This window comes from Armigeres subalbatus, chromosome 1 (genome assembly GCF_024139115.2).
Source record: "Armigeres subalbatus isolate Guangzhou_Male chromosome 1, GZ_Asu_2, whole genome shotgun sequence".
In the NCBI taxonomy this organism is placed as follows: domain Eukaryota; kingdom Metazoa; phylum Arthropoda; class Insecta; order Diptera; family Culicidae; genus Armigeres; species Armigeres subalbatus.
In genome coordinates, this window is record NC_085139.1 from 38365884 (window position 1) to 38437972 (window position 72089).

At 38.7% G+C, this 72089-nt stretch overlaps 1 protein-coding gene across 1 annotated transcript; it reads right to left on the minus strand.

Annotated features, from left to right (window-relative positions):
• Window positions 1-17561: 17561 nt before the first annotated feature.
• Window positions 17562-53049, minus strand: LOC134206102 (ras-related protein RabX-like). Its single transcript, XM_062681798.1, has 3 exons — window positions 52978-53049; window positions 18232-18578; window positions 17562-18060 (listed from the first exon to the last, which is right to left on the minus strand). Exons 1-3 carry the CDS (start codon window positions 53047-53049, stop codon window positions 17562-17564), a joined length of 918 nt encoding a protein of 305 aa, XP_062537782.1.
• Between the last annotated feature and the right edge of the window lie 19040 nt (window positions 53050-72089).

The following is a 72089-nucleotide window of genomic DNA, read 5'->3' on the forward strand; positions in this document are numbered from 1 at the left end:
CTGCGACTATGCAAATGATATACAAATAGCTTTACTATGTTTCTATGACGGAAACACAATTTTCTACTCAATTTTGTTATCTTCTCCATCCACTAAGAAAGTATGTTTCCCCTTCAAATCCCCTCAAGAAACATCCTCTGTGTAAATATTCACACTCCTATCTTTCATCTAAAGGCTATTTCAGCTGCAACCGTCCACGAGAAAGCTGCGGGTAAACAAATAACAAAATTAGGTTTATTTAACAGATATAATATTTTCTGCTCAATTTAATCGTGTACCGCTTCAATTTCTTTTTGAATAACCTTTAAGTGTATTCATATTTCTGGCTGCTGCTTAAATGGCATTTCAGTTACCAACTGAGCTTGGAAATAAATAAACGATGGTTAAAAATTACCAAAATTGATGAACACGAGTATTATGTTTTCTTTATCATGGTCAACTTTGTGAGACTGAAAAGCATGTTTCTCCCCGATTTCCATTCTCAGACATATCTGAGAAGATATTTAAATTTGTAGCTGTCATTCCAGAGCTATCTGTGTGCAGATTATTAAATAGTATATCGTGGATTATGGATAATTTATGTGAAAATATATTATATTTAACTTTAAATTGCTATATTAAACCTTTTTGCCTTTCTCATATACTAAGTATAAATGCCCGGATGACCCATAGTATTAGATGCCAGATGAAACATTTCTGTTCGTGTGTATGTGTGTGTATGTATGTGCGCAAAAAAAACTCACTTTTTTAGGCACTTATACTTCTAGACCAACATTTGGATAGGGCGTAACAGCCAATATTTATTCCTTCTGATTCTTCGTCTACATATTTAGCCATATATGTGGACAAAGAATCAGAAGGAATAAATTTTGGCTGTTACGTCCTTTTCAAATGTTGATCTAGAACTTAACCGATTTGTTCGGAACAAGTTGTATTCGACGTGGAATCATATCCTTTTGTTTTCTAATAAAATATGTTTTCTAATAAAAGTGATGGCAAAAATACAATTTTTTAATATGCACTAGGAAGGAATTAACACCGCTAGGTGGATTAATCAGGTTTATTTTCGTTTACTATTTAAACAATAATAAGCATCTTCCCACCCACGCATCTTCCTGAAGAATGCAAATTAAACGTTGTTTGTTAGATTTTTGCACATAATACTAAAATCGGCTCCGTAAGGTATGATAATGACTGAGCCTACTAAATAATTAAAAAATAGGCTGTTTAACCCGAAAAATACAAAAAGTACACCATTTTACCGTATAATTTCCGTAATTTATATTTATGACCGCCCTTCTACGGGAATGGAACCACTGTGCACTGGTTTATTTGTAATCAACCATGAGTTACAGGTTCTTACAAAAAATGTAAAAAAATATTTTAATTGATTTTAATCTCGTAAAGTTTATTGTATTAAAAAACGGAAGTTCGTGTATGTTTATTCTCTTATTGTACGTCAATTCCTTCAATTGAGTGCAAGAAAAAGTCTACAGAACTTTATGAACTTATTAGATTCATGATTCAGATTCAGCAGAATTCTGCGAGTTTTCTTACATATTTTGAAACTAGTCTAAAATTATCACAATATCTAAAAAAAAGCTTAGGAGCTGAAATCTACACTTCGCACTAAAGAATCGACTGTTATTGAAGCATCTTTAGCCCACTAAACCTTCTATTCTAACTTATATTAGACGAAATTGTACTCTAAATGTGAAATATTGCACATTTTGTTTTTCCTAGTATCCTAATAAAGGTTTCGCCAAGGGCGCTGTGAATTCAAGCTACGGCTCTGACTAAAAGATTTGATTGACGATTTGAGCAACGGAATACTGAACAAGCCAGCAGCGGGAAAGAAAAATATTCCTACCTCATCAAAGTCACATGGCCCACAGATCCATTTCAGTGGTGTGGGCCACCCATTTTGCAAATAAAACCCCACCCTTCCTGAGTAGAGCTCTTGGCGCCAGACTGATCTCATTACCGCTGAATGTGTCTTGAGTTGATTTACGCCTGCAGTCAGTGATATCCAGACATTTGGATGAAAGGAAAAACACCATATATAGAAACCCATATTCGTCTTATCACTTGTATGTGAATAAACACAGCCACACGCAGAACAACTTCCGTCAGACCATATTCATGTTTGGAGAGCTATTTTTTTGGTCAACATTGACACATTCATACATCCCGTCATACGACTTAAAGCGCATTTTACACCTCCCGTGAACGTGAACGTGAACAAACTGTTTTTCGATAATAACTTCTTGATACATACTCAAATCGTGAGGGAATCATGTTCAAATGAAAGGCAGATGCTGCATTTAGTAGTGAGATGCATAAAACATGAAAAACATCAATAATATCAGATTTATGAGCATTCCACGGTCATGCCTGTGAAATCATCGTGAAATCGTATCTGCGGTGAACTCATCGCAAGTGTAAACGCGACGGTGAACATGAACGTGGAGCTGTGGTGAATTCAAAAATACAAGGAGAATAGATTGATTTGGATTGGGAGTTCACACCGACCGAGAGTGTTTACTGTTCTCGTTGAATTGGTTTCGGTGGGTTCCTGCTTTGTGTGTCGCTATCGCTCATTTTAACACTCGTATCGGTTTGGTCGGAAGGAAACTAACTCAGTAGTTTCTCATAAATGAATTGTGTTTCGTTTTTATTATTTGGTAATATAATTTTTTCTTTTTAAATATTTTTTTATTTTAATACTTCAATCATTCGTATATTCAATCGAAAAATTTATATTTTCATAGATAGATTACTTCATTCATAGAAAAATTAATTCATTCTTTCTCTTCTTCTTCTACCTCTTCAATGGCTCTATATTACCACTGAATCTTGGCCTGCTTCTTTACTCAATATTTCATTAACATTTCCACAGTTATTATTTGATGTTTCTATTCTGTACCCGTCCATTGCATGGATATGTGTATTATGTTGCAAGTACAAAGATACGCTATGGCCAGTTAGTCGAGATTGCTGAAAACCCGAAAAAAATCTTTTAGACCGCAACGAAAATCGAGAATACTCCGCCTTTGCTGACAAGGCTAACTAGAAACCATTGTATTTATTCATATTTTTTTTATTTCATGATTTATATTTGATGTAAAAGTTAATTTATATACAAAAGAAATACGACTGGAAGATTTGGTTTTTTATTGGTGTTTTATTTTTATTAAATTATATTAATTTATACGGGTCTTCAGTTAGCCTTGCGAGCAAAGGCGTAATGGCGAGTTCGATTCTCGGTCCGGCCTAGAATGTTTGCGGGTTGGAAACATTATCGGCTCCCTTCCAGTGTATAGTGTATCCATTTTACTTGCCACACATACATACTTATGCGATTGACACACTGTTCGAACGAATCATGTACATTTACATCAAATATCATGCACATAATTGGAGCATGATAAACGATAGAAATTTACATTTTATTTTATCTTTGCATCACTTATCATCTCAAATTTATGTGTTGTTTTAAATTTACATGTTCTATTTTATGCTATATAAATAAAAAAAACGGTTAACATGAGAATCGAACTAAGGTCCGCAGAGTGATAGCCCGTTCTGATACCACTCTACCGTCTTCACTTCTTGAAACCAACGTTGTCCAAAGAGTAACAGGTTCTGAGTTATGGTGATTCAATCATACAGTATCGAACCCGTCGTGATCGAGTTCTAGTTAGGTAATGTAAATTTACATGCTCTGAGTAAGCGCATGCGCATCGTCAAGGGGAAATATCTGACTGGATGAAGTGCAAGAATTTGGAGTTTTTCCATCGATTTAAGAAAACGCCTGATGAAGTACACCGATGAAATGCAGCATCATGGATGCTGCTTTGTAGTAGTAATGAAAAAACTTCACTTTAGTATGACGATGGTCGAAAACGAAGGTTTCCCGCTGCATTTGCAGCTGCCTTGATGGAATTGAATGTTTTGTTTATTCTACCGTGATCGTCGCAAGCGTGGCCATCTTTAGTTTCGGTTCACATAATATCATGTAAACTTAATGGTTTTTAAATGAATTTTCAGAGTGAATGAAGTATTGTTTTCAATAGAATGTGGGAATAATGGAATGGTGATGTATTTATACGGTTTAATTCATGCTCTGTTTATGTGCATGATTTTCAACGCATAATTACATTGAGAAAACGATTACATGATCTGTATTTACTGTTGCGCTAGCAAAACGGTTATGGCAGACAAAGAACTATTTTCCGATTTGATAACCTTTATTCCAAGTGTGGTTGGTATTCCAGGGTTAAAAAATCCCTTTGGAAGAAAAGACAATAAATTTGTTCGTGTTTAGCCTAATCCATACGAATGTGCGTATTTACATGTGTGTGATAGATATGGGAAGTACGTATTTGGCCTACTTACGTTTACTGTTCTCTACCGATAATTCGACCGTACTAGCGACAACTGACTCCGCACTGTTCAAGACCGTACTGTAACTGTGAAATTATCATAGTATTAGGGTTTCGTTGTGCAATGTTACTATGTTAGATTTACCTCCCACTCTAGTATAACTACACTACTCAAATAACTATAAGCACACTTAACTCTCCTCTCAACAATTTCAAGCTAATCGAACATAAAACAAGTCATTAATTCTATCATTCAGTCATCAGAAGCCTAACATGAAATCTCACCTAAGTTTCGCACTTCTACATTCACTACATCAGTCTTGTTTTGGTTCATTTCTGATACCTATAAACGAGCCTATAATCACATTGCCGCCCATACATACCTATAGGCTGACCATTACCATTTTTGGTGTGCAGCTTTCAAATTATTACTCTAGAAGGTAAGCCAAGTTTCAGTGGAATGTAGAGCCAATGCACAATGGGAAAATCCGATTTCGAAGGAGGAAATTTTTTTAACTTTCTTTACGAGCGATTTACAAAAGAAATCAAGGGCTCATTCGAAATAGAATTTTCCAAGAAAATTCAGTGGGTGCTGTTTCATTGGACGTGGAACACTTCTGTATGTAGATATTGAGCATGTTTTGCCCCAATGCTCCATATATCACGAGTATTCATATTTTTTATATATTTTATCTTTAGGAAATTTCTCTAAAATTGTGTTCATCTCTTCACTGTGGATCCATAGAAATGCACTAAATATGGTAATAGTTAGAAATTTAAGGGATTTAGGGGTCAAATAGGCATCAAAGCGCATTTTATGTGATTGTTTCATGTATTCTGTAAAAATAAAAAATATTTACAGATAATTGTTGATATTATTGTCCAAAAATGTTGTACAGACATTGATAAATGTTTGTGAAACAATAACTAATGAAGTAAATCATTTCGCAAATGTTTTGTTTTGTGATTTATTGGATAAAACACGATTTTTAAATACTTCTCGATAGAGCCGATGCCGAACATTTCCAAACCAAACCCGATCGCACAACTAGACAAGAGTTATCATATTATTTGAGAGTCGATGTGACAATAGATGAGATCGGAAATATTCTTTTCTCATGCCTTTTCGCCCAAATTCCTCTATGCAATTATATAGCTCAATAATTGTGAGTTAATAGATGACGGAGTAATATTAATTTAATGATAATTTGTCAATTATACTATGAAACTAACAAATACTCGTATATTGCATTGAAAAAATTGATTCGAGGGGTTTTTGAGGTCAACAAGCTTAGAAGATTATTTTATGTTAAAAATAAATTCACAAAAATGCACTTTGATGATTATTTTACCTCAAAAATATATTAATTTTCAACTTTTGCCAACAAAATATGTATAGTACTTTTTGAGGATCCACAATGAAAAGGAAAACACAATTTTAGTACAATATTTAAGAGATAAAAGGACGAAAAATATGAAAAAAATTGATTTATGCGACATTGGAGTAAAACGAGCTCATACAGTATCCCGCGTCTATAAAAAATCACTCACTGAATTTCTTTGAAAATTTTCTTTTGAATAATCTCTCATTCTCCTCTGTTGGTCGAGAAAAAATTTATCCCATTTTATAAATATATATATTGAAACCTAGTAAATCAGTGACTTAATTTAATAATTTATTAACATACCTTATAACTTATAACTTATTATGAAATATTTTTTATTATTTTACTATTTTATTTTTGATTATTTTATTATATTTTTTTTTATTCAATAATTTATAAATTCATTCATTTCTGAACTTATGAATCTAAAAAAATATCCATTTATTAGTTTTTCAAATCAATAATTTTGTAATTTAATCGATTGTTCATTTTTTAATTTATCAACCCATTAATTTTAAGTCATTCATTTATTTATTTATCAATTTTTTTGTTTATTCAAAGTCTTAGCTATATTAGTTATAAATGCTTGGCATACTTTTTCTGCTTTGCTACTACTGAATCATTTGATATGCTCCCGATATGCTTGTGCATCGTCTCTGTCGTTCACGGTGAACAGATTTTCAGAATGCTTTTGCCATTCGAACGTGAACGAGCTCCGTAGAATCTTTTTACCTGATTTACCAGAGAAAGCTTCTCTCCTCTCTGATATATACACCATATTCGCCATATATCCACCACAGCAATACAGAGAGAATGAAGAATCTAACAAGATGTGTAGATTGCCTCTCTGTCGTTTTCATCCTGCGTGTCTGTCTGCCCTTGTTTTTTTGGTACACACATGCTCGTATGCTCTTTGCGTTATGACCATCCACGAGGTACCGATATTAATAATAATTATCATTCAGAATGTTTGTGATTAGGTACACCCGATCCTTTTTTTACACGGGGGATGCGTTCCGTGTAAAAAAAGTTTTCAGTTCAAAATTTGAAAATCCGTGTAAAAAAAGTTTTATGTTTTCTCGACGAATCATGCAAAATGGAGCAACTTTGTAAAAATTTTGTATGGGATTTTTTTTACACGGCCAGAATCGGGTGTATACCTATATGAGTTTATTCAATAAAGTTGTTTATTTGAAACAGTTTATGTGAGTAATTTACAACAATTTAATTATAATTTGGATAATGACTGGATAACAAAATCTTAGCACAGCAAAAAATATTGAATACATATTAAGACTTTCAATAGTAAACACAACAATTAAATACGGTACGGATATACGATACGTGATCAATTGAATTTTATACACGAAAACTTGAGCAAAAATTGGGATTTTTTATTGGCAAACTGGTCAAATATTCAAACATTAATTAACACTATTCGAACAAATGAATAATAAATTGAAAAAAAAATTAGATGAAGAAAAGTATTAAACAAATGTAAGCCAAAAGAGAAAGTCAAAAATTATATCTAGCAAAAGTAAAAAAAAAATTAAATAACTCCTCATCAAATTAAACTTATTACCACATGTCAAAATCAATCGTTCAAATGGGATAGAAGTCACTAGATAGAAAATTAGAAGAAATTACTTCTCTTTTCGTAAGTTCGTATTTTCTTAACTATAATTGCATAATTGAACATTATTGTATTAATTTGTGGAACAGAATGAATCATGTGAATTACATGCTTCGTGGGTAGTTTTGCCAGAACTCCTTTGATGCAAACCAGTCGAAAGATAATATTTGGATTCAGGTCAATTGATCACCGGAACATGCTAATTCAGCTTTGAACGGTGCAAAATGTATACATTTGGTAGCACAGTTTAAAATTTGACATTCAGAAACCATTAAGTATATGTACCTACTGGCTTTTCATAACAAAATTCCCGAACATTTAAACGAAAAGATGATTAAAATTAAACAACTTTTTCAACATCGTTCCGTAGATTACCCACTCAAATAATTCATATACATATATGCGACAATATGTTTCATTTTTATTTTCTTCGTTTACTACTGCACACTTACTTGCTGCCTGCATTCGTGGGCAATAATTCAACACTTCCAACTAGACTCGATTGTCCACGACGATGTTCACTGTGAAATTATCGCTCTTTCTCACCTCTTGTTCATGTTCATGTTCACGGGAGGTGTACAGAGGGCTTAACGTTGATTCCTTTTTCCGACTGCCATATCTTAAAGTAATTACCTATGAAAAAAAAAGTTCTTTTCGTCTAACAAAAATTTCCTTTTTCTCTCTTTCATTCCAGGTATGCGACTCATTTTTCGACGAACTGCTTGCAGGCGGAGAAGCAATTATAATCCACTCGTTCGTTGGGTGGTTTGTTGCTTCTGATTCCGGGTAAGCCGCTGGTCCTGCGAATCAGCCTCATTTTCCAAGAAACCCTTCGGGGGTTTCGTTTTATTTGCTTCAGTATGATTATATTTTTCTGGTGTTGTACTGGGTAACAAAGACATTGGCTTTAATTCAATCACACAACGAGTATCCAGTTCCTAAAGTGACCATTGCGTTTCTTTGATCCAATCACCATTGATTTATCTCACAAGATTAGCGATGCATCTTGACATATCGGTTTTGATGGACGTGTATAAAAAAAGAAAGAATAAATTTCAGTTCGACTTCATGATACAAACATTTTCCCACAAAAAGCACCTTCATCCACTCAAATGGATCAGTGATTGCTTCTTTCCGGGATGTGCCACACACAATCATCGTCACTATCCGACGCCGGCTGCTCCCGTTTCAGCATATCGTTGAAACCCAGATCTCACTCGGTGAGGTAGCATTTCATTCTGTGTCGGTCCTGACGAAGGTGAACCGGGGGGGTGCCTGCGGTATCGGCAATCGAAACTTTCTTCCCATGAGTGACGGGCACCACCACGCTTTGATGTGATTCGTTGGAGGTGAAAATAAAGGGTTTTCCTTTCTCCCGTTCCGCACCAGACACCTGAGACGGTTGCTTTTTGGGGTTTCCGATTTCCGGATTGAGTCGGCTGGCGAAGATGAAAAGCGGTCCCGAGATGAAGAGAATACGACAAGATGATTGTCAGCAATATAATTCTACACTGAAATTTGATAAGCACGGGAATTCACGGCAGGGAAAGGTGAATCGGACTAACGTGGCTGGTGATGCTCGGTCGGGTATGGTTTTAGCAGAGTGGGGGTGGTGTGGCATGATTGGAGGCAAACCGCGAGAACAATTGTGATGCGAAACGGTTTCCGAAAAGCGAAGAATGGATTGGTGGCTTCGGGGATAAAAGGAAGGTTCGTTACTGCAGGGTGCAGCCGAGAGGTGGACGCAGTTCTTAGAAATATGGCGTAATTGAATTTACATTGCCGAGGGGTTTAACTTCGATTGAAAAGAATTAGCCGATAATCTTTCGATTACCTTTAGAGTGACGAGCGCACGTTTCGAATAACTGATTAAAGGAAATGTTATACCTTTCAGTTTTAAAATCCAAAGCCACTTAATTCAGTTTCAATATTTCAGAAAAATTAAGGGATAAAATGGTCGGCCTTATAGAAGCACAGTACAGAGCTTTTGCCTGTAAAGTTCTGCGTAACGGATCTTTATCTGATCCAATGCGGGTATTAGACCTCCACTACTGTTACTTAACGCATAATCAACGAGATCATGATGGATGCTATTGGCAGTGTAACAAACCGTGAGCTCTAGCAGCTTCTTAGTATGGAACGTCTGAACGACTTTGATTTGATTGATGATGTTAGCCTTCTAACTAGAGCTTTGGTGCCGTAATCTGAGAAAGTGACGTAAGCGCCAAATTACAACATGCATGTTCTCCATTTTTCTGTTAAAGAGCTCGATGAGTACTACTCGTTTCCATCGGGGACAGATTGCCGCTTTTGCTTCGGGGTACAACCATGGTATCGTTTTTGAGCCGACGTCGGCGACGACGTCCACGTGGCCGCTGGATTGAGACAACAGTTACTTGAATCGGTGCGAGGGTGCGTACAGCGACTAGATGCAGCGTGGTGTCTAATTGTAACCGTTGGAAAGGTATGCCTTCCCGGATGGTAAGACCTACTCCATGTTGCCAATAGTATACGCTGTCCGATTCCAGGAGTAGCGTATAGTTCCTGCCGATGAGATTTAGAGGTTGGTAATTAGGAGCTTCAACTCGCTGATGTTGGTCCTGAGTCCACGCAGGTTCCATTATAGGACGAAACAGCCGCCAGAGTGACTATCCATAGTTGACAGTATGATGAACGACGAAGAAGATGCTGAAGAGTGCCGTATCGAAACCTTGCTACTAGAGCAGCCGGCTGTAAATGAGGAAGATGCAGCACTCTGCTCTGCTAATGTGTTCAGAAATTGAGAACTTCCGTGTGGGACGCTTTGCCCTACAGTGCCAACTGATGTCGAAACCATTACACTTTTCCAATACTGACAACAGCCGGCACTGGGGTAGCGCTTTGTCTAATGTTCTTTCGACGGATTCTTGAACGGCCTTCTCCTGCTGTGAGCAGTATATTGTGCATTGGGAGTCATCTGAAAAAGAATTGGGTTTGCCCTACAGTGTCAGCCGTTGCCGTAACCACTACACGATTGTTTACATTTCCATCGGCAGTAGCCGACACTGTGGAAAGACTTCGGGTAGTATCGTGGGCACGTTCGTTGTTATGTCGTTGGTCGGGCATCTTGTCTGATTGTATAATATTTGTAGAGCGGCAGCTAGGGAAAAAAGGGCTACCCCTGTCTCCCGTCGTCTATCCAAGGTTTCTGGTATCGTCGGCTACAGAGGTGAAGTCGTCATCGACGGCTAAGACGTCCCGGATGATTCCTTCAACCTGCTGTACTTGGGTCGGAAAAGGTACTACACACTCTTCACTTCCAAACCAATTAATCTCGTTGTCCATGTTCATGCAAAGGTCATCATTCTTGTCCATTGTCCAACCGTTGTTGAGAATTGAAGCTATAAAAAATGCTGGTTTTGTGGTGTTTTTGACATCTCGGACTTTGCGCTGGAGTTTTCCATTTGAGAGAGGTCGTATGACTTTGTGACGGTTTTCTTCGGAGGCACACTTGGGTCTGGTGAGATGGCCGGTTTACCTTAGACGTTTTTCGGAGTACGACCACGTTTCGTTTCTAGAAAGGCTGGAGAGTTTTTCAGAAATCGTGTTACGGGGCCTGGCATCGATTGAGTCCGTATTTGTTCTCGGCTGTGCTGCGTTTTATCACGGTTAATGCTTTGATCTCTACGGTGCAAAATTGCCTGTCTAGAAACTTGCTGAGTTGTTTGATAATGTTTGACATAATTTTCATCTTATCGTCCTTACGTTTGCTTTCTTCCCGCAGCCTGATAATATCCTTGTCCTTCGATTCCATCGCTGCTCCAGATCTTTCAGCTTTTACTCGAACTCATTTTGTCGTACCGCTACCTGCGCATAGTTGCCTCCTGCTTGTAGTTCAGCACGCTTTCTTGCCTCCGGGAATGTAACATGATCTTGAACCTTTATTTGAATTACCTCTACTTCCTTCTGATATTTATTTATTTATTTATTTATTTCGTCAAACATAATGTAGACTACATTAAAAAACTTATAACTATGTTCTATTGTAACTAATGTTCCTAAAATATTTTCTTAGGCTCATACGAGGCATGGCTAAATCAATTGCTTCACAATACTGATTGTAAACAGACATCATTTGATTCATTGGACTAAATTTTGCATAATTTGTTCGATGATGACAGGTGGCAAACAAGTTTCGATTTCTCAATTGCCGAGTAGGAGTGTAAAAATTTAAACAAGACAATAGTTTGGTGGAATCAATGCGGTGCGAAACAATATCATTCACAAATGAGATCATGGCAAACTCACGACGCTTTTTTCAATGATTGGATATCTATAAGCATACATCGCGCCTCGTACGACGGAAGTGGGAATGTTGTCCAGCCTAATTTGCGTAAGGCATATAAAAGGAATTGCTTTTGAATTGATTCTATTCGATCATCATGTGATTTCATATACGGAGACCATACAATACTACAATATTCTATAATTGATCTGACATACGCAACGTACAAAGTTTTAATTGTATAGGGATCTTGAAAGTTATAACTAAATCTTTTAATAAAACTGAGCATATTTGTTGCTCTATGGATAATGGTGTTGTAGTGGTCAGTAAAGGTTAGCTTAGCATCTAAGATTACACCCAAATCTCTAACCCTTTCACATTTTTTACTGGTTGATTTCCTAGAGTTAGAGTTATCGATGGTGTGATCCGTTTTCTACTGAAAGTGATCAAATTACATTTCTTGACATTAAGTTGTAGTAAGCTTTTGTTACACCAGTTATCAAATATGCGTATTTCCTTCAAAAAGATGTCATTGTCAATAGTATTTTTGATTTCCATAAATAGTTTCATATCGTCCGCATAAATAAGGATTTTAAGATGCTTAAGAATGAGTGATATATCGTTTACAAACAATATGAATAGAAGAGGTCCTATATGCGAGCCTTGGGGAACTCCAGATGTTACATTGACTGGAAGCGACTGTTTCCCTTCAAATCGTACTATTTGTTGGCGGTCAGTTAAATACGATTTAATCCATTTAAGGAGTCTCATCTCAATTCCCAATTTCTCAAGCTTGAAAATCATCATAGGAATATCGAGTCTATCAAATGCTTTGCTAAAGTCTGTGTAAAGCGCCTCAACATGACTACCTTTGTCCATAGCATTCAATGAGTAATTTACAAATTCTAAAAGATTGGTAGTAGTCGAACGTCCTTTAAAGAACCCGTGTTGTGCATCTGTTATTATATGTTTTATTTGGTTGAACATCCTTCTATTGATGATTGATTCAAAAAGTTTAGGAATACATGAAATAATGGCCACTCCACGATAATTTCTAATATCAGATTTAGAAATTGGTATTAGAAAAGACTTCTTCCATTCTTTTGGAAAGCTACTGGTTTCTAAAGATAACTTGAATAACCAAAATAAAGGTGTCGTAAATTCGCTTGCCAACTTTTTCAAAAACATAGGTGGAATTCCATCTGGTCCGGATCCTTTTGAGGCATCCAAATTCTGTAGAGCTGCCAAAATCTCCGTTGCATTAATTTGGTTTACACCAACACTGCTTAAATAGTCAGGAAAATGTGAAAAATATTCATAATCACGATCACTTTCGGAAAATTCGGTATATGTCTCTTGAAAAAAGGTTGCAAAAAGAGTACAAATTTCATCAGCATTATCTCCTAATTTTTTCATCTAAAGTCATTTTCGATGGAAAATTGCTGGATTTTAGCTTGGTTTTGGCATACTTGAAAAAGTTTTTTGGACATGATTTGATTTCATTTTCGGTTTTAGCATTATACTCCGTAAGAGCCGAAGACATGGCTAAACTAAGTTGATCGCAAATATTCAAATAGTTTTCTAAATTTTCTTGACTTGTGTATTGTTTATAAAGTTTATGAGCCTTTTGCTTTCGGTTTTTCAAATTTTTGATTTGTTTGTTGAACCATATTGGGTTTTGCCTTTCTCGTATACAAAGTATACGTAAAGGCTATATGTTCGCTCCAAAAACGAACTTTTTATAGGAGTCCCGGAGACCCATAGTGTTATATACCGATCGACTCAGCTCGACGAATTGAAGTGATGTCTGTGTGTATGTGTGTGTGTGTATGTGTGTGTGTATGTGTGTGTGTATGTGTGTGTATGTGTGTGTGTATGTGTGTGCGCAAAATAATCTCACTCATTTTTCAGGCACTTATCATTTGCTCGCAACAAGTTGCATTCGACGCGGAATCTTGTCCCATTGTTTCGTATTGAAAATTGGACAGATCGGACTATGGGCTTCGGAGTTATGGCCAAAATATATTTTTTTACAACAAAAAGTCTCACTCACTTTTTAGACACTTACTCTTAGCTGATTTACTCGCAACAAGTTTCATTCAACGCAGAATCTTGTCCCATTGTTTCGTATTGAAAATTGGACAGATCGGACTATGGGTTTCGAAGTTATGGCCAAAATCCACTTTTTCACATGATAAACACGTACAAAATTCTCACTCATTTTTCAGGCATTTATCCTTAACCGATTTGCTCGCAACAAGTTTCGTTCGACTCGAAATCCTGTCCCATTGTTTCGTATTGAAAATTGGTCGAATCGAATTATGGGATTCGAAGTAATGGCCAAAATACATTTGTTGACAAAAAAAATCTCACTCATTTTTTAGGCACTTACTTTTAGCCGATTTACCTGCAACAAGTTGCATTCGACGCAGAATCTTGTTCCATTGTTTCGTATTGAAAATTAAACAGTTCGGTATTTAACAGATATGGCCAAAGTTTATTTTTTTTGCCTTTTTTCACATGAGAAACACGTACAAAATTCTCACTCATTTTTAGGCACTTATGCTTAACCGATTTGCTCGCAACAAGTTGCATCCGACGCGGAATCCTGTCCCATTGTTTCGTATTGAAAATTGGTCGATTCGAACTATGGGATTTGAAGTAATGGCCAAAATACATTTTTTTTTCATTTTTTAGGCACTTACTCTTAGCCGATTTGCCCGATGCAGAATCTTGTCTCATTGTTTCTTATCGAATATTGGTTTAATCAGACTATGGGCTTCGGAGTTATGGCCAAAACATGTTTTTTACTTACTCCTAACCGATTTGCTTGCAACATGTTTCATTCGACGCGGAATCCTGTTCCATTGTTTCCTTCTCGGTTTCCTTTTGAGTGTCTCGAGAAAATATCAAGACAAAATTTTCAAAACGACTTATCTGTTTTTGTAAACAAAGATTCAAACGACGATTTGACGAATCTGATAGCTCTCCCACGCAAACTAACACCATCAACAGGTAGCGGAAACCTTCACCTTCCTATTGGTGGTGTTGGTTTGCGTGGGAGAGCTATCAGATTCGTCAATTCGTCGTTTGAATCTTTGTTTACAAATGCAGATAAGTCGTTTTGAAAATTTTGTCTTGATATAGAATATTGCGGCTTCCTGCTGGCCCCTCCGGTAATCGCAACAATCACTAATCAAAACAGAGTCAATGAAAATCTTACCCACCGTATCCACTTGCCATGAGAAATACTCTCGATGTACTCAGTGACACCGGCTGTCATTTACCGAAAAGCCCACCCCCTCGTAATGTGTTTTGTATGGAAGGGTTCTAAAATTTGTATGGGCCGTAACGCTCGCAGAATCATCAAAGACCAGTTATTTATTCTAGTTATTTAGACCCGACGAACTTCGTTTCATTTAAAATTGATTTATTCTCTGATTAGTTCTCGAGTTATGCAGAAATTTATGTTTCATTTGTATGGAAGCCCCCCTTTCCTAAGGGGAAAGGAGTCTCGAACCATCTTAAGAACCTTCCCGGCCCCAAAAACCTCTGCATACAAATTTTCACGCTGATCGGCTTAGTAGTTTCGGAGTCTATAATGGTCAGACAGACAGAAATTCATTTTTATGTATAGACCTGTACAGCTGTTTTCGAATTCACTCACCCGATGGATTTTTACCGAGCCTGTAACAAGCGCGGTTTCATCATCATCAATAGACATAGACCGCTGTCATCATTGAAAAGTAGTATGAAAAAAAATTATAGCCCGGGACATCCTGGCTACGATTTGGCGATGGGCTAAACAATAGCATGACAGTAGCCTGATTTTTACATTTGAGCGGCTCGTCTTCTCGAACAAAAGTTCATTATGCGACCCGCATATATAGCTATCTCATACACTGGGCTGGAGTAACCTGTAGCCGAGAATAGAACCGTGCTGTCAATACAGTGGCCAAGTCCTTACCCGCTAGTGTAACCATGAGGTATAGTTGATTGGTCACGCTACCCGTTCATAGCGCACATACGTACTAAGTTTCATAAAGAGGTCCTATAGTATCCGCGGTAATATCATGGGGGTTCCCCGAGAAAATGGTAACTGGATGTAGATGCGAAAGATTTAGAAAACATTTGGATTTTTGAAGGATTGATTGATATGTCTACGCTCATAAGTTTTTTTTGCCTTTCTCGTATACAAAGTATACGTAAAGGCTATATGTTCGCTCCAAAAACGAACTTTTTGCCTTTCTCGTACAACTAAGTTGTACCGAAAGGCTATCATTTCACTCCAAATTCGAACTTTTGATAGAAGTACCAGAGACCCATAGTGTTATATACCATTCGACTCAGCCCGATGAGCTGTACAAATGTCTGTCTGTCCGTGTGTGCGTGTGTGTGTGCACAAAAAAATAGTGATGAGACATAGTCATATAGAACAATAATGTGTTATGAAAAATGCCTTGCATCTATGAATATTTTTAAAGTTTATCCGTTGCTTGCTCCCATTAAGAGTTTCATCGTACTATAAAGATGCTCGTGTTGCACGCATTTAGGCGTAAGTATGCTCTTCGTTCAGTTTCATAGTACTATGAAATTGTCCGAAAGTCAAAATTCGAACATAGGAAATTCGAGAAACTTTTGGCAGTGCCATCTGTCGTCTACTAGTGTAGATTTTCTATCATAACATTAGACGGTGTAACTGTTTTGCCTTTCTTGTAAATCATCGAGGTGTAAGCGTAACGGCTACATTTATTACCTTATTGCGCGAGAAAGGCGCCATCACCGCTAGGTGGATTAATCTGGGTTTTTTGAGTTATAATTGCGACGTTTCCTCACGAGTGGTACTTCATTCCGAACAATGTCTAATGAAATTGCATAAAAGTCTGTAACAGCACATTCAATGTCAGTTTGATTTTGTAAAATTTGTTGCCAATTAGCTCTGTTCAATTTTTGTTTAATGTTGTCAAAATTTGCATTTTTATAATCGAGAATATTTTCGAAATCATAGCCATAAGGATCATGGTTCCGATGCACAAATACAGAGTATTCTATTGCTGTGTGAAATGCTTCATTTTTCCATAACGGCGATAGAGACTCATTTACACAGAAATCATCGAGAGTGTTTGTGAATAAAAAGTCCAAATAGCAATTTTGTCGATTTTTCACATGATTGATTTGATTCAAGCCTAAACATGCAGTTTTTTCAAAAATAAATTGTAAAGTCTTATTTTCACCGACAACTGGCAGCAAAATACTTTCATTCTCAGAATCTGGAATGAAGTCTGCATTACGTTGGTTGAAATCGCCGTAAATGTGAACTTTGAATTCAGGAGGAAAATGGGAAATAATTTCATCGGCATTATGGAAGAACTTTTCATATGAGGATTTACAAGCTTGATCTGGAGGAAAGTACACTGTTGCAAAATGTGAGTTTCACCATCAATATGCGTTTTACCCACACATGCTCAAATTCATTAAATTTGGTAGAATCAATGAGCTCCGAATTATCTTTTGAGGAAATTGCGATGAGAACAACTCCGCCAGACATTTTCTGCGCTAAGCCGAGACCTCTGTCATCTCTAAAAGGATTATAATCACTACCAAAAACTTCCTCGCTTTTAACGCTTTCTGACCAACTTGTTTCAGTTCCTAAAATAACCGAGAAAGAGGAACTCAAAATTTGTTTATGTATTTCGTTCATTTTGAAAGCACTTTTCATACGATTGAAGTTCTGACAGTATACAAGTAGTTCTGTTGCCTGTGCGTTTGATGAAGTTTTGGTAGTTCGTCAATACCATTACAATTTTCTACGACTTCCTCCAATGAGTGCGTTAAGTTGATCGGAAGTACTATTTGTTGGTCACATTCTGCATCTCCCGACTGCGTCAATTCCTTTAAAAACCCGTCTGTTGGCAGGAGCACGAAGAACAGTGATTTGTGAATGAGCTCCTTAGCGCCGGTCCAAATGCCCAATTGGGAGATGATGAACTGTCATGACTAGGGTTCAGTGTTTCTCCTCGTTGAAAATTTATGCCGCGGTTTTTAACTGGTCCCGACCCCATGGCTTTTGCTGCTGTAAGCAAATCCTTATCCGGGGGGAGAAATCCATTACGGTTGTGATTATGGTTGTGCGCGTTATGGTTGACATTCTTGTTGCTATTATTTCCGCATTTATTCCGGTTCATAAAGCTGTTCCGATCATTGTGGTTCATGCGATTATGGTTGTGATTATTGTCGTTGTTTCCATTGAAATTGTTGTTTCTGCTTCTGTTGACCATTTTTCTGCTCATGTCGTTGTTGTTGTGTCTTTTGTTGATGAAGTTATTGTTGCTGGTATTATTGTTTTTGTTGTTGAAATTATTGTTGTTGTATCTTCTGTTGATATTGAAGTTGCTATTTTTGTTTTGGTTGTTGAAATTATTGTTGTTTTTGTTTTTGTATTTGTTATTGTTTGTATTGTTGCTATTCTTATTTTTACGCCACATCGCTTTTTGCTCCTGTGCTCTTTTGAGTTCTACGTATTCAGACTCAGAGCACAACACTTTGTTTGGCCCCATTACACGCCAGGTTGTTGTGTCGTTTTCAGCTGAAGCTTCATCTAGATCATTGCGAGTCAGCTCCGGATGTATCACTGGCTCTGAACTCAGTTCGTCCATTAAATTTGGAGTTGATACCGTAGGAGTCAAGTCACTTTTCAGAGCGTTGACTGTGCTGGATAGCAACTTCAATTCATTCATGATGGCGTCGGTTGAGGTAGATTCACTCTGGCTTGAATTGTGTTCCTCGCAATGGTTGGCCATTCCAATTGTTAGCGAACTCACTTTATCGAATTCATTACATATTCGGTTCAATTCTTTGGTGAAGTCGGTTGACAGTGTTTTTGCATAGTCGGCCATATTTTCCTTCGTCGACTGCAATGACGAATCGAACAGTGACGTGATGTGATTTTTTAGCTCATCAACATCAGGAGTTTTTTTTGCCCATATTGCTTTGATATTGAGTAGAAGATTGTATTTCCTTCTTTAACTCATTAATGTCCATTTCAATGTTCTCAAAGCATCCAGTAATGTTTAGCTGGTTGAGAACGGATGCTAACTTGTGATTAGCATCCATAAGGGACTTATTGTGCTTAATCGCCTCTTGCTGCTGACTCAGCATTTTTCAAAATTAACTTCCAATACGAAGCGCTTTTGGCATTCGTAGCACAATGGCAGCATATAAGCAAGAATGTGTTGCTCATAATTCCTCTGGGTACCTACGCATGCAGCGTGAAACTTTCTACCACACGACCCGAAACAACACCATACGTGTTTATCGTCACTCACGGTACAGTTATTGATATCGCACGGCATGATTCACTTACGTAGCAATAACAAATCGACACAACTTAAAACGCGCGCGGTTCAGTTAAGCGGAGCAAAATTAATATACGTGCTACCCGGCCGGTGACTAATTAAGAAAAAAAATTAAGGATAGACTGGGCATTGACGACTAGTGGGACGATGGTTCCCTTTGCAGTTTCGACAAAGTGACGCTTCACCACATTCCTCCGTGCCGTGAGGTTTTCCAAAATAATTGTGGCATCGTTGTGATCCAGGACATCGGGTTCGAGTATGGTCATTGGTCATAGCTGAAGCAACTATAGCACAGGATTGGATTTCGAAAATATGGCTGGGTGGCAACATGCAGTAGAACGACTTTGACGAACTCCGGACATGTTGTCTTGCAAAACGTTAGGATAATAGCCGGCGTATTTACTCTTTGGCCGCCTTCGTTCCTGGTGATTCGTTGCACACGAATTACACCATATCTTGAAATATCCGCTGGTATATCTTTCTCGTCTATTCTCATTAGATCATAACAGAAGATCACACATCTGCTGACATTTAAACTCGTTTGGGGAAATGATGGCTAATAAATAAAATTATGCACATTAATGGCGTGATCCTACATGAAATATGGCCTGAATAATACTGTAAAGCAGCGGTTCTCAACCTGGGGTACATGTACCCCTAGGGGTACCTTCGCCGGGTCCAAGGGGTACCTCGGACAAAAATTCAGAATGTCGGATTTTAATCAATTTGAATCAAAACTTGTTGATAAATTTTTGATTTACTGTCAACGGGCTGACAATGGGTCTAGGGGGTGACAATGGGTCATCGCTCTCACCGACAATCTGGAGGTCGGATACAAAAATCAATCAAAAAGGTCTCTTATAATATAGAATTTTTGCTCTCAGATACATTCAATCTATTCTACAAGGATTCTAAGTTGTTGAAACAGTGATCCATGCCCACCCCATTTGACCCATTGTCACCCCCGACGACGGTATGTATATTTTTTTTACTTCAAAATTTTGTCTTGTACATAATATGCAAGGGGATTATTAACTCAAAGACTATTGAATACTCCCTCCACAACCAGCACAGTGGATAAAGGGCAGAGGGACAAAAAATCAAAAGGATAGAACGACGATTGAATTTTTTTTTAAATCTTCTATGCAATCTACCTGATTGAAACAAAATGCTGAATGATATCTTAAGAATATGATTCTGAACTAAAATTTAGAATCTGCACGTTTGGAAGCCAACATTTGACAGACACGAAGGCCGATAAGCTCAGTTGGTTCGTTGCAAGAAGATTAGAAACATCCTCCTACGTTTTTCGAAAGCCTCCTTATAAGCAGCTCGGAGGATTCCTTCCAAGAAGATCGAAGGACTCCTTTCAAGAGGCTTGGAGGCCTCATTTTGAAACGTTCTGAAACCTATTTTCAAGAGGTTCAGAAACCTTCTTTCAAGAGGTTAGGAAGCCTACTTTCAATATGCTCGGAAACCTTTTTTCAAGAGGTTCAGCAGCCTTTTTTCAAGAGGCCCGGAAGCCTCCTTTCAAGAGGCCCGGAAGCCTCCTTTCAAGAGGCCCGGAAGCCTCCTTTCAAGAGGCCCGGAAGCCTCCTTTCAAGAGGCCCGGAAGCCTCCTTTCAAGAGGCCAGGAAGCCTCCTTTCAAGAGGCCCGGAAGCCTCCTTTCAAGAGGCCCGGAAGCCTCCTTTCAAGAGGCCCGGAAGCCTCCTTTCAAGAGGCCCGGAAGCCTCCTTTCAAGAGGCCCGGAAGCCTCCTTTCAAGAGGCCCGGAAGCCTCCTTTCAAGAGGCCCAGAAGCCTCCTTTCAAGAGGCCCGGAAGCCTCCTTTCAAGAGGCCCGGAAGCCTCCTTTCAAGAGACTCGGAAGCCTCCTTTCAAGAGGCCCGGAAGCCTCCTTTCAAGAGGCCCGGAAGCCTCCTTTCAAGAGGCCCGGAAGCCTCCTTTCAAGAGGCCCGGAAGCCTCCTTTCAAGAGGCCCGGAAGCCTCCTTTCAAGAGGCTCGGGAGCCTCCTTTCAAGAGGCTCGGAAGCCTCCTTTCAAGAGGCTCGGAAGCCTCCTTTCAAGAGGCTCGGAAGCCTCCTTTCAAGAGGCTCGGAAGCCTCCTTTCAAGAGGCTCGGAAGCCTCCTTTCAAGAGGCTCGGAAGCCTCCTTTCAAGAGGCTGGAAGCCTCCTTTCAAGAGGCCTGGAAGCCTCCTTTCAAGAGGCTCGGAAGCCTCCTTTCAAGAGGCCTGGAAGCCTCCTTTCAAGAGGCTCGGAAGCCTCCTTTCAAGAGGCTCGGAAGCCTCCTTTCAAGAGGCTCGGAAGCCTCCTTTCAAGAGGCTCGGAAGCCTCCTTTCAAGAGGCTCAGAAGCCTCCTTTCAAGAGGCTCGGAAGCCTCCTTTCAAGAGGCTCGGAAGCCTCCTTTCAAGAGGCTTGGAAACCTCCTCCAAGAGGCTCGGAAGCCCCATCAACAAGTTTCCGAGCCTCCTTTCAAGAGGTTCGGTGGCCTCTCAACAAGTGTTTCGGAATTCCTTTGCCTAGAGGGCGCGCCGATGAAAAAACGTCGTCAACCAGCAGTGCGGTATTAAACAACTGTCCTTGGCCGCGGCGTACCCTCTTTTCCAGTGGAGATCCGGAACAGATGGTTTTAAGTGATTTTACAATGAAGCCAGAAAGAAGAATTTTGAATCTTAGGTCAGTTAGTGCATGGTTGTTGTTTTTAAAGTCTGCTTGTTCCTTGACCAGACTTTTGTCTACAGAATCAAGTAGCCCGCAATCATCTTTGGACGATGCTTGAATAAAACTGAGAAAAGGCTTTTGCTGACTTTCAAGACAATGGAAAGATGCTAGTCTAAAAACTTCTGTAAAGTAAAGAATTTAGTAAAGATCTGTGTGAAGTCCCGATATGCATGTGGCTTGAGTCCCGAGTTCAACATGTTATCGCATAACGAAGAATTTATAAATAATTCTAAATTATACCATTTGATACTTGTTCTCATAACGGTCCATCCAAAATATATTTATTTGTCTGGCACAATCTTACTAATACCTACTGAATTTTTTTTGCAAAACTTTATGGCAAGAGCAATCCAACTGCGATGTCTACTTCGTAATTAGCACTATATTATGACAATATAAATAAAACAATTATCTGTGCTTTATTTCACGTCAACGGCCTAAAACCTCATGCTGGTTTTTGACAGTCTCCAGACATTTTCTTCTTTTTTGAATCACCTAGAAATACATTCATAAAGCGGAAAACACCCGCTTAGCACCTCCACGACAAAATATTTCCAAGTGCACCCCTTTGCTCCTTGTGGGTATTCCTTTTCTCGCGTCTCTCGCTCGGGCAACAACCCACCGACTCAACCGTGCTGCAAAGAGGTCACCTGGAGAGCAAAAAAATGTAATAAAAGTATGTTTTTCTTTCATTAACTTTAGTATTTCTTTTATTTGCATTTTTCTCCTTTTCGACCGCCTCCGTAGCGTCCACCGACGACGCTTGTGGAAAGTATTGTAGCTGCAGAGCGGTGAAAATCGGTAATCAGGATGAGCAAAAATGAAAGAATAAAAGTCAGCGAAAGGAGGGACTTTCTTTACGAGTTCTGCGTGATGCGGGCTTCTGCTAACTTTCACAACCTAGACAGTTCATGGTGATGATGGTCTGAAGGGGTTTCCTGCTTGCTGCCGTGCGGAACGGGAAGCAACTGAGTATCGCTGGAAAATTCGAAACATATAGCAAAGTGTTACACCTTTGCTTGATCGTGGAACGTAAAGGGAAAATGTTGAATATTTATCTTCTAGGGGCTGTGTTGAAATACAAACTTTGAGAATAGGAAAGGTTAATCAGATGTAATTTAAATTAATTGCCATTTTAAACACCATTTCCGATAGCTACATCAATGCAATAGATTAGGAAGATTAGAGACAAAGAACGTCTATCGGATATTAATTTAAAAATCAAGCTCGTTAACGGGTATTAGTTCACAACATATGAATCGAACACAGTGAAATCCTGGGTGGATATTACTCCTTTCCATTAACCTCCTGAATACGCTTATGGATCAAAAGCAAATGAACGCCAACTCAGAAAAGGAATCGGGCGGACATCCTGGCGCCTCCAACAGGGATGAAGGATGAAGTGAACCACGCTACCGGGTTTGCTGCCGTGGGTAAAGTTTAATCAACTGAGCCGAGTCCAGAGAGCTGTAAAAAGTTATAAGGGTACGTGGTACATTTTTATGGTAATACTGTTATGAACCGCAGTGTGATGATCGAAATGCGCAAGCAGGTGAAAAAACAGACGCAAGCATGTTTGACCTGTGGAATTCATCGCCTTTAATTTTCAAGCACACCAAAACCCATATCGCACACCCCCTAAGTAATCGAATAAGAACACCGGATGGTCTTTGACCGCTCCGTCGCTCATTCATTGTTCTTCGCACCCAGAAAATAAACGAAGCAGAGGTAATAATTCTCAGAACGTGAGCTGTGTTCGCTACACCGGGTAGGGATGGGTAAAATTCTTCAGCCGCTGCGCGCTGGTGTGAATAATTCTGCAATCTGAGAAATGAAAGAAAGCTTAGCCGGGTTTCTCGTTCGCGAGAATTTAAATAATCCCGACATGGCTTTGAATTGGTGCTCGTTTTTAGTTGGAAGACTGATGGGAGACTTGTTTGTCAGCTTTTTTGAGCCGAATCGACTGGTCTATTGAGCGATGGCAGCCAAATAAATGTATGGAAATAAAGTAGAAGTTTCTAGAAAATTATTTCTGAACAGCGCATGGGAAATTAAAGAGTCGTAAATAAAATAATTAGCAGTCGACTGACGTCCCAGTTCAAGGTTTTAGTCAATTTTAACATTCCGAGTATTATTTACAATGTTTGCATCTGAGTATTAATTAGAAAGTAAAACCTAAACCTTGAACATTTACCAGTTTTGCTAGAAAGGTGTATAATTTAGTCAACGAGCGATTCAATCTCCCCAACAGCGATCCAGATTAATCGAACTCGTTCCGCTTGGCACCATTTCGTGTTCTTATCGCAGCAGGTAGTGCTCATACCTGCTCGAGTTCATCTCATCATGCTGATTAAAATATTTACCTCATTTTTCTCGGTCTGGTGCTGGTATTTACTTGAGAAACTGAGGGGCGGGGGATCTTTTTCCTCCGGTCGGTGAACGAACCGGCAATGTCAACCGAGTCACCGTTTTCGAATCCCCAAAAACGGTACCCAGCAGGGGAAAAAGCATCTTGTGACGCAACAACAACAACGGAAAAAGGCCCAACATCCTACGGGCAGACGGTTTCCATGCGTTGGACAACTTGCAGATGGTGGGTCGAATTAAATAAAACATGAATTTGGATAATTAATGAAAAGTAAGAAGCATTTTACATTTGAGGTGGGATGGGAGTTTCAGTCAGCTTGAGGGTAAGTGCTCAGCGACGAAGAGAAAACCATACCCAACAGACGTGGTGCGGTCCCCAACTAGAATCAATAAACCGTAGGGTTGTTCGAGAAACAATTTGGCTGTCCGGAGTTTGGAAAAACTTTCTGATTGTTTTACAAAACAGTTTGCTTTTTTTGATAACTGACTTCGCGCATTCTTATTGATAGGGTTCTGAGGAAATGCAACCAGCGCGCGACCTACTGACAAGTTTCATTTTCTCAGAGGCTTTATAAAATCCGTTTTCGTCTGATTGTATTCAAAAGTGTTTTTTTTTTGCAATTTCTAATCATAATATCTGGTTTACAGTTCGTCTTTGAGTGATAAAACGGCCTACTTTTCCATACCAACGAAATGGGCGCTTTAATGAACATTATGCAGCTCAAATAGGTTGCATAATATTCATTATAACACTCATTTAGTTGCTATGATGAAAAACCAACATCAAAACAGTACATGACCACATTTTGCTGAATTAGCTTGGATAAGTGTTCAAATAGTGTATTCTCTGCGTCGCGTAATAAATGAAATAGTTTGATGGACATGACATCAAAAATTTCCAACGGAAAGTACATCTATCGCTTCACGGCTTATCAAACTATGCAATGTGGCATGGTAATATGGATCTGATTGTTCTCTGCAGCAACATAGTTTATTGGCAAGAATGAGCATGTGGAGTAAATTAAATTTTGGTACAGATTTATCAAATTAAAGTCCATTTTTCGTCATTGCAAAAAATAGCGTATGCAACTCGTTGCAAAACTCGATTTTTTCAGCACTCGTAGTAACGTACAACTCGTGCTGAAAAAATCATCTTTTTGCAACTTGTTGCACAAACTACTATTTTGGTTCTTTATTATAATGACAAATCCTCCTGAAAGTGAGTTAATTTTTTATATTTTACAAGAATCAGAGTGAACTTTGTTGAACACACTTAGCTTGTTGTTTCATCGCTTTTGGAGATTCGTTACAATTTTTACAAACAATCTTCTACTAATAAGCTTCAGCTACCAATTTAGTGTTTCTGCTTGTTGTTTATCGTATCTTTTGTTGGAATGCGCAAAATAATGCACATGACGTGACATCTACTTCATCGACAGAGCCGCACGCAATAGCATAGTATAGTGCAAATATAGATTTTAAGGAATTTGGTATTCCATTCTTGACGGCCCCAGAACTGTTAGTTTTAATTGCAAATTCTTAACCTCTCTCTTTTATAGGGCACTGCACAGACTGCTTTGTCTCTTTCTCACTGCAAATAAATTAGAAAACAAGAAGGTCACCAAATGTCAAATCTCATGAAAAACGAAAGAGAAAGAGATTCGTCCGTGCAGTGCCCTATTCATCTGTTTCAGAATTCGTCTTCTGAATCAATGGCTCACATTCCAACTGGAACTTGACCAGCTTTTAATTATTATATTAGCATTCCCTCAGTTATGAAGGTTTTTCTATGCATGCCATTGCATGTGTATGTACATTGTGTGGTATATACAATGTATAATACACTATATCCATGGAGTCGAGAACACCCTAAAACATCTAAAACATCCTAAGCCGGACGGAGAATCTAAATCGTCATCTCCGGATTGGCAATATTGCGCCTTTCCTCGCAAGGCTAACTGGAAAGCTAACCCTGGATTCGTGGTTTCCAGCCGTTGTCGACTCCTGTCGTTGTAATTTCCAAAAAAAGGAAATGATTTTCGGTCGGGTCTCTTGAACCAAATCCAAAGGAAGGTAAGTGAGAGGTCTGGCATTGATAGTCGATTCTAATGTGTAGGGTCACTGGTGGGATGAACTTCCAGGTCGTCTGTTATGTTGTGAATCTATCGGCCAATGCATTGTCAATCTGGAGTTTCACCTCGTTTCTTGTTCCGTGAAATAAGGTTGTGTCTTCGGTCCATGTTTCTCTGAGAACACCGCGAAGTGAACTTCTTTTTTTGAAAAAATCACGTTAACAAAGTATAAAAAAAATGAGAACACCGCGTTGTGCCACGAAACTTTGAACCGCTATGAAGCAAGTTTACACTGTTAGAAAAAACAGTATCTAATATTAGGTACTTTTCACTCAAATCGGGGGTTCAGTGTGGGAACCCAAAATTAAGTATTTTTTGCTTGAAATTAAATAAAATTCACTCAACATTAAGTAAAATATACTTAATTTTAAATATAAACTATCCAAAAGTTAGGTAAATTTAACTCAACTTTTGTAAACATGAAATTACTCAACGTTGGGTTCCCACACTTTAATGTCCTTGTTGAGTGGTTTTGTTCTTTATTTTATGACAAAGAAGGGTAGAGGGAGGGATATGAAAGAGAAAAAAGTACCTAAAATTAGGTACTTTTTTCTAACCGTGTAGGTATTCAAAGTATGGAAAATGCAACCCAACGCTTCACCACAGACAAACAGACGTCACTCTTAGTGAAAACCAGTTGAAATTTTTTCGTAATCAATAACACTAGCGCCATCTATTGCTCAATCTACTCGAATCATTGGCAACCATGATAAATTTGCGTTTGACGTTTCACTTCTATACGCAATACCTTGATTATTCACTTCTGAGGCAACGCCACGCGCAACAGCAAAGCTTTGAGCATTCCTAATAAGTGCTACTATGGTGATAATAAGTATTATTGTGATAATAGAATGTTGATGTTTTATAAACCAGCAAAAGCAAATCTGATTCGCATCGCAAACAAATTGCTTCTCTAACATACAGATTGTTAGAAAATTCATCTCTGATATCCGGTTCTTCCACTTTTCAGCTATATCCGATTCATAAATTTCTTATATATAACTCCGTATTTTAAGTTTGTTGAAGTTTGGATCGTATCCAACAGAGATGAAAAAATAATAGATTCAGCAAGGAGAAAATTTCTCTACGGTTGTTTCAGGTGTGGAACAGATCTAAACTAATCCTTAACACATTCCACATTAAAGCCACATTAAGGTAATCTTAAAGCATATAACAAGTTTTTGCTGGAACTTGGTTGCCTTGTATTTTGTATGGGCATGATTTAAGATTATCCGGTCTAAAATTCCGCGAGTCCCGTGAGTTTTGAATCACATATGGGAACCCATATGGAAACAAGGGGCCCTCCTTAGCCGTGCGGTAAGACGCGCGGCTACAAAGCAAGACCATGCTGAGGGTGGCTGGGTTCGATTCCCGGTGCCGGTCTAGGCAATTTTCGGATTGGAAATTGTCTCGACTTCCCTGGGCATGAAAGTATCATCGTGTTAGCCTCATTGATATATGAATGCAAAAATGGTAACTTTGCTTAGAAACCTCGCAGTTAATAACTGTGGAAGTGCTTAATGAACAACTAAGCTGCTAGGCGGCTCTGTCCCAGTCAGTGTGGGGATGTAATGCCAATAAGAAGAAGAAGAAGAAGAAGAAGAAGAAGAAGAAGAAGAAGAAGAAGAAGGGAACAAAATTCTTGGCGTACGCCAACTATTATGCAAAGTGAATGCACCTCGGATGTTAAGCCGTTAGAACAATGTTTTTGACCTCTAGTTTAAGGATCTGCATCAATTAAAATATTTTATCGGTGAAATTTTGACTTTTTTACTATTTAAGGTGATATTTTTAACCTAAAAACCTTTGCTGATTTTTTTAAATTTTTTAAAACAAGTTATATAAAATCCAACCACTACTTTTTTTTCCTGATGCTTTAAGAAACATTTTTATATAAAAACATTTTTCATATGATGAAAATAGTAGAAGGTATATTAAAATTACTGCCAGTCTTAAATGTTCTTATGGTTTATTATGAATAGATATGTAGCCTTCCTTAGCCGTGCGGTAAGATGCACTGCTACACTGCAAGACCATGCTAAAAGTGGCTGGGTTCGATTCGCGGTCTTGTCTAGGAAATATTCTCACCTTATCTGGGCATAAAGTATCATCGTAGCCTCATGATATTCGAATGTGAAAATGGTAGCTTGGACTAGAAACTTCGCAGTTAATAACTATGGAAGTACTAAATGAACACTAAGCTCCGAGGCGGCACATGACAAAGTGGTTGATGTAATGCCAATAAGAAGAAGTATTATTAAATTTAAAAACATAATGCCACTCTTTAACATTTCAAATCAACAAAAAATTAAAACTACGAACTAGTTCAAAGTAGTATTTATGTATGTTCTGTATTTCAAACTTGATTGAACCTCAATGGACGTCTGCATTATGTAACCACTGTTATATTCTCGCACCGTGAATATGTAACAGTTTACTTGCATACTGTTCATGGTTATCTGGCATTTTGTAGTTTTGGTAGATAGTATAGAAATTTCAATGGATGGCTTCCGTTGTTTGCTCCGTATACTTTGTAAGGCCTTCCTGTGATGCGCTCTATTCAAGAACATGGAATTTTAAAATTAGAAATTTTCGGTGATTGGTAGCCCGGCTGCTATCCAACTGTAACAAAAAGCTCGTATGGCGTCTGAATAGAGGTCCAACAATGTTTTACTAAAACAGCAATCAACTACCTGTAGTAGACTCTCCAATACCTTGTAATAACCATTGCATTATTTTCCTTTCAAAACACCCCGTTTAACTAAAAGACTTCGCAGTAACGCCCAGTGAAACCGAGTAGAGCGTGCTGAGTTGCGTTGACCTCGGATGTCCAGACTTCAGATTTTCCTGGATTGTTTTTTTTGCTACAGGGCCGAAGATTTGGTAGACCAATCTCAACAGCTAATGTAGTGCTGGAGGAGGGTTCTTGTCTAAAATTGTGTCATAGTCTCCTCCTTCCAGAAAATGATTATGAACACAATTGAAATATAATTCCTTGACCTGTCCAGCGTTAAATTCTGTTTCTATGGTAACAAGTGGTGCAGGGTTGCTTTTTTTTAATAAACACGTAGGGGGAAAGACGGCTTTGGCCGGTTTTGTTCTATTATTGGCAGGGGGGTTTTTGTCGACCAAATTTTATGAAATTTGGCCACAATGTTCTTTGATATGCAAAGAATGTTTAGGCCAAATTTGAGCCTAGTCAGTCATAATAGAACAAAACCTGTCAAAGCGGTTATTCCCTGCCAATAATAGAACAAAACCTGCCAAAGCCGTCATTCCCCCTATGAGATATGCAGTTACACAAGAATTCGCTATCGAAAAATGAAATATATGTTCGGTGTCAACAGTATTTTTAGTATAACTTCTGCTACTTTCATCATATGAAAATTGTTTTTATATGAAAATTTTCCTTGAAGTGTCAGGAAAAAAATATGTGGTGCCTGGATTTTATATAACTTGCTTCAAAAATTTAAAAAAAAATTAGAATAGATTTTAGGTTAAAAATATCAGTGCTCCGCCTTCTCCCCCTAGTGAAAGCCCATACTAAGATGTGAAATGAGGGTGTTTTCGTGTTGGGATCTTCGCGCGTCAAACACTAAAGTGGTTGATTGCTAGCATCTCTGCAGGCAGAATCGCGCAAAAAAAAGACGTGAACGAAATATTCAATTGGAGTGTTACGTCTTTTTGTATGTGGATTAATGTTACTCCTATACTGAGCCAAAACAACCGCCTCATAGCGAATGATTGTTGATTCGCTCCCGTCCCTTAACCACGTACACATTCTGGATTGCTAGATACCAGATGACGAACATCACATTTTAATCATCCAACTACCGACTGGTTTTCAATCGGAATTCAAATGACATGGTGTGTGGTTTTTGAAGTAGTCTCAAACAGTAATCAGAAGCAATTAGGGGAAACCGCCAAATGTTGAACGGCTAATTTTGTCGCCTATTGTTGAACTCGCATAAGAAAGGCACATGCGTTCAACAACAGGCAAAGAAATTAGCCGTTCAACATTTGGCGAATTACCCTAGTATTTATTCCAAACAAAATTTGGTTCTTATTTATACGCTGAAAGAAAGAATTTGTTTGAATTTCAAAAAGAAGGAGTTTTCGTTTAGATAATTTTATTCAATTATCATCAATGTCTGACTTCCGAAGCTAAAATACTAGAATACCTTACTTCGTAAGTAGTTTGCATCTTTCTCATGATGTTCTAAAATGTTAACTACTTTCCGAAGTGGATTATCAATTTCTAAAATAAAAAAATGCGTACTTCAAAATAAGGACGATTAGTTGGCCCAGTGAATTTCCACAAAGTAAGGCCGACACAAATATTTGAAAACAGTTCTGTCCCCCCCCTCGGATTTTTTTGCCCGTAAATAATATTTTTAGGGAGCAGCAAAATAAAATTCGGATAATTTTGATAATTTTCAAAACCTTCTTTAACAAATCCGAGGAGATTTTTGATTTGTTTTCATATTATTATTTATTTTTTATTGTCCGTATATTGAGGCGTATGTCCATTTGGTCTCCGGAAGGTCAAGGGAGGGAGCCCTTGACCTTCCGGAGACCAAATGGACATAATGTTAATTAAATATTTGTAACGGCCTAAATACATAATACAAATAGAGCTTTGTCTAATCGCTTGTTCTACAGTTTGGGGATTTATCACTAGCACTAGCATGTTATATTAGAGCTGCATCTGAGATCCGCTATCACTGGATTTAAAAACACTATCCATAGAAGGTAATCGACACGAAGAACACCCTTGTCCGATCCATCGTTCCATCTCTCGGGTTGTTGTTTTGCTATCACAAAATAGATAATTTTACGCTGAAAATAAGATTGCTTTCAGAAAACCTTTGTTTGATAAATTCTGCACAAACTTACCTAACTCATTCACATTGAACCCGTTTCCAACTCAAAAATTATGACGAGGAAAAACTTTATTTAAACAAAAAACTCCCTGCTGAAGTTTTTCGATGAAAAAATTAACATAAATGGCGATGGCGATGTCACAGACTTCCGGTTGCATCAAATATCAAAACTAAATTAACTTCATAAAAGGACAGAATCAAAACAACAATCACCCGGTTAATGGATGACATTTAGTTCAGGCGAGCAACTTCTTTGTAAGCAAATGTGAATCATTTACAAATCGGGCATAGCGTTGTTCAAAAATCGAAGGATTTTCAATCGATTCGAGGAGGGCGTGTCAGTTGCATCGGCGCTGCATACGATAGTGGGAGGAGGCGTATTTTAGAAAAGGGAAGAGCTGAATCAGTCGTTTCAGAGATTATATATTGGTTCGTTTGGTTAGTTTACGAGTGGTTTTGGAACTGTGTTACGTTGGAATATTCAGCCTAGGATTTGCAAAATATGTTTTACGAAATACAAAAATTGAACTGTAAATGCCTTAGTTAGCTGTGTACCTAAATCAAAAGCACCAGAAGGGAAAAGCCGAAACTGGCTTGAAGTTAAAGCCACCAGTTAAATAAGTTTGTTCAAAGTTAGCATCACGAATCATCGTTTTAACACGCACACTATCACACTCCATTTCCGCTGAGTGTAAAATCACGGTGAAGGTCGAAGACAACGACGATAAATCTTGCGGCAAGCGTGGGAAAGATTGTTGATAAAAGTGAAAAAGTGCACGTTATTGGAGAGACAGGTACATAATCCATTCAGCCAACACGAGTTACACCATAGAAGTTGATCTCCACAGACCACAGTCGAGCAGTCGTCAGTTCGCAGGACCATCATGGGGCGTACGAGAAACGTCGCACTTGAATCACATGCACAAAATTGTAAGTGAAAGTCTTCTGCACCCAAGAGGTAGGAAGAAAGCAATCTCTTAATGCGAACGAATTCTGTTAATCTGTAATCTGTTTCAGCCTCAGGGCTTTGTTTGCAGTGTGATCTCAACGGCAGCCAAGAGAGGCGAATCGAGAGAGACGATCTAACGTCAATGTTCTACGATCTCGGAAACGTCGGCGCATTCGTAGGACGACGGATATTATTGCTTGCTTGCCGAACACGGAGTGTGTCGTTTGACCAGAAGACGGGGTAGTCACCGTGTCAACGCAGCCAATAGATACTGCTGTCCTCACTATAGTGCGGAAGGTGTTGCGTGTTGAAACGGAGTGACGGACGCTCGATGCTTGAAAGTAGCGAGGCGATTTACTCAGAAATAGCATGGCAGGTTTGCGTTTGAGTATGTAGCATGCGGACCCGTAAGTAGACAAACAACGATTGAGCCTAAGAAAACATATGAACTGATCAATAAAACATCGATTGGTGCATACCCTGCTGCGCCAATCCGACCACGACTTCGTAGAACGCCTTTTTCATTAAGGAAAGGCTATCTATGTATTGTATAGATAACGCTGAACCATGTGACAACTTTTTGACAACGATCTGCGACAACGTATCGCAATTCGTTTTTTTTTTGCCCAATCATCTTGAAGTAAAATTCCACAAAGAACGTGGAAGAATGCCATGGATCCGAGAAGGTCGAACTAACTTATCAAGACTCTGTCAGTCTCTCGTCTTGTCAGGACGTGTTGATCCTGAAATACGTAATGCAAGTATTCTACCAGACCAAAGATAGCCTCGTACGGCATCCATTTATTCGAGCACATGTTCGTTTTTCCGCAACGATCTAAGCCTAGATCTTTCTTTGGAGATCCCTAAGTTTTTCATACTCCTTGTAGTACTTTAGGACATACTAAATGGACATGCGTAACTTCCGTTCCTGCCTGCAGATCACCCCTTTTATTGTCTGGCAGCTATCGAGGTAGTTGTCCACGTGGTGTTTTTGATAATTACTGTCCTGGAGTACTCTTCAGCGAATTTTCGAACAGGTAGAACCGAATATGGCAGCGTCTACTACATACATACTTGAAAATGTTCCCGAGGAATCTCGCCAAACAAGAGCCGCTGTGATCGACAATCGGGCTTCAGTTACTCAGGTAACTAATCTACAAGCAAAGTTTGATTTGATAGGTGGTTTCGTTAATTGGCTGCCTTCAGATGATCCACAAAATTTTGAACTGAAAGACTATGCAGCTGGTCATGTCTTGGGGCAGTTTTGGTCTTCCGGATAAGGTGGGCAGTTCCTTAATGGCGTGTGGTGTACCATCCGAATCTAAGCAGCGCTGTAGATTGACAAGGTCCTCTGCATTTGTGAACCCAAATGTGTTTGTTGACTGTTCACAGTCTTTTCCTAGTACCTGCCGCCGTGCCGCTAATTGTGTCTGCGAAAGCTGTCGTGTATGACGAGATTCTTCTGCAGCCTACTCCGAAATATGTTGTTGTGTATTATTATTTATTCGGACTAAGGCCGAAGTGGCCTGTGCGGTATATAAAAGTCTTCTCCATTCGGCTCGGTCCACACGTCGCCAACCACGCAGTCTACGGAGGGTCCGCAAGTCATCTTCCTCCTGATCGATCCACCTTGCCCGCTGTTGTTGTGTGTGTTCTTTATTTGACGGAAGCGGTTTAAAGGTGTTTAATGATTTTGTAGTGCCAAAAGAATGTAAACTCCCGCCTTAATTTTCAATCTTCTGTACTGAAGCATAAATCATTGGGCGTTTCTGATGGAAAATTGAGTTCGATCCTGGCTTGATCGTTAACAATAGGCATTGGCGTAAATAAGGGGGGCCGGGAAGGGCCTGGCACCCTCCAGACCTACTTGTGCACCCCCCCCAGAAAATTTTGAAAAGTAATTCCAACTTAGTCAGTTTTTATTTCATTTACATATTTCCTACATATTTCTTAATTTTGATTATGAATTCTATAAACATATTTTTGTTGCGTTATCACATCTATGACCATTTGTTCAGCAAAGCATCGAAATATTTAAGTTGGACCCCCGGAAAAATTTTCTCGATTTTTAAGCTAAAATCAATGCCGCTTCTAATTCAGTTGCTAGCTTAAAATAATAAATTTGTTCTGCATTTGTTTGACTAGTATCCTGGTCGCAGAAACATAAAAACATAATTGTATTAAGATATAAATATTTCTGTTCTATTAAACTACCATCCGCTTCAAAAAAGACTGAAGCAACTACATCAAAATGAGCACATGTACACAAATCCGGTCAATGAAATTTCGAACGACTCGCAAGGTATGCCGCAAAACAGTTGATCAAATTCCTATAGAGCTTTTTGCTCTCGCTATATAATTCTGGCACAGAAAGATATAAAATTATAAAACTTAAGAGTCTTTGTTACAATGATAGAAAAATCAACAACGCATTCCATTGAAAGTATTAGGACCAAACTTAGGCAACCTTCGCACTCACAACAGAGATTGCATTAACCTTCTGTCTGTGCTCAAAAAAACTTACGTTGTCTGTGCTCTGGGGTCAAATTGACCCCAAATTGAAATTGCTATAACTTTTTTAATGTTTGGCCAATTTTTGATTTATGGGGCTGTTTCGAAAGATAATTTAATCATCTTTCAGGTCGTTACCAAAGATTGACTTTTGGTGGGCGGGTCATCGCGGGGAGGGGTCTTAGTGAACAAGGGTATTAAACGAGTGATTTTTCATGATTATTTTACTTATATCCGAAAATCCTTTCCATTTTGAACTGCACCTTTTTTAAAAAGGTTATGCAGGAAGGCATGTGCTCTGGCATGAGGCGTTGATAAGTTTAGAACTCGGCCGCCAGGTGGTGGTATATTTGAATTCATTATTTTGGACTACTTAAGATATTCCGATATATAGAATTCTCCTCAGTGTAAATATTCTTATCGCACAAATTCAAAAATTGGAAGACGTACTCATTATATTGAGCACCGCTTTGTAGTGTCTATAGACATCCTGAACAATGATGCCGAATACAACTTGAGTGTAGGTACGAAGGATCTCAAGCTAAAGCAATATTTCATATATGCAAGAATATTGCTAGTGAGCTAGCGCCGCCTATTTGTAAATTTACTAATTATTTATTCCGTCACATGACAGTCCATTCCCACCAGACGAACTTTATTAAAGACGTCATCGTTACAAATTTCAAATTTGTGCGATAAGAATATTTACAATGAGGAAAATTCCATATATCGGAATTACTTGAGTAGTATAAATTAATGAATTCAAATATACCGCCACCTAGCGAACAAGCTTTAAACTAATCAATGCCTCATATTAAAGCACAAGCCTTCCTGCATAACCTTTTTGAAAAGGTGCAGTTCAAAATGGGTAGGATTTTCAGATATAAGTAAAATAAGCATGAAAAATCACTGTTTCTGTACCCTTTTTACGAAAACCCCTCCCCGCGATGTACCCACCCACCTATAGTCAATCTTTGGTAACGACCTGAAAGATGATTAAATTATCTTTCGAAACAGCCTCAAAAATCCAAAATTGGCCAAGTATTAAAAAAGTTATAGCAATTTCAATTTGGGGTCAATTTGACCCCAGAGCACAGACAACGTAAGTTTTTTGAAAAAAGTACACTGTAGCGCATATTTTCAAGATTTTTGAAGTGGAGACCTAGGAGACAGATCTCGGTGAGTTTTACCAAACCACCAAAAATTAAGAGAATTGGTTGTAAATTAAAAATGGCATCCACTCAAAGTGGCCTGGGGTCATATTGACCCCAGAGCACAGACAAAAGGTTAAAGAAATATTTTTATAATCCTCAAAAGATCTTGTTCCAATTTTTTGGCGATTTCATAAGGATCATCGGAAAACTCTTTTGTGCCTGCTTTAGTTAGAATTTGTTTTTTAGGATAAAAAAAATAGATTCAGAAACCAGTTCGTATCAGAAAACATTTCTTTTGCAGCACAATTCAGATCGATTTCGTTGCTTCTCAAGTCTCTTTGATTTTTGCAGAGAAATCTCTCACCTATTCAGAAAACCATAATAAAGCCTCTTCCTAACGTCAGTAACTGCAAAAACCCTATGTTATTCTGGAATTTGATTTATGACTCATAATTTTATGACTCATGGAATTTATGACTCATAAAAAACACTTTAGGATTCCAAATTTGTGTTCATCGGTACTTAACTATTTCAGCACATAGCATACATTTTGGAATTGCATGAATACTTATATTGATTATGACAAAATTTCGTGGAATTTATTCCACATCTAAAGAGTTTCAAAAATTTCAAGTTTCAAAAAAATCGAGATCTTTATGCATTAAGTAATCATGGAAATGCTTGAAAACTTTCAGAAATATACTCATATCGAATTTCATTTATAGATAATTCGAAGAAGATTCTTGAATCTTAGATTACACACTTATCCACATTTAGTAACATGGAGAAGAAAGGTTGACACAGACACAGCGTTTTGAAGCAATCACAGCATCATTGGAAATCAATTGTATTATTCGCGATTTTTTTTATGTTAGTTCTAGGACGAATGAGCGATAAACTTAGTCAAACAATTTCTATTGCAATCCATGCGCACAGTGCTTTTAATCGCCTTTGAAAATTACATCCCACCAGCTGGTGCCATGGCCCCCCCTAGACCGAGACTCTAGTTACGCCTATGACAATAGGGAAAGATGGTCGATTGCCGGCACTGGCACTGGTCGGTTGTCGGCAACCCGTCGTAGCTTTTGACAACAAAAAAACAGATATTGTCTTTTCGACAAATGTCATACGTGTGCTATATAAAGTACTATCTTGTTCAAAGTTTTTTTTTGGTCATTTTCCAAGTGTTATAAATTGAAGTAAAACTATCCGATCGTGCATTACATATTTACAAAACCAATTTACTCTATTTTGTGATTCAATATTGAATACCACCGTAGCGGTCGCCGTTAATCTATCATTTCCACTTTTCTAAAAGGTTACTAATTTCGGTTGTCGGCACCCAGGTGGGAACGGTGAAATATCAAGGCAAATCAAATCATTAATATTGCCAAATTAAATCTCGATATTTTCAGCTATCACACCCTCAGTTCATATTTTTTTAATTTTTAATAAGTTTTAGGGGGTGCCGACAACCGACCACCTTTTTCAGAATGGCATAAAAATTGGAAAAATTGGTAATAAAATTTTCCAATAGATGGAATAAATCTAAACTCTTCACCAGTTATTAGCTTATGCCTATGGGCTTCCATTGGTATACAAATATCACCACATTGTGCCGCCAACCGACAACCTTCCCTTATTTGTTTCTTCTACCAGTTGTATTATGTTTCGTAGAATACTTGTTCTTCAATAATCCTCAGCCTACCCGTATAATATTATTGAAGTTGCAGGATTGATACTCTCATTTTGGAACAGCAATGAAGTCAACGTCTTTGCTGGAGTTAAAGTCCCTCATTTCTCGTCATTTTGGGGTCCCAGTTCTAGTGGCATGAAATCAGGTGGTTAACTTGGCAATTCGGAACCAACTGAACGAGCATGATTCATAGCACTTCTACTGGAAGCTCCTACATTGTCAGGGATAAAATTATTCAAAAACGTAATTTATTGGATCACGGAAGCTCCATTCTCTGATGTAATTTGCAGGACCAAAACGAATGAAGATCAACAACGGCAATGGCTCGGGACAATCAGATACTGTAGGCACCTGACGGCACTTTTGGGTCCCAGTGTTCGTGAAGATTCTGCGGTGACGACACAGTCATATCGTTGACCACCTCCAATGCCGATGCTGCGGTCCCAGCACGCTCTCCGATGCCGAATCGCCTTCCGTGAAATCTCGAAAAAAAATGACTCGCGCGCGCGGGAAAGTGGCTTTCTTGTGTCCAAAATAAAGAGCTAAACAGCCCCGCCCCTTCGTTATTAGTAGGGGTGGTGGAAATTCGGGGAAAAATTTTCAAAATTTCGCGGACAGCCAATTCAGAAAATCGGAAAATTCGCGGCAATTTCGCGGTAAATTATATTTCGGTACAAAAAATAAAAAAGACAATGTGGATTCCATATTTATTTAAATTGTTGCGTTTATTAATTTCAATTTTTTTTATTATTTCTTTGTATTACTGGTCAAAAGCCAATTTTTTTTTCGTCAACTTTTGGCGCTGGGAAGTGTTGATTAAATTGTACTGGCAGTCACTACGTTCAGCATCTACCGAAAAAAATTAAGGAATAGACAGATATTACACCGTTATTTTGAAGAGCTGAGGAAAGTGGAAAGAGGTCGAATGAGAAAAAATAGATTTGAAACATACCACGTTGGGAGACTTTTTTTCTCCGAACTTCGCCAACCAATCCCATAATGTGAGTATTGCAGGTCATGTGAATGCAACCCTTTGAGAATCTCTAACTTTCCTAAAGAGCCAATGCTTTTTACGTCTCTAACTATTTTTAAAATTTGAAAGAAAAACAAAATTGTTCTTCAAATTAATTTTGGCTGAACATTCGACCAATTTCGGACTTTGCACTTAAAAAAAAATATTTTCAAGGCGTCAAAAAATGCGTTTTTTGTCGAGTTGGTATTGACTAGGTCAAGAAATCGACTTATTGACGAGAAAGGTTAATTTCGTGGTTTTTCGCGAAAATGTTTAAATTTCGCGGCCAACATCAAATTTCGCGGATTTCGCGGCTTCCGCGAAATAGCGAATTTTCACCACCCTTATTTATTAGGTATGAGTGCACAAAACATTTGCACGCTTAACTAAACCTAAAAAGGCGGGGCTAATGGGTTTACTTCGTTGAACATAAGGAAGTTGCTTTAAGAGATGAACTTCCCGTCAAGAAACATTCACTATAATAAAGCTAATAAAAAAGGACTTTCCGTGTGCGCGATCTATTTTGTTCGAGATTCCGCAGAAAGCGTTCCCAGCCTCGCCATCGGTGGTAGTCATCGGCGAGGTTGTGGATTTTTTTTTCCTTGGCGCTACTTACAGTTGCAGTTTAGCTGTAAACGGCATCAGTGATGGTCGTGAGCGATGGTTGTGGCAGACTATTTATTAGCCGCGGTAGCGTCTGTAGCCAGAAAATTTTTTTCGCAATATTCAGACATTTTGTTGTTTTTGATATTTGGAAAGACGGACCTACGTTGGATAACATCAATCTCGAGGAAAGGAGAAAAAAAAGATATGTAGCTGTATTAGGAACTCAATTTTTATTCAGTAAATTAATTCAAAATAAGAACACTTTTCAGCACTTTTCAGCCGTTGAACAAACGTTCAAGTCAATATTTTGCAATAATGCACCTTTCAATTGTCAGTTATTAAAAATTAACAAATCTAAAGTCTGAATATGGCGAGAAAGTTTTAGGAGAAATGATGGCTTTGGCAGGGTTTGTTCTTTGATCGTCTGCGAGTTTTATATAATCAATTATGCTCAAATTTGGCCTAAACATTCTTTGCATATCAAATAATATTGTGGCCGAATTTCATGAAATTTGGTCAACAAAAACCTCCCTTACAATAATAGAACAAAACCTGCCAAAGCCGTCATTTCCCCTACCTAATTGTTTCTTTTTGTGAAAGTTTTACTTTACTCAAACGCTTCAAATGCCATCCATGCGAATACATTGTTGCACCATCTCCCTCCGACGCGTGCTTGTGATTCTGCTACTACTTGCTACCAACGGCTTAGGGACAAAAGGTCTAAAGACAAAAGATCGGAAGGACCCCTTCGACCTTTTGTCGTTCGACCTTGTCATAAATTCGCTGCCAACAACTACTTGCTGCCGTCGCCAAGCGATTATTTTTTGCACGTTGAAGAAAATACGTCTCAGCTCAACCTTTCCTTGTTAAAATTGTTGTTCTGAAAAAAAAAATGATTTAAAATACAATAATGTGCAATTTTAATCACTAACAACAGCAACACCATTACCAGAATTAGGCACAGAGAAAATGAAGAAAATGAAGCGGTGACTTACATTTTTCTGATGTCCGTGTTGGGAATGCATCAAGGGAATAAATTTGTTCTGAATTGAAGTCAAGAATTGAAGTTTTCAATAGTTAATCGTAAATAATCGAAAGTTTAAATGAAATAGCTAAATTGATGGAGAGTTTCCGGATCAATCATTATACATAGATCTCTAATTCATCAAAGGATAGAGGCGCTATTTAGGCTCACAATCTTATATGATTTCGTGACGGTCTCAATTTTTAGATTCTGTATAAGTCAGGTGTTGTATGGGTAAGGCGTTGTCCAACGTTAAAAATATTGTGGGACTGTGCAGTATGAGGGTAAAAAACCTGCCCAGCTACCTCTTGTACTGACTGCGTTATGATTAGGTCATTTTGTGATGAGTATAACCTATGTGGAACCTATCAAATGGCTGCCAGCTGAACCGGCGGTCATCACAATTTCGAACAGGTTCCAAACTCAAACAATGTCCCATTTTGGTCGGCGCCTTCAAACAAAAGGCAATGATCAAAGCCCTAATGAGCTCGTCGTTCAAACTAAATAAACCGAGCAGCTGCTCCATCACTCGGAACGATTCTATACTTCTAAGATTTATAAAAACTATGATGCCTCCCACCAAATTGCGCTAACACCCGACGATTAATGAGAATTTACTTTTTGCAATCCATTGCCCATCTCCTATCATTAGTCAAAATCTGATTCATGACGACTTACCACTAGCTGGCAGGATGAAAAACAGACGCGTCGGTATCGACAAACTGTGATAATTTCGGTGAACGGGTTGTTTGATAGATGGCTTGTCTTTAGTTTTCGCTTCTGGCACCAGCTGCAGTCATTAATTTCCAATGTCAACAGGCAAGCTCGGTGTCCTATTTCAACATTGTTGGCAAAGCATTGAACGCTTTGGGTATTAAATATGGCCACGAAGGCGTTCAAATCGATCTTTGGCCAATGTATTTGTTTAGAAAAGACACTCAAAGAAGCGTTGCTCTTAAACAAGAGATGGAGACGTATGCTACATTAGCTTTTCATTACTAAAACACAATTTCGTACATTGAGACTCAACTTCCAAAATTTTGCAGTGGATATTTTAAATAAACTAAAGAGCTAATACGGCACAAATTCTCAAAAGTCTCACCGCAATGAGATGTTATTACTACCTCTTCTTCATGCACATAGTTCGTAATTTGTAATTTAATTGAAAGAATATGCACGCAATCAGCATTACAAATTAAGATCATTCTGGAAAGCTGTATTCGCTTTTGTTAAGAACTATGAAATATTGTAATCTGCATTTAACTTTGAAAGAGTTTAAAACTTGTGCATGAATTAATTTGGAGCGAATTTCATAAATCCTTAAATCCTCATACCAAAAACTGTCAAAGTCGATTATTTAGAAACTGTACCAGTACGAACGATTTTTCATACGCAGAGGTATCAAGGGAAATCACTCAAAAAGAATGGATTTGCTTATCCTCGGTATAGGTACCACAGTATCCCCTTCCTCACGAAGCCGCATGCATGAAACACCGAAAATATTCACCTTTATCAAGCAGCAGTTCCTTCGTACCTGACCCACTTTAGCTAGTGGCAACAACTTTCAAACACTGCTCCTGAGCTGGAAACGAGAGCTCATCTAGATTAAAGAGACATTACCTCATTTTTATTCTGATGGGGAAAACATTCCAACAGCATAAATCATCCGGGGCGGTGGCAACCGTCGGAAGCGAGTAAGCCTTGGCTTAAGCCATTACTGCCAGCTGCGCTCGGGTGAAATCCGCATTCGATCGGTTTCGAGGAGGTATTTGTTTATTGCCGTTTTATTTGTTCGGGGGATTTTTCCTCCGCACGGTTCCGTGTGCTTTGGGGTCTATTGTTCGTTGACGGCATGGGGGCCCGGGCCCGAGTCTAAGTGGGAGAGCATGTGAATTTCAATCATTCGTTTGTGGATTACCTTTGGGTTGTTGGTGCTCTGCCAAATCTTCAAAACGGTAAGCAGCCAACGATTCGAGCAGGATCTGCAGCAGAGCCGAGTGTGGGTTTTATTGAATTTCCATGAGATTACAAGCGAAGCATTTTTCCCCCGAGAAAAGGGGGACGATGTGCGATTGCTTTTTGAGAGATTAACCTAACGAGCCCTAACGATTTGAGTCGTTCCAGATGGTGGAGGCCTGGTGATTTTGATTCCGATTATTTGTCGAAAATCCACCGAGTGATTTCAACAAATTTTCTGGGTTGTAAATTCTCGCCGCTGTAAATTTTATGCTATCTGAGATCGACCTTTAATGGGTCCATTTCCGTCTTCGACGAGGGTCAACGGGGACAAACCCCTGAATGGTCGGCTCCCACGGTATAATACTGCAATGAATATTAATAATCCTCTCTATCGCCGGAAGCGCCATTATCATGGCAGCCGAAGAATGACACTTTTGTTGGGGAACAAAACTAGCTCGAATGAAGAGAGAAAAAATACCAGAAAGAAACTGCCATAAATATGCCCATTTGCAGTCGCAGAGCCGTTCCCTTCCATGGTTATTCTTCTTCATTTATTTCCATTATCTACCGGAAACAATGCGGTGGGGAGAAGAGTCACATCCTTGCAGGGATGGGGTCAGCTTCATCGGTTGGCGCTCCCGCAGATGGTGGACATGCAAACAATGCACCCGAAATCGGAGAACCTGAGAAACTGGAGAAAGAAAAGCCGACGCCTGAGGGCAAGCTTTCCTAGGCCGGATGGAAAAGTGCCACCAACAAATCATAGCCAGGGGTGCTTTGGAATATAGGGGAATGATGAGATGTCGTCCCTTCTGATTCTTTGAAAATCTTATAATAAAAAGTTGAATGTTGCACGTTGCTTCCTTTTCTGGACGTTTGTCATTATTTCGAGTCTGTTTCAGTTATGCACAACAGTTCAGTTTTCAATACTGCAACTGCCATTTGATTTTTTACGCTTTATGCTGCAGAAATATTCATTACAGGCAAAATGATTTTTTGCGCACAGTTGAGATATTTACCGATCCTCGATAGTGGACGATGTAGCTGAGTCGTCGATGACTGTAGGATTGATACTATGGATCGTATTAATCACGATTAGGCATGTAATGTCTTGGTAAGCATTAGGATGGAAGCATGTTTTATGACTTTATTATAGAGACTTGCAGCTCTGGCTCGACTCTGAAAAAGTTTTTAATTCATAATTAAGCTCAATCTTTTCCGAAACTCATGTCACATTTTTATTATTATTCAACCTCAGCATAGAATGTATCATGATTCCACAATTGATGTTTCTATGATCTTTTTGCTAGCTTCTTTAAATTTCCGTCGAAAGTTTGAAAGATTGATTTTTGTCGATGCTTAAATAACGATTGCAAAACTCGATTACGCAACAATTGCTATATTTTGCAATTTATGCATGCCCAATCAACTGATGCCGTCATCATAAATTGCTCTTTGAAATTGTTAAATCACTTGGAAAATTATGAATGTGATGTTCGTTAATGGAATCTACTTAATAATAATGAAACATTGTTGGTATTTCTACCAAGGTACAAATTTCTTGAAATGAATGCCATACTAATTATTTTCTTCATCATAGATGGCCTCATGTTATTCATATCGTCTTGCACCATGGTACAAATAGTACACAAGATTAAGAACTCAAATCGGATTATTATAAATTTGTTATGTAATCCTTAAATTTGTTTATAACCTTTCTATTTACTTCTACCAATTGAATAAAATTATAAAAGAAGAACATATCAGAAGGGCAAACACATTTTTCAATGTGCCTGTGAAACATCGTAATCAGTTTAATAATTCAGTAATTATTATTTCGGGACTGATTCGCGATTTTGGCGTAACTTATTTTGTAAACAAACATTGGAAGGTGAATTCCTGATAAAGCAGACATTTCCTGACGGTTTCTTCAGAATAAGTATTCCTCCATCAGATAAGGGAATTAGTATTGGAGCAAATTGCTAGCATTTTATCGAATTCATAAAACAATGTTTGTTTACAAAATAAGTTCCGCCAAATTTGCAAATCAGTCCCGATTTAAAGAAATAACTTATACCAAGTAATCAATTCGATATACGTGGACTGATTTGGAGACGGAATGTACTAAAGAAACCTTTAATTAACTTAAAAACATTGGCGTAACTACAGGGGGCTAGGGGAGCTATAGCCCCACCTGGAACTAAATTAGCCCCCTCTAGATTTTTTGCCACTTTGCATGAATATTGCACTTATCTAGCTCTCTGATCATATATAAGCGTACCTGCCAGGAATGAGTTCTCTTCATTCACATCTCTCTCTCTACGAAACATTGAATCTATTTTAATTTCCGAACTTCGAACAATTGTTATATCTTACGATATGAATGTTAAACACGAAAACTAGTACGCTCCCTTGATTCTCCAGCACCAGATATCATTACTCAGTATGGTCTTGATATTGACACAACATAAAATGTTGGCCAAATTGTTTAACGAACCCGGGATGCTTAGCTTATCGGCATATTTCTAAAAAATCCTGATTTAAAATTGGTTTTCTCAGCAAGTATTTAATCTTTAAATATTTTAAAGTTTTTAAAGAGTTTTGCGAGTATATTTAATTAAACCTAGCGTGCTCATAGTTCTTAAAGTTGCATGGCCTTTCTGAAAGAATTATCAAAAGAATCCTTCCGAAAAAGTGAGAGCCAAATACTACGTATCTTTTGTCTGTATCGATCCACATATTTTGAAAGCATTTCTTTCTGTAGCTTTGAATAGTAATTTGGGGGATTTTTCTGCTATTTTCAGAAAATCAATTAAGAGATTCCAGAAAGGCAAAATCTTTAGTTTTCAAGAAGAGGTAACAAACATTTAAATGAGAAGAAATTGAAATTCTTTCGGATGGATAAAACTCTAGTTGGAATGGAAATTCTTGCGGATGGATAAAACTCTAACCTAGTTTTTTAGCTGAACAAGCCAAATTGTGGCGAAATAAGCTCTTTATCAGCCTCCAATGCTTGTTGGGTAAGCTCATATGTCTTTCTAATCGCATAAAGTTTTTCTGGAATCTGACGACAGAAAATTCGTCACTCACACTCAACCTCCTGTGAAATGATGGTTCTGAGACGAACCGACAATGCGCCTTTCCAATCACAGGCAAAATCAAAATTTTGAAAGAAAATTTCATTTGGCTACTCTGACATCAACGTCAGATGATTTGCCATCCATGGAGAAAAAAAAACTTCTGCGGCGTCGCCAAGCGATTATGATTTGAGCTTTAAAGTATGTTCGTCTCGGCTCAACCTCCTCTAGTGTATCTGAGAAAAACCGATTTGTTTTCAATAATGTTTCTTTCCTTAGCTTAGCTTAGATTGTTTTCAATAATGTTCCATTCCAATTACAAACAGAAATAAAGTCCGATTTCTGAAAGAAAACTGAACGAAAACGCCAACGTTTGTGCAGCGTTGCTCTCCAACAAGCGTTTGTGATTCTGATACTACCTTCAGTACCGCGGGAATGCAACCGACGCCATTGTTTGCTATATCTACCCTTTGTTTTCATAAAATGCTGGTCCAGAAGAGAGTCGATTTTCAATCCACAATGCGTCTTTCGAATCACTCACAGCAATCAAACGTTAATCTGAACCTTGCGTTAATACACGCACTGCTGCTGCTGTCTGACGGCCGCTCGATGATTTTCCGCTAATACGCTAAGAATAAAAGTTCAGCACCGCCACTGATATCACGAAACCGCAATCGACGTCTATAGATATTTCTCTTGAGTACTGCTACTTTCGGCGACGGCCAGCGCATTCTAATCCATTGTGAATATGCAGAATTACTTCCCTATCTTCGCAATCCTACGTCAAAAATAACTCCCCCCCACCAAGTTTTTTTTTTGTTAGCTACGCCAAAGCTTAAAAACTCACACTTCTGAAACTTATTCAAAATACATTTGGAGTTCTTTCTTTCAATTAATTTCAATAAGAATAACAGTACTCTATCTGAAACTCAACTGAGTTTGCCAAGTACGCAGAAATCAGTCACTAGGGTAAGTGTACCGGTTTTGGCCAAAATTATTGATCAATTTCTACCGCGAAGAAGCCTAATAACTGGAGCTAATAAACTGGTGCTGATAAAATCATCGAGAACTGCTTTATTTTTGGAGTTATGCGCAGAATTGGCCAAATTAGGCGCCATAGCCAAAACCGGTACCGGTTGCCCTACTCATTTTTATTGATATTTCTTAAATATGGTTTAAATCAAGGTCAAAATTTTTAGATTTATTTCAGAATCTCAAAATGTTTAATGCATGTGATTTCATAGGTGCCATAACATTTATAATACCAAAAAATCTGTACAAATCCGTATTCTATTTGAAAAATCTGTGTAAAATCTATGTATGTATTGACGATTAAAAATCTTTAAAATACAGATAAATCTGTATATATGGCATCCCTTTCCCCTACAACATTTATATTTGAAGTGACTTACATGAAAAGATATTTTAGTTACCAGATAAAGATTGTCGCTGTCGTCGCTGTCCGGAACATCTTTTGCTGGCAAGGATAGGGGATCTAAATGTCAATGAAGAAAAAATACATACGATTTGACAGTTAGGTTCCACACATGTTTCGGACAGCAGAACAAAGGGAACCGAGGCGACAATCTTTATCTGGTAACTAAAATATTTTTTCTTACATGCTATTCAAAAAATCTTTTCCCATCACTTCTCTGCTTTTGTTTTGTTCATCAGTCATTTTGTGTGGTGCGTGTAGGTATTGGGATATGGTTGTTTTTAGCTCAACCGTCTAAGACCGTCGACTTCTAAGTCGAGTCAAGTACGAGACACTGAAGACGATCTCGAAATACGTATCTGCAAAGATAACAATACGTAGTGGAATTAATTGGGAAGTACTAAACTCGTCTTCCACGGTTGAATACATTCCACTAGAAAGAGCTTAAAATATTTTTTCCTTTTGTAGTTGTTTTTAATTTTTAGATTTGTCGATATGAATCTGATGGAATCTCTCTGTAAATTCACAGTATTTCCTTCTCCTCTAATTTTAGTTTCTGCTGTGAGTGTCTAGTGGCTGCTCTAGTTATCTCGTCTAGAATTTGAGTTTCCAAATCTAAAGCAGTGTCCTTCATTAATAATATGTTGTACTAAACCTGTACTTTCTACTTTTTACCCTGCTTACACCATAAGAAGATCACTTGAAAAATTGACTTTTTCTCCGAGGCTCGAAGATTCAAGTCATACATACCAATCAACTCAGCTCGACAAACTGAGAACATGTATGCATGTGTCTGTGTGTGCGAGTGGGTAAGAAGGGTTCCATCCACTGTAGGTGGATTAAGTCGGGTTTTGCCTTTCTCGTATACAAAGTATACGTAAAGGCTATAGGATCACTCCAAAACCGAACTTTTGATAAAAGGCTCGGAGATCCATAGTGTTATATACCAATCGACTCAGCTCGACGAATTGAGGTGATGTCTGTATGTGTGTGTGTACAAGAATGTGAGACACACTTTTTTGTACTTAGCATTATCCGATTTGCTAGTTGCAATCGACGCGGATCGCGGTCTAGTTGTTTCCTATTGAAAATTGGCCCGATCGGTCATTGCGTTCCAAAGTTATTAAAAAAATATTGTTTTTTGCCAAGGGTCCCTCCTTGGGAAAAAAATTTCAAAAACGATTTTTTTTTTCAAGTGTTTCAGCAATTCATTCAAATGACCGCAAATGGATATGAATTGATAGAAAAAGTAAAATCTATCCCCCTAAAGTGCTATTTCGACCCCTCTTATGTGTTTTTCTTATTTTTTTAATGCGCGATAAAGGCACCACCAATGCTAGGTGGATTGATCTGGGTTTTTAGTTTGAATATCGTTTTTGTGTTGGTCTAATATTTTGTTTAAGAATTGGCTACTTTGACCTATGTATGCATTATTCTCGCACACTGCATAATGTATTTAATAAACTACATTAGTTTTACATATTAGATTTAAGGTCTTTATCTTTAAGCTTTGTAAATACGTTATCTTTTATTGTGTTAATTGGTTTGAATGCAAGTTTTATTGTATACTGAGCTAAATATCTCAATATTGTCTCAATATGTCGATGGGTTTCTCGATGCCTTTTAATCTTCATACTTTTTTGCTTTCTGCATTTCGATAACCTTCCTATCTCGATTCTAGGTTATTAGAATACTAGGGGCAATATCAAACACATACAAAAAAAAAAGAAAGACATTTGTTCTGTTGACGTTTTTCGTAGCAACGATCTTTTTCGATCTAGCTCCCATCTCAATGTTTTTTTCCAATTATCGATCTCTTATCTCAATGGTCCCTTCAATATCGAGATCTGGAGAGTCGATTGGATTGAGTTAAGTGACGCCAAAAGTGGTTTGGCATAATGAATCGATCGGCAGTGAAAATTTGTATGCAGAGGTTTTTGGGGCCGGGGAAGGTTCTTAAGATGGTTCGAGACCCCTCTCTCCTTTGGAAAGCGGGGTTCCCATACAAATGAAAAAGAAATTTCTGCATAACTTGAGAACTAAGCAGAGAATAAATCAATTTTATACGAAGCTCGTCGGGTCTGCTTGTTAAAAAAAAGAAGCTGCGTTAAATTAATTTGACATTGTAAATGGATGTCAGTAAACTTGCCCAATTCTGTTTTTTTTAACGGATTCTTAGTCTCTCATGCGTTGTGAAAACTTGAAAAGTATTTTATAAAAGAGAAATCATATTATCGCGCTCTCCTAGATATAAAGCTGACATTTCCTCACAAACTGTGCACAATGAGGAGATTTTAATTCAACCCACATAGAGTGACGCTGATACTCATCGTGTAACAAAGCCAACACGATAACTGAGAACGAAGTCGAAAAGTGAGAGAATCATTCTGGTGAGAGTTGGGCCAACACAAAGTATTCTTGGGAGCGATATTGTTTTCCATGATGCTCGCAGAAATTCTTTGAAACTCAAGCATATTTTGCTTTGAAAAATTAATTATCTTCGTCTCACTTAGAGAGGGCGGGGTTTCATTAAAGTTTGGTGCTCCATCCATGCTAAAAAGTATAAAATTGGCGAACAAAAGTAGCATGAAAAAGAAGAAGTCAAAAGATGATACTTGAATGGAATATCACGGCAAAGCAAAGGGTGGATTTTTTAAACCGCTTCTCAAAAATTCTAGAAGCGATTAAGATACAAGTGGTTAGCAGTATGATGGGTATGGATTTTCTTTATATTGTATGAATAAACAAATCATTTCGATTTTGAATTTTATTTTGTTATTTTGTACTTTATTCTTAAATTTGTGAGAAGATTTTTAAAAATTTCTCCGAGTGCTTTCAAGTGCCATTTAATTTTGTTATCTATCTTTCGGCTTCTTCAGGCATCCTTTATTCGCCAATAAACGGAAGGGGAATTTAAACTGATTAATTGTAGCTTGCCGTAATTAATAAATCTTTTCTAAAACTATTTTACATAGAATTGTGCAAAATAGACAGTGTTTTACAGTTAAAATGTATGGAAACTTTCGTACGGCTGTGAACATTATTCTGATGGTTGTAGACAACGAAATGACTTCATTTAAGGTGACGTTTAAATAATAAGTATTTCGACGACAAAGACACAAAAACCCGTTTTCAGAGCAGGAGTATTTTGGGCATGATACTAACATAAAGAAAAAATAAAGCACTGAAATGAAATAATGGATCTCTATATAATGTTTTCTGTTTTGTTTCGATTTCAGAACCTTTATATTTACCAAGATTACCTGATATAAATTGTATTAAAAAATCATCAGTAGCACATTTTAAAGCGACAGATGGGGCGGAATAATGTTGGTAGTAGGGGCCCTCCTTAGCCGTGCGGTAAGACGCGCGGCTACAAAGCAAGACCATGCTGAGGGTGGCTGGGTTCGATTCCCGGTGCCGGTCTAGGCAATTTTCGGATTGGAAATTGTCTCGACTTCCCTGGGCATAAAAGTATCATCGTGTTAGCCTCATGATACAGTAATATCCCGATTTTGTCACCCCCCTGGTGAATTTTGGGGTGATAAAACAGGGTATGTGACAAAATTGGAAAAAAAATATTTTCATTTTTTTTAATTCATTCCACAAATATGAATCATTTTATGCCTTGGAAAGGCAAAATGCGTGAACGGCACCCTTTATTTCTTGTCGAAATTGCTTACAGAATATTTCCCAGGTACTCAGACGTCGTTCGTAATAAACTACAGGCGGTGAAAGTTATTTCATGAAAATCAATGTTGTTTTTGGTATTATTTACAAAAATAAAAAGAATGACAAATTTTTTTGGGGTGACAAAATCGGGTCGAAAACGTGACAAAATCGGGACGTGATAAAATCGGGTCGAAAACGTGATAAAATCGGGGGTAGACAAAATCGGGGAGTGACAAAATCGGGTCAGTACTGTATACAAATGCAAAAATGGTAACCTGGCTTAGAAACCTCGCAGTTAATAACTTTGGAAGTGCTTAATGAACACTAAGCTGCGAGGCGGCTCTATCCCAGTGTGGGGATGTAATGCCAATAAGAAGAAGAAGAAGAAGAAGAATGTTGGTAGTAGGTTGGAATAATGTTGGTAGCCCACATACACCTCACAAGCCAGCAAGAACAAAAATATCTTATTAATGTCTTATTACGCATAAATAATATTAAAGCTACGTTTAACTTCATCCATGTTTACTTTCATTCTGTTTGATTCACCGTTCTATCAAAACTTATTAAGCAACACGATGTGTTTATTTCATCATTTCGGGACTGATTTGCGATTTGGGCGTAACTTATTTTGTAAACAAACATTGGAAGGCAAATTCCTGCTAAAACAAGCATTTCCCGGAAAACCACGATATGTAATTAAGTACGGACCTCTACAATTAGCTTTTTAAAAAAATACATTTATTCACTTAACGGGAGAATTATATTACAATGAAGGTCCTATCTGTTTTAAGTCTAAATTAGAACTGAGCTCTCTGAATAAAAATTGGTTAACTGTCCCTACTGTTCGATGGACTGATTAATTGCTGCGTAAGGCCTTTGGTGTCGTCGTCGTTGTTGCCACCTTGGTTCTGCTGCGTCAAGGTGCATTCGGTTCGCTGTGTTGCTAGGGTCGCTGTGGATGTCCCCTAGCAGCACAATTCACGTTGATTTGGTTGAAATAACTCATATATGACCAAATTTAGTCGTACATGAGTATAATAGACTGATTTACAACATGTGTGTTGCTCGGGTCAGTCATTCACTTGCTGCGTCAGCAATACCAAGGCTATTTATTTGGTGCATCATGAATAGCGCATCCGGTGCTATAGTCTTTGATATCCATAATATCCAAACTTGATTTGATGCGTCAGGGATGGCGTATCCGGTATTGTTGTAGTCGATATCCAATAATGTTCATAACTATGTATCCGACAGAATGAGCTTTCCTCTATCAGGTAAGGGAATTAGTTTTGAAGAAAAGCACTTACATTCTTCGGAATCTATGAAACAATGTTTGTTTACAAAATAGGTTACGCCCAAATCGCAACTTAGTCCTTAGGATTTATATCTGCCCTTTCCTTGAACTGAATAAATGCATACCTTGAGAATAGGAACCATACATATTCTCTCTTGTGTTATTTCGGCCAAATGCATTAATTACGAAAAGGAATCATATCTTCCTTTATCATATGCCGGGAAAATGCACGACAAAGTGTGCTTTTAGGAGAAGATTATGTCTCCAGCAAAAATCATTTCAATTGCTATTTATTGCCTTTTTCGTGTAAAAAAGACTTTTGTTCTTGAGGACATTCAATTTTTTTAATCGAGTTTCCGTCTTTTGTAGTTTGTCTTAGTCAAAGACGATCTTGCTATTGACTCAGAGGTAAAAAGTTGTTAAGTGGGAAAGATAGATGATTTGCAAGCAGTGATTTTCTACAAACTTTATTTCAAAATAATTAGGATTTTCGGCTCTCAGTCACATGCAAATGTAGATAATTTTAAATCATTGCCAACGTTTCGATCCGGAGGTTGGGATCTTCATCAGGGCTCGAGATTAATCAATCCTGATGAAGATCCAAACCCCAAGATCGAATCGTTGTCAATGATTTCAGATTATTAACACTAAACTAAAATCCGAAAATTCTAATTTTTAGCAATTAATCCAGTTGAAATTCCTAAAACTTTTTAAAAACAGCTTCTCTCTTATAATGTTCAAGCGATAATAATGAAATAATGAAATTGACAATATTATCCATAAGTTCCCAAATCGGTGATGTAACCGCTAAGTGTTGAAATGAAATTGTTTTTAATAAATGAAAAAAATGCATTCAAAGTGATTACTACACTTTGCTGGTTGCCAGAGTTAGGTTGGGCGGCGCAAAGCTCTATTACTCTGGTGGGCGTAAATCAAATTGGTAGCAGTGCCATTCGCTCACCGAATGTTCGAACCAGATAACCGATGGCTACCAAAATAATTGGTGGAACACGCCGAAAATGAAAATAGAGGTTCCCGCGAGTCTGTTGGAGGCAGGCCCAGTCTCTTTAGTTGCGACCGTGGATGTAGTTACATCGTGTGAACCCAAGTTATTTTTTTGAGAAGTGCAAGTGGAGAAAAGTTAATCACGTGCTTCTGGGACGGTCCAACTGGCTGGAGAGCCCCGATGACCAGTAGCACTAGTTGAAGCTGGCTAAAAGAAAAGGATTGGAAGTTTTTACCGGGCTCGCCGGTGTGATTTTTTATCACCGCGGCTCAGTGTCAAAGAGCTACACCGGTAGTCGTCGCGGGTCCCCCTCCGCATTGTTAACTGCGCGACTGCACTATCCGCTAACCGCCAAGGACGACTCAGGAAGTGAATTACAGTTTTCGTCCGGTGAACGTTTGCCGCCGTCATACGGCTGCGATTATACAACCTGTCGGCGTCGCAAAAAACGCAAGCTAACCTGCACAGCCCCACTCAATTTATCAGCCTCCCGGTGCTCCGACTTCCATTCGCCGGCCTTCCGGCTTTCCATCGTGGTGCCGATAGTTCATCACTCGTCCGGCATCCCACCCTGCAGACGCTTCATTGTTCGTCGGGCATTTCCCCTCGCCAGTGCTTCATCGTTCCACCAGCGCTTCATTGCTCGTCCGGCATTCCGCCCAGCCGACGCTTCTCGCTCGTCCTGTATTCCACCCTGCGGGCAATTCATCGTTTCTCCGGCATTCCATCACCTCACCAGGACGACCACACGTCGCTTGGCGCCAGTTACAAAATTGAACCGTACCAAAATTATGAGTAAAAAGGGGTTTATAAAGCTAACCTTCCGATCTCCAGTAACTAGCAAGGTCCGAAAACCTCCCCATAACCTCCACCGACCCTGGGACTCGAGGACCAAAAAAGGCCTTGCGTGCTCACCCCATAGATTGGATATAGACTAGCAACGACTGATCATCCCCTTCCGGGTTCCGTCGAGCAGTTTCTCGAGGGCAAGAGGCCGTACCAGAAACGGTATCAGTGATTACACAACTATTATGCCAAATGACCATTATGCCAAACAACCTATCATCGTTAAATATATATTTTTTCGCATAATTGTTCATAGCTCGAAGAACAACTGAGCCGGTGCACAATGATGACTTTGGTCAGTTAAAGTCACTCGCTGAAATACAAAACTTCTTGATCAAAAAACTAAAATTTTCAAAAATTTCCAAATCTCTAATCGGAATGAACATTTATGTCGTAATTCAATGAAGTTTTTGAGTATTTTCGAATTTCAATATTGTTGAATAGGTGCTCCACAATGATTTGAGAAATGTTCGTCACGAATAGGCTGACCAGATCGTTACGGTGAGAAAAAAACAGGTCATGTCAAAAAACCTCGTGGCTAAATTCTAAAGCTGTGGAAATTTCAAAATTTATTGGACTTTCATTTTCGGAGTAAGAAGTTGTGGGAAGTTACTAAACTACTAATATTTCACTCTTTAAATTAGCGCGGACAAAAACACGTAGGAACAAAAAAACGCATTTTTTTTAAATAAAAAGTGGAATTTTGATATTTCACTTTAATCCATTCTTAAAAATGCATTAAGGATTCTAGTACTGACCAATATAAAAAAAAATTCCAATTCTGAACAATTGAAAATTAAAAAAAAGGCAAAGTCCCTGAAAAAAATCCGGTCTGGGCATTAGAGAGATAAGAAAAAATAATTTTAAGAAAAAAAATGTCAAAAGAAAAATGCGAGAAGAGCAAGGGGGATTAGTGATCTCCGGATTAAAAATAACAAAAATCTCAACAAGGGAAGAACATTAATAAATAATGTAATTTTAATCATTTCAAAGAATATGGTTGGCGCATGTTAATAAAAGTCAAATCTAATCAATTTACAGTTCTTTTTGATCGAAATTGATTTGAATGACGCTAAAAGTATCCTCACACCTCGGGAATATTGCCCGTTATTTTGTTCCCATGTACTTCCAAAAAGGCGGAACTCATACAATTTCGTCGCGAAAAGTAAACCAAATCCTGGCTTGAATTGTATTTTAAATCCGGCAAAAATTCTAATTTTCTACTCAGAAAGACTTTGAATGATTATGTTCCGAAAAAAAAAATCAAACGATTAAAAAATATATGTTAAAACAGATTTAAAAAAAATTGAATTACTCAATTTGCAAGGAAAAAAAAATCGAAAATGAACTCAATCTGGAGATTAGAATGTCTGTACCTGCGCTTCATTTTATTGGCGCTGTGCGTGGCCTGATTTTCAGGATATACTTGCCTACCGGTTATCAATTCCGTTAAATCTACTGATGAAATTGGTCAAATTTTAATGCCTTCGGAATAAGCAGAAAAAAGTCATTGAAATTAAACTGCATGAAAAAATCTCCCGTTGTCACCTGTTGTCATCAGCCATCAACTGTTAAAATCCTTTGGAAAAGTCGATCTATGCAAAATACATAACGGCGTATATTGCATTCTTTTGAAAGCAACGCCAATAACATAAAATCTCACGTTTTTTATGAGTTTCGTCCACTTTCTTTGTATTTGGTTTCAAATTCCTGCCTAAAATATTGAATTTGTTTAAATATTTTGGAGCTTTTTGGAGGAATCAATGAAAAACGGGACAAATTGAGGTTGTATTGCAATGCACTGCACCAGTTTCTGTAAAAAATTTTTTGGTGTTTTGGTTAAACTCGGCGAGATTTGTCTTCTAGGAACAAACTCGCTTGAAACATTGATTAGTTTAGAATGTTGTCGCTAGGTGGTGGTTTGCGTGAAATCATCATTTCAGACTTCGCAAGATTTTTCTAAACATGAAATATTCTAAATTGTTTATATTGTTACCGCAAAAAAATGGTATTTATAATGATGACGTCTTTAGCAGTCTGTCAGGTAGGAATGGATTGAATTGAAACGGAGAAAGTAATTAGGAACTATAATTTGAATGAACTTTTCAGACCGTTTTATTAAACATATTTACAAAAGAAATTCTATTGGATTCAACTGAACCTCTGGCAAGAATTTGAATGCACTTTCAGCGAAAAATCGAACGAATGACCAGCAAAAATTTGAATGATTTTCTAACGGAAAATCGATTGAATTTCCAATAAAAAGACAGGACAGGAACATCGTCTTCGACCATAGGTCGTACAGACTGAATACTTAAATACCTAGCATGACACAACGGACACATAACACCCAGTGGACCAGTGGAAAATATTTCGTTCACGAAAAGTTTCCTCCTTACCGGGGCGGGAATCGAACCCACACTCCTTAGCACATGCGTTTAGAATAGCTACCCTATAACCAGATACCGGCGGAGTGAAAAACTGTCGAAATGGCAACGTATGAAAATGCATGAAATCGTGAAAATACGACTGGCAGCACTTGAAGTTTTTGCTTGCTTCTTATGGATGCAAAATGTAAACAAGTCGAATTGGAATCGCTTTCGACAGTTCGATTGGAAACAAGATGGCGTCTTCACCGATCTCTTATTCTAGTAATTCTAGTCTAGACAAAGCCCACAGAATTTGAATCAATTTTTCAGTGGCTATTCAATTCATGTGTTATTCAGAAATTCCGAGTATATTCAGTAGAAATAAAATACTCTCAACAAATTTATTTTGTCAGGTATAAGACAAGAGAATTTAAGATTTCTTCTACAAAAGCTGCAAAACATGAGAGCAAATGATTCCTTGTTTCAAAGCATGCACTGTCTTAGTTTAAAGCAAGGGAAGAAATTATTACATTTTTCGAATCAAGGATGGAATGATTTAACGTCATTGCTGAAGCCTTACAACGTTCTCAAACATTCGTCATAAGAATTTTAGCTTTCTTAAAATTCTCTTTGAAAAAATTAATTGTTGAAATTTACAATCAACCAATTCTTAGTGACGTATACTTCGATAAATCAGTTAATTTGTATTGACGGCATCAAGCGTGTGGTGTGATCAGCTCAGGGCACGCCGCCGGATTCCCATAAATAATAGCATTGGATTAAAAAAACTCAGCGCAATTTTATTTTTTTACATTTCTCACTGGATGATGATATTTTTTTCAGCTCTTCGAATGCACCCGCTTGATATCTTCCAGCGAGTGTTCCATTTCATTGGATACTCAAATTACCCTTCCGGTCAAGAATGCCCTTCTCAGCTATCGCAGTTTCGAAGACTTTTATTATTTGAACAACAGCCGTAAAGTTTTCAATTTCTCGTTCGATTTGCTTTACTCCACCACACGGACGAAGCTTTCAACTGAAGCGTAATAACAGCAACTGCAGCAGCACCATCGATTTCGTTGGATTTTTTCAAGTGTGAAATAATAAATTTCAGTCGTGCTCGAACCTTGCCCGTGCACAAAAGGTGAAAAGTCGTGAGGTCAAACTGTAGAAATCTGAATAATAATATTTCTCAATTCGAAAATTATGCTTTTGCATTTCGTTTACGAAACAAAACATTTCAGATGAGTTGTTTCGAATTAATCTGAAAATGGATTTTTATTGAAAATAAAAAAAGAGCAAATTGGATGACATTAATTTTTGTCGAGTGATGGTTGGGTTTTTCGAATTCTTGTTTAATTTCGAACCTTTTTAAATTCAATCCCTTTAAGTAAACCCTCTCAAACTTTTGTCCCTTACTCAAGGGGCAATGCCTTATTTTTCTTCGTGTTTGGAGGCGCAAATTGGATGCCGGACTCTTCCCAGAAGCAAAATCCATAGAAACAACCTTCCTTCGAATTCAGTAGCTGGTTTAGTTCAATTTTTTGCGTCTGGTGCTAGCGGATTGCTCTTTCGACGACAAATGGAAACTCACGGTCGGTGGTGTGCTTGGAAAATTGCACCTTCTGTTACCTCGGCACCCGCCGGTCATCATTTAAACCACTCCGAAACGGTGAAAATGGTAAATGGTAGGTACGAGTACCTTTCGTTATAATAATCGGCTTTCGGTCTGTCATCTGGTTGTCGGGTCAGCCCCGATGGCTGGATTTTCTTCCAGCTCGTTGATTGACGCACGGCGACGTTCTTTGGCAGGGAAACGTTCTCGTACGGATGTCTTTCAGTTCATTTGATATAACGCTGTAAATCGTTCGTTAGTGTACCCCGCTAGGATGAGGATGAATGGAAGAAATCAGCTGAAAGTGAAAAAAGGTGCAGATTTCTGAACCGAAAAGGTTCTTACCATTCACCCGTAGCGGTCGGTGGTGGCTACGGTCTGGCCGCAAAGAAAAGAGAGTATTTTTTTTACCGAGCTGACCCAAATTTATTCACCCTGAAAAATGAGGTGGAAAATGAATGGCGATGGAAGGTGCCAAATCACGGTTCGGTATTAGTGTTCGGTGGTGAACCAATGAATGTGGAGTTGGAAGGAATTTGAACGTTGATATTGAGAAAATGAAGAGAAAATTTCAAAATTAATCTTCTTTTGAGCATTATCTCCCTCAAGTGCTCATATATCTGTATTCCCGGGTCGTAAATAGTGTAACAATCCAACACGCATTCATCACCAACTAATCCTCAACTTGCTGAAACTAATTCGTACCCACTATTAACGCACTAATTACGTTCAGCAAAGTTTTCCCATCCATTTGCACCGCAAAAAGCAAACCGAGAAACCAGCAACACAACCTAAAATGCCTCAACTTTTCTTCTATATACTGTGTTGTCATCCACCGTATCGTCTCGATCCGGGCTGTGGAAAACGAAACAGGCTCGCCCGTCAAATTAGTGCACCGTTAATGGAATCCCATGAATTGGTAATGCCGCGTTCGTTAGCAGCTCCCCGAGGTTGTAATGGTTACCTACTTCTTTTTTTCTGCCACGTTGTTGTTGCGTTGCTAAAATCAAAGTCAGTACACTGCTGGTAGAATACAAGGTGCTTATAAGTTCATTTCCCTTCGGCAAAAAATAAAGAATCAGACCCCTCTCAGAATGGATTGCAAAGCCTTCTGCGGACCGCATGGCTGACGGTGGGCGGGTTGTTTGCATCCACGGCGATGCTAATGGAGTTGCATGCATATTGGATTTTGGCAAGTTTTACGAAACATTTGCATAATTCATTCGCCCGTGATGAACGTAATTGAATTGGGGATTTTTCCCTTCATGCGGGACCATATTTTCTGATTTCGGCTTGTTACCATACCCCCCCTTCTACTGTGCCATCGAATGCGACGGCAAATATGAAACTAGTTGTAAGTTTCGTCGTTGCGGAAAAGTTGGCTGCAAATTTGTGAAAGCCTGCGTGTGCATTTATGTGACGGTTTCGTAATTAGAACTCTTAATTTGGTTGGTTGATGAAGCAAGTTGCACTTCCGCTACGAAAAAGCTAATTAAACGAGCAGTGTTCTTCGAGCTGTATGGATCCTGGGTGGTTGTCTTTGGAAAACGTCGAGTTTCATCATGAGCAGGCATGTCATCATCATGAGAAAGAAAACACGAGAAAACAGGGGTTGGACATTTTCAATCCTCATGATTTTGAAACATGGACCTAGCGAATGTTCTCTGCTGCGATGTTCAGCTGGGTTCCAGTCTGATGCTTGTTTACAGGCTGACCTAGCCCCATCATCCCACTTCCGAATTTCGGTAGCTATCGGCCTTTGGTGACAACGACGATGGTAATGGTTGTTTGAGAGCGAGTTATGAGACCACCACCCGAGCAGGAGAGATTAACTCAATAATACCTCATTCTGTTATTGATACCATACTCTGTTATGAACTAGCCTTGCATAAGAGGTAAAATACCAAAAAATAATATGCAAACTACTTTAGGCATAATGCTTAGGTATTTCAATACCAAACGAATATTAATTTGTGATGCATTTGGTATTGCAATAACAGAGTGTGTTATACCTGAAGTATTGTGCATATTAATTTTTGTATTTTACCTCTTATACAAGGCTAGTTCATACCGATTCCTGTTATCGAGGTCGTCGCTCCTGCTCGGGCAGGCATGAATTACATTCCACAGGCGTGCAGCCGTTGAGTGTTCACCACTGATACACACCATGCTTGGCTAGCGTATAGCAGCACGGAACTCTTGCTTCCTTGATACGTACGTTCTTGGTACCGCCGTCTAATGCCATTTGGCGAGGAACCAAGCGTGGAACATTCTTAACTGATTGCCAAGCTATTGTGACGTGATCACATCGAACGATTTGTTTTTTTTTACTTTGATGGCTAAGCCTGTCTAAGAGGAGCGCTCGGCAAAGAGTCGTCGCCGTAAAATCAGTCCGTATTCTTTCATTATCGGATTCTCGAACAAATTGATGTTTCGGGAACAGTAGGTTGTTGGCCCAAGGTTCCCTATCCACCGGGATGGGGCTGCCATCTTAGGTATAGCTTCCGGGGAATAGCATTTCATACTCAGCCGCTGGATGCCAGAACAGACGCTGTTGGAGCCGCACCTCCTTGGTGGACAGACGCTCGATCAGTCGGGTCAAATTTGTTTAAAGTCCCACCCAACACCAGGACTAGGCTAGTGCGCTTTGAGCGGCACACGGTCGCTTTGATAGAGCCTGCTTGGGGACACATGCAGCTTTTTATAGAAGTTCAACAGAGCCCACTGTCGAACCCCACCACATCCTAGGCAGACCCCACAGTACGCACCCTCTCACTCTAGCTGATGTCAGAAGGACAACAGTGCCCAGGCTGCACTACCAGCTAAGTACGCAACCCTTAGCTGGCGGTCAATTGTCATCGGAAGACCCGTGGAAGCGTGAGTATTGGAACTTGTGAGGACCAGAGCTATGTTAGGCGCCCCTTCCCGGATGTCAACTCACCATTTCGCAGCCCAAAAAAGGTGGTTGATTTTATTCTGCATATCAGAGCGCCGATTCAATTTCATGTTGTTTAGGTGCTTCATAGTTAACCCGAGCAGCACAAGTCAGACAAAACTGGTTGCAGTAACTTGATTGTGACTAAATCTGGTCCCATATGAGTTGCAGTAACCTATGTCGAATATGTGTGCTGCTAGGGAAGGGATGGCCTTTTAGTCCGCAGTTTGGCAATCACCAGAAAACTTCCTTACCTCACACCAGCTACTATCCGAATGTGATCGGACGTATTGGGCACCTGTACAAAGATAAGTCGACTGGGAAAGCTACCGTGTCTCAGATATTACAAAATAAGCGATGAAACAGTTGAGCGGATAACATGGGGTCAGCTAGGAGTGTACTGAACTCATAAGTAAGTAAGTTGCTCGATGTCATGCTTTGGGTATTCGTTTGGATCTCTAGCAGTGATGAAGTTCCGGTATTGATTTGTGTTATTCGCCGAACCGTAGGCAGCTCTCAGACCTGATGGCTGACACTTGGAAATTCGTTCGAAGTGCTTTCGGCTAAACAGTTAGGTAAATCATCGTTGCACTCATCTTCGTCTCGCTTAAGCATAGTGAGATATCTTAACAAATGTGGTTACTGCGGCTTACTCTCCTTCGTCGGCAAGAGAGTTCAACCAATAGAGGTTACAAACTATAGAGGAGGAATGTCGCTGTCGTTATTGGCGAAACATCTTTTGCTGGCGAGGATGTCAACGAAGAAAAAATCAGTACGCTTTGACAGTTGTGTACCCAACATGTTTGGGAACGAGAACAAAGAGAACCGCAGCGACAATCGTCCTCTATGGTTTATTACCTCTATTGTTCCACCACGCAAGCTTTTCCCGTTGACATGAGCTAAGCAATTCACCTCCTTCTCCGCAGACAAGAATCGTCGACGGTTTTTTTTTTTACTTTATTCATGTGAATTTTTTAAGTTCTTCACTCGGAATCAGGGCCAGATTTAGCCACTGGGGCCCCGGGGCCGACAGCTTGTGGGGGCCCCAAAATGTACGAAAAAAGTTGGTTTTGGTACACAAGATTTGTGGGGGCCCAGGGCCACTGACCCTCCCCCCCCCCCCTAAATCCAGCCCTGCTCGAAATCGTTGACGGGCTTTCAATCTGGCTCCTCTGGTTTTTATTCCTTCTATAGCGGTTCTAGCTTCTGTTCGCTCCTTCACATTCCACCAGATTTTATCGGCGATCCATTATTTCTTTTATGGGTGCGCAGTTCTTCCAGATCAGAGATTGAATCCAAATGAGAATGAAAAAATCTCTTACCTATCGTCTCTGCATACATTCACGATATGTCGCATACCGTCAGAGAGCTTTTTTAAAGCATACTGTCATGATAAAAAAAAACAAACAGATGGGGCTGACTTGCGATTCACGGCAGTGTATATACCCCATCATGAATTCCTTATGAAAAGCTCCAATCGCGGAGTGCACAGGTTCTGATTATGCATTTAAATTTGTTTTACACAGCTGTGTGGAAAAAATGTGGTCCCAACACAAAATGAGCAAGAACATGGCTTTTATCATCACTTCTTGGTGGGGCTGCTCATCCAATTCTGCTTTTTCGCACTTGTATTCAAGTTCGATGAACATTTTTCCTCCCTCTTTATTTACGTGATTTTTAAGGAGCCCCACACATGCTCCGACATGTTGTACAACTTTGACTTCGCTCCCAGGAAATTTGATTTGGTCGGAGTACAGTCGGATGTCGTCTGTGGGCAAGTTGTACTGTTCAACAGTCGTACAACTTGCCCACAGAGACGGTCCAACTTTGCTCCAAATTTCCTGGAGGCGGAGTCAAAGTTTTACAAACATGTCGGAGCGTGTATGGGGCCGCTAATATTATAAAAGCTCATCACGGAGTTCGATGAACATGTTTTGTTCATGTTCGTTATTTATTGAAAACGATTTGTGCAAAACCTGATGCAGATTATTTGCGCTGGTGACGATGAAGGGTTCTCCACGCCTCCACCGTCTGGAATATCTGCAGGACTGCAGGACGAGTTTCTAGTTCATAAAGGAAGGAATTTTTCACCGTGGCAACTTCTAACCAGTGTGTGTTAAACCGTCGGTCGTTCAACTCTACTCTCCTGCCGATCAATCAGCCAGGCTTGGAAAAAGTACCTCGGAAAACTGTTATTTACCAAACATTCGGAATTTATGTCCTGTCAAATTGCATGCATCAAACAAACTAAAAAAGTACTCGGGTAAACAGTGATTACGGTTTATAAGTCAAAGATAAGCAAAGCCTTATCTAACTGATTCTGAGCCAAATGTTCTTCTTTCAGGCAAACTGCCACCAAGATCTTGCAGCAGAAGCCTGCATCTTTCTGCTAGTGCTGTTGGTTTGCGCGAACAAGCCATCTTGGGCTCAGAATCTTAAAAACAAGACTTTGTTTACGTTTGGCTTTCAAGCCCTACTTACAGAAGAGTTGTCCGACATTCCGTCCGATGTCCGTTCTTATTCTTCTGCAGCAGACTATTCGCTGCTGTATAGGCAAGGGCGTAGCCAGAGGGGGACAGGGCCCTGAATGGTAAGATTGAACGGGGACTGGAATGAATTCCCTTAACATGTGCACTTTACAATACAATCATATTCAGAAATAGGTGGTGGAAATTCAAAAGATTCCCAAAAACTTATTAGGGTATAAATTTATGACAGAAATTCTCCGATTTCGCTCCATAATTTCACTTGTAAATCTATAAGAAATTCCTTCGGAAATTCTTCAAGGAACTTTTTCAGGCATTTCTCCAGGAGCTCTTCCTTTAATGTCTCCGGGATAAAACCGCCATAAACTTAATAGCGAAATCCTCTAGTATTTCATTCTAGAATTCTTTTCGCAATTACTTCAGAATATCCTTCAAGAATTCCTCTACAAATTTCTTTGAGAATTTCTCCAGGAGTTCGTCCAAGTATTTCCCCGGAAATTCTTCCAGGTATTTTTCCGAGAATTCCTTCAGGTACTTCTCCTGGAATTCCCTCAGGAATTACTCCGGGATTTTTTTCGCAGAATTGTCCTAGAATTCTTTCCGGACTTCACTCGGAATATACTCCAGAATATCACTCGGAAATTAATTTGAGAGTTCCTCCAGGACATCTTCCATTGCGTTCTTCCAGGAATTTCTTCAGAACAAACGCCCGGGAATGCATTCAGTAATTTCATCAGCTATTGATCTGGGAATACTTTCAGGATTTCATCTGGGAATTTCGGCATTAATTCCTCCTGGTATTTTATCCGGGAATTACTTCTGCTATTTCTCCGGAAATTCCTTCAGGAACTTCTCCAAGAATTATTTCAGGCCTTCCTTGTGGGAGTACCTCCGGGAGCTCCTCCTGGAATTTTACCAAGCGTTGCTCCGGGAATCCCTCCAGGAGCTTCACAGGGAATTCCTGGATTCGAGGTGAGCTAGCCTTGGACTGAAAACTTCCCAAATAAAGCTAATAATAATATTTGAGGTTATGACTTTCAGTTTTTTATGCTCAAAAACGGGTTTTACGTTTTTATACGACGTTTCGGTTACATATATTGTACCTTTATCAAGGAGTTAACTTAGTTCGGTTTTATTGTTACATTGTCTTAGCATTTCCTAATAAAACGGGACTTAGTCAACTTAGCGACTTAGAATTCCTCTGATAATTTCTACGGGAATTCTTGCGGATGTTCCTTCGGAAATTACTCTGGGAGTTCCTCTTCTGATGTGCATCTCCCGGAGGAGCACCCGAAGGAACTGCCGGAGGTGCTCCCGTAAGAACTCTCGAAAGAATGTCAGGAGAAACTCCTAGAAGAATTCCTAGAGGACCGCCCGGAGGAACTCCCACAGAAACTATCGGAAGTACTTCAGAAGGAATTTCCATATAAATTTCTGAAGAAAGCCCAAATGATTTCCTGAAAAAAGCCTGAATGAGTTCCTGGCAGAGCTACTGGTGGAATTCCCGAAGGAGCTCTCGGAGGAATTCTTGTAGGAACTTCCGGAGGAATTTCTGACGAAACTCCCGGGAGAATTTTCAAAGGAACCCCCGGAGGAAATGCCTGTGAAACTATCAGAAGAATCCTCGGAAAAAATCGTGGAAAATTCATCTTATAGCTGAAACCTTTTGTAGGGGTATATAGCTGGACCATCGTCATCTTCAGAGGACATCTCGGAGAATTCCCTGAGGAGCTCCCAGAGAAATTCTCGAAATTCGAAATTCTTTGAAATGTTCACAAGAAATTATTTGAAACTTTCAGGGAAAAATTTAAGGAATTTACACAAGAAATTCGAAGATTTTTTGCGAAATTCTCAGGAATGTTTACTGGCAGTTCTGTGGAGTTTCCACGGAATATTCTTAGGAACTTCATGGTGCAATTTTTCAGATTTTTTTTATGAGAAACAGCACGAAGAATTATCGGAAGAATTCCCTGCAGAACTTGTAAAGGAGCTCGTGGAAGATTTCTTGGAGTAAATAATGGTGAAATTTTTGGATCAATTCCCGCGGAAATTTATGGTGAAATTACTGAAGACATTGCCGAAGAAGTTGCTGGAGGCATTCCTAAAGAATTCCCGATAGAACTACGGATAGAATGACTGGAGCAATTGTCGAAGGAATTCCTGGAGGAAGCTTGCATATTGTTTTTTTCTGCCTATTAGATAATAAATATTATTTCAGAGCGAATTTGTTTAGAAATTCAAATATCATTATTGTTTTTTAATAAACGCACAATGCGAACGTTGCATTGTGGGCATGAATGCGTCACGTTTATTAGCGTTGCGTTCTAGTACAAAACGCTGACTTCAATACCCAGCGCAACGTGCTATTGTGATCCAGCCTTTACTGTTGGTTGTGGATTTCGTTTCAAAGTTTTTGGAACTTAGAAGGAAATAGTGCCAAGCACTAATATTCATGTGTTTTCATAAAACCACTATAAAACTACGAATTAGAAGACCCAAAAAAGTAGCCCCCCTGCTCGAAATCCTGGCTACGCCCATGTATAGAGGTGTGTGCCACCGTCGCACAGTGGGACCAATTCCAGAAAAGACGGTCAAAATGTTAGAAGTGAATAAAATGGTCTAGCAGGCCACATATTGGGAGAACAAATGATGCTAGGGGGCCGTACATATATTACGTAAGCACTTATGGGTGTTGGAAGGGCCGTCGTTTTCTTACGAATTAGGGGGAGTGACGGCTTTGGCAGGTTTTGTTCTATTATTGGCAGGGGGGTTTTTTATGACTGACTATGCTCAAATTTGGCCTAAACATTCTTTGCATATCAAAGAATATTGTGGCCAAATTTCATAAAATTTGGTCGATAAAAACCCCCCTGACAATAATAGAACAAAACCTGCCAAAGCCGTCTTTCCCCCTATATAAATAAAAATAGAAGTGTGCGCCTCCACCGTTGATATTTTTGCCTCGGCGTGCCGCCGTTTAACATTTGTCACTCCGGTGGTCTATAATTTTTCACGTCGATTCAAATCCGCGAAAAATGCTTCCGTGGAAATTCCGAAGATTTTTCCAATTGATCCACAGATTTTTTCGTTCAAATACCAATTATTTGCTCATGAATTCATGAATTTCCTTTTGATATTTCGAAAATCTCTCCGTGAAAAATAAGAAAAACTTCAAATATAAATTTTGATGGATTCCCGTGGGGGTTTCAATTATTTTTCGCTAGCGTAATAAAAGTGAAGTCTTCCAAATATATATTTTCATACAAACTCGCCATTCATACTAAAATTTTCCACTATTCCAAAAGTTTGAAATAGAAAAAAACAATTTCATAATAGAAAATTGTTGGCAGCACTATCCACGTACATGCTAAGCTTATGTGTTAGTTATTTGACAGACTGAGGCACTTAACTAAATGGCAGTACAATCAAAACCTTTTTATACGGTCGAAATGGGATTGCACTTGGAATTTTTTGTTAGCTGGAATCGAAAATAAACTTTCAAATTTGATTTTCGAAATTGACCGACATGATAGTTATTCTGCATAAGGTCACAGATAGGTCGTCCAGTTATCCAAGAAATGGCTTAAGCTCTACAGTCAGGAACAAAGATTTGCAGTCCTGTTTTAAGTATGGTACATGCTCCTTGTGGTACAGAGAAAAGATATGGTAGACCTCGTGGTAGACAGCATATGTTATTGGTCATCCAAGAAATCCCTGGAGTAAGGCCTCTCGATCTACACGCGTAACTAAAGATCATTTTGCGTAAGTCTAATAGGGTACATGTGCTCCTAGGTAAGCGTGACACCCAGACTGACAACCAGGAGCTGAGAGCCATAAAGAGCATCTGGTCGGTCAGCTGTCAAAAGCGCAAGTGAGCACCGTTGTTCATTGCTTCTGTTGTCGTTTGATTGGAATGACGTCTTATTTCAATTGACAATTCAATAGTTAAATTACTACTACGTGCCAAATGTTTACCCTGAGACAAATCCTTGATAAATTCCGGGAGTAAAACTTGCAGACACATCATCTGTTTATTGATTTCAAGGCGGCGTACGATTCAGTGAAAAGGAATGAATTATGGCAAATTATGCTTGAACATGGTTTTCCGGCAAAACTGATACGGCTGATACGTATAACGTTGGACGGATCGAAATCAAGCGTAAGGGTTGCGGATGAAATATCGACGTCATTTGTTACCTTAGATGGATTAAAGTAGGATGATGCACTCTCGAATCTACTGTTCAATATAGCGCTCGAGGGAGCGATTAGGAGAGCTGGTTTGCAAAGAAGCGGTACCATTATCACAAAATCGCATATGCTCCTGGGATTTGCGGACGATATCGATATTATCGGAATTGATCGCCGTGCCGTGGAAGAGGCTTTTGTGCCTTTTAAGAGGGAGACAGCGAGGATTGGACTCACGATCAATACCAGCAAAACGAAGTACATGGTCGCTGGCAATCAACGTGGGTTCATTAGTGGTGGTGGTAGCGAAATGGTGCTGGATGGTGAAAAATTTGAAGTGGTAGAAGAATTTGTGTATCTTGAAACATTAGTGACGTGCGATAATGATGTTACCCGCGAGGTGAAAAGTCGTATTGCAGCTGCAAGTAGGGCTTATTACGGACTTCGTAACCAGCGTAAGTCCCGTAGTCTGCAAACGAAAACAAAACTCGCGCTGTATACTACTCTGATTCTTCCGGTGGCTTTATACGGCCATGAGACATGGACGTTAAAGGAGGCTGATCGGAGAGCTCTCGGAGTGTTTGAGCGTAAGGTGTTGCGGACAATACTCGGCGGTAAACAGGAGAACAGCATCTGGCGGCGTCGCATGAATCACGAATTGTACCAGGTGTATAAAGGGCTGGATATTATTAAGCTTATACAACACGGCAGACTACGGTGGGCTGGTCACGTTGTTCGTATGCCGGAAGAATGTCAATCGAAGATAATATTTAGTAGAGAATCCGGAAGAGGCCGCAGGCTTCGTGGAAGACCACGTACACGATGGCTTTTTGCAGTTGAAGAGGACCTGAGGGCGCTCAATGTTCAGGGCGACAGGAAGCGATTGGCCCAGGATCGAGTCCAGTGGAGAAGGATACTCCATTCGGCGTAGGGTCATCGATGAGCTGTAGGCCATCAAGCATCAAGTAAGTAAGAACGAACGTGAACTTTTACAAACAAATTTTCAAATTTGATCTAGACTATCTTTTGAAAAGGGCCAAACGTTTTACTGATTTCTTCAAATGAATATAATCGAAAAACGATGCTTCCTACAAAAAAGGGTTGTATGGGTGACTATCGCGAAATCAGTCAAACATTCTAGTGACAATATTGGGAACAATCCAAATTTAGCCAAACACTGAAAAAAACCAGTTTTAAAAATTAAAAGTCGATTTGCGAAAAAACGCCACTATTGATTTGAACGAAACTTTGTCTCACGATAGGCTATTATGTTCCCAACCGTCCATACATCGCAAGCTGGGCACTTTTAAGAACATAGTTGGAAGAGTACCACGATGGCAGTCAATATGGCACCGGACCTTCCACGGGTCAACCCCACAACTCCCGCACTCCTCTCCCACCAACATTCGAATGCATCGAACAGGATCGAAGAAAAGTTTAATATTCAAATTACTAACATGTTCACAGCATATTTTCTTTATTCCCTTGATAATAAACATGTTTCTTCACAGAGTCCTGTGTATTTTGGCTCGAATTATATCATAAATCGGCAGTTTCGTGCCGATTTAATAGAGGTTCGCGTTTTGGTGGGTTTTTCACTGCACTTCACCTCTTCTCAAAGGGCATTGAAAAAAAAACATTTTTTACTCACTTCTCCGCACATGAGTAGCCCGAAATATTGATAGAATGCAAATGAAACATCACTTTATGAAATCAGTCACTTGTTTGACGCGAAAACTTAATATAAACTGCTATTTTTGTTCGAAAAAAAAACGACTAAAAACCAGAGCATAAAATATTCACTTTCATGAAGCACATTCACTCCGACTTTTGACATTCGTGTTTTGATTATTCAAAACATAGAATGTCTTACTCAGTTTACTTCTTCATAAATTCATTCAATTGATTACCACTGAGTATGGTAACTGCGCGCGAAAAAAAAAACAAAATTAGCCTTCATTATATTGACATTTGACGCTAAAAATGCCCCTCAATTGAACGTCGGGATTAGATCTATGCGTGTATTTATTTAAATCACCAAAAATGTGTTGAGTTTAACGATTATGTAATAATTTGTGATATTCAAATAAATACTCACTGACCAATATTCTTTCTGAAAATTGACGGTGCAGAGCCGAATATGAATATGTTTAGAAGTGAAGTGACAAAGAAGGCCGATGGGCTTCATAAAAAATAATCGAATATTTACAGCTCTGCTAAAAACTGATCGCGGAGCGAATTCAAACACCGGTACCGATAGCAGCAAACAAATAAACAGGGTGGTTCAAAACTGGTTTTGCTCCGCCAGGCTCAGTCTTTTATGTTTCATATTTTGGGTGTCGTTCGATGGTTTGGGCTGTTTTGAATAGGGGCTTACTGTGCACAGGTCATTTCAGGTTTGTATGACAGTTGATATGGCGAGGTTAAATTTTACATTATTCTGATTGTGGCACTCCGTCATTGGGCGCGGGGGAGGGGGGAGACCATATGACTGGGGGAAATATTCAAGAGCTTTATCTTCATAGACAATGCATATTGAATGGTCGTTCCATCAGTTAGGAGTCGATTTAGATCGAGGTTGCGAATCTTTAGTATGATAATTAGGCTTCTTAGAAGGCATCAGTGAAACGTGTAATTCAACAATATGGCCTGGCCAATATACACGAAGTGTGACATTGGGTGAGCAGGGTATAACATTCTATTTTTTGCGTTACGTAATCAATGGATCTTTCTTGCGGTGCGGTTTTCCTTCAGTGAAGTCTCTGGAACGTTGCTTTCAGCTATGTGGGTTCTCTTTTCGCTGGCGTTTTGAGGGGAGGCGCTGTTGCCAGTGTAAGGAAAGGTTTATTTCCCATACTAGTTTTCAATCAAACTTGAACCGGCTTATACTCAACCAGTTTTTGTTCAAATCGGCGTTTGGAGGACACTCGGAGTATGAGATGGAATCGTGAGAAACTAGTGGAGCGTGGTGGAACTGGGTCGTTTTTTGGAACACCCTACAAATATTTTTTGTTTTTTATAAATACGACACCAATACTTTTACAGTATAAGACAGTTTTTATTGTACCAATACTTTCAAAGCTTTGTTTTGGTACTCAACCCACCTTCATCTTAAGGGAGAAAAGTTTTTTTGACAAAAACTTTTTTTTGTGGGAATTTTTTTCAGTGTATTTTTATACGAAACTAAACCGATGAATGCCATACTTATCTCAGAACCCCAACCAACTAAATTTTAATGATATTTTGCCTAATTTAGCAACTAAATATAGTTTTTTTTTAATTAAGAGTAGCATTAAAAAATGGTTTATATCTTCAAAAAAATACTATATTCCTTTATTCGCTTGTTTAGTTGCGACCAGTAACGACCAAAACATTCTACTTTGCTTGACTGTACTGGAATACTTAATATAAGTATGCATGTATATGTTGAATCCACTGACACCATTTAAAGACACTAAAAATTTATACTAGAAAAAGTTGTTGTTAGAAAAACTTTTTCCCCTTAAAAATGCCCAGCTTGTGATGTATGGACGATTGGTAGGGAACATAATCATCCATCTTGAGACGAAATTTCATTCAAATCAAAAGAGGCATTTTTTCGCAAATTGACTTTTAATTTCTCAAACTGATTTTTTTCAGTGTGTGGCTAAATTTGGATTGTTTCCAATAATTTCACTAGAATGTTTGACTAATTTCGCGATAGTCACCCATACAACACTTTTTTTTCTAGGATGCGTCGTTGGTCAATAATATCCATTTGAAAAAATCAGTAAAAAAAAAGTTTGGCCCTTTTCAAAAGATAGTCTAGATCAAATTTGAAAATTTGTTTGTAAAAGTTCACGTTTGTTCTACGTGTAGTAATTTAACTATATTGAACTATCAATTGAAATAAGACGTCATTCCAATCAAACGACAACAAAATCAATCAATAACGGTGTAGATCATTGGTTACGCGTGTAGATCTGAAGCCCTTCACTCCAGGTATTTCTTGGATAAACGCGAACGTCTTCCATACGCAGATTCTGTTATATTACAGGGATCTCTTGGATAACCATGAATATTTTTCATATACATATTCAATTATATGTTCCACATCGGACACATACAACGTTCAAAACAGGCCTGTAGATCATTGGTTACTCGTGTAAATTTGAAGGCCTCCACTTCAGGAATTTCTTGGATAACCGCGAACATCCTCCATACACATATTCTATTCTATGTCCCACAATGTACACACAATATGTTCAGAACAGGTCAATATTAAATTAATTTATGTAATTTAGATTTAACACGGTAACATACCGCATAAAAAACTAATTTGGTGTACTTTTTGCAAACCAATACCAACAGATTTATTTGACAGCAATCCATCGAATTTTGGAATGGACGAATGAAAATTCTCATGGACATAAACAGATTTTCGTAAGACAAATTTAAAAAAAAAATTAAGGTGTATTTCTGATACAACTTAGTTAGAGTCAGTAGCTAAGTTAGCGTATCCACTGACATTAGATTTGAAAACCAAGCACTACCTACTACGACGGGAATTAGCTCACTACCCTATGTAAGCTCCAAATGAGACAATTTGCCGCGGGGTATTGTTTAATCGTAGTCATTTCCCTTTTTGCGATGAACGAAAGTTTGATTGCTTTGGTTCATCACACTGTTCTTCAATGGAGGGAGACGACACGCTCGTGAATAAATGGATATGACTGTGCATAATAAATTGGATAATGTAACTCAGTCAAATTTGGTGCGTTGGCAACAGGTACGGCGACGACTTACATAGATATAAATTAATTAATAAATTTATTATGTACATGCTTTACTAATTCAAGCTATTTTCCATTGTCTCTTTACAGGTGAGTTCTGCGAGAGATTACGATTAGTTCGTACGTATGAGTAAAAGGGCCTCTGGGCCTCTAATTTTGAATACCTATAGAATAAGTGAGCAGTTGCGTTTTCTTCCACAAACATCTCATTCAACAATTATTTCAGGGCAGTGTACCCGAATAACTCATTTTGACAACCTTCCGGGACTCGCTCCGTTGTAAAAAGTACACCTTCGAAAAAAGCTCGTTTGTCCTTCACAGCAACGGCGGGACTGCGTTAACCAGAACTTCGGTGCGAAGTTCT

Coding starts and splice junctions, on each gene's coding strand:
- LOC134206102 (XM_062681798.1), bottom strand. CDS start 53,049: ATGGAAAGCCGGAAGGCCGGCGAATGGAAGTCGGAGCACCGGGAGGCT. Junction 18,579..52,977: donor AATTGAGTGGGGCTGTGCAG/GTTAGCTTGCGT, acceptor TCGTCATTGCAG/TCGACGAAGGAAAATATGGC. Junction 18,061..18,231: donor GAAAACGACACAACAACCTG/GCGTGTAATGGG, acceptor AAACAAAAATAG/CAACTTCAATATCAACAGAA.